Source organism: Podarcis melisellensis (genome assembly GCF_964234715.1).
Source record: "Podarcis melisellensis genome assembly, chromosome: Z".
Lineage (NCBI taxonomy): Eukaryota > Metazoa > Chordata > Lepidosauria > Squamata > Lacertidae > Podarcis > Podarcis melisellensis.
In genome coordinates, this window is record NC_138547.1 from 28,397,590 (window position 1) to 28,458,660 (window position 61,071).

General features: G+C 44.2%; 1 protein-coding gene across 4 annotated transcripts; it reads right to left on the minus strand.

Moving 5' to 3' along the window:
• Window positions 1-21,013: 21,013 nt before the first annotated feature.
• On the minus strand, window positions 21,014-43,977 carry LOC309362015 (syntaxin-3-like). Of its 4 annotated transcripts, none has more exons than XR_014164715.1 (3): window positions 43,772-43,977; window positions 36,924-38,545; window positions 21,014-21,621 (listed from the first exon to the last, which is right to left on the minus strand). XR_014164715.1 is itself a non-coding variant. In XM_081897480.1 (2 exons), the coding sequence occupies exons 1-2, from the start codon at window positions 43,822-43,824 to the stop codon at window positions 37,618-37,620; spliced, it is 981 nt and encodes a 326-aa protein (XP_081753606.1). In that variant the 5' UTR covers window positions 43,825-43,977; the 3' UTR covers window positions 36,020-37,617. The 4 variants fall into 4 exon arrangements, 2 of the variants coding, with proteins under 2 accessions (XP_081753606.1, XP_081753607.1); XR_014164716.1 differs by lacking the exon at window positions 21,014-21,621 and adding an exon at window positions 31,994-34,070; XM_081897480.1 differs by lacking the exon at window positions 21,014-21,621 and having other exon boundaries at window positions 36,020-38,545.
• Window positions 43,978-61,071: the final 17,094 nt, after the last annotated feature.

Consider the following 61,071-nt stretch of genomic DNA (forward strand, 5'->3'; position numbering starts at 1 on the left):
CATAAAACCATCCATTGCTCTAAGCACACTTTTCAGAAAATGTCTATGGAGAGATTAAGGTATCATCCCAACCAGCCAAACAACAACTGAAAAGTGAGCTTCAAATTATTTTGGTGCAATATATGGGGAGTGGGGTGGCGGGAGATAGAATTCTTGGATGCCAAATCAAAGTTTGGAGCCAGTAGTCTTTGGTGAGAGAACCCGATCACAGATTTTAAAGTCACAAAATATGCAGCAAACTAAAGTGTGGAAATACAGGTTGTTAAACCTTTAAAATACACTCCATAATGTGAGTTCCAAAATATCTCCTTAAAAAAGTTTCTTTCCAAAGTTTCCCTCAGCATAGGAAAAGACCACGTTTGGTAAGTTTGCAAACTGTTTACTTACAAAGTCTCCAAAGTCAGGTTCATGTGCTTCAGAATAGTTGCGCAGACAGTAAAATTGAACTTAGTTACAAAATGATGAAAGTTCCTAAATTACTGCTTACAGAACTCAAGTTGAGAGCCATGAAGTTGTGCTGGAGCATCCTTTTTGTTGGGGATAATTCAGAGGGAAACTCCCAGGTGTCAAAAAAGACTATTGATGTATCCTACTACTGCGGCCTGTGTTTTGTTAGCCCCAAAATGGAAAACGAGCGAGGTCCAAAGAAGAATGGCAACTTAAACTGATGGAAGATGCACAACTTGCAGATTTAAAATATAGAATAAGAGAACAAGAGGAATATATGCTTAAAGAAGACTGGAAAATGTTTACTGAATATATGGGGGGAAATTGTGTTCATTTAAAAACGCTCTTAGCATTAAGATAAATTCAACACTGTAAATAAGTTTTGATGAATGTAACAATGGATTACTGAATGGTTTAGTTCATGTAAAATATGCAGGGATATATGGTATGCAAAAGGAACCACGGAAAGAGAAGTCACTGATTTAAAGTTGTCTAAATGAATATTTTGAGATACACACACACACACACACACCAGTCCAAACCTTTTCACATGCTGAGCTTCTTGGGTAGACACATGTAGAACAAAGACTTGGTTAGTTCCTTCAAACATGAGGCAAAGTTGACATAGTTAAGCCTAGTCGAACAGCCTACTCTATGCTATTAACTACTTCATGCATCAATAAGACTTAAGCATGTTGGTTATATGAGACTGGTTATCCCACAAAACCAGCATGTATTTACTGATGTTTGCAAGGAACCAATTTGACTGCTTGGCTTCACTCAGTAAATGATTCAATTATGTTGATAATACAAATATTCCTTTATTTATTTCAAGTTCTCCTTATCCTCCTACACTCAGAAGTACTCAAAGGATGGCAAACAAAAATAAATAAATAAATAAATAAATAAATAAATTAAATAAATACTACATGGGAAGCACCTTTGATTGGCCTCTGAGTTGAGGTGGGTGGGGATTGCCTAATATAATGCTTCATTATGAGGTGTTTTAGTTGTGACAGCTTTGTTTCATACGGAAAAAAGTAAATTTAAAAATGGATCACACCCAAATGGGAATTGGACTGTCAAATGGTGGCGCAGGGCAGATTTTAGGGAAGTTTTTAATATTTAATGCTGTATTTTTTTTAACACTCGACTGGGAGCCACCCAGAGTGGCCGGTGAAACTCAGCCAGATGGGTGGGGTATAAATAAATTATTATTATTATTATTATTATTATTATTATTATTATTATTATTATTTTCATGAAATCAGCAAAATGTCCAAGAAAACCCAGACCTATGGCAACTAGGATGATTTTTAAAGAAAAATGCTTTTAAAATGCCCCCAAAGCCCAAAGACTGGATATGGATATCCTAAACAACCTCTTTGTCAAGACCTCTGGCACATCAAATATTGTACTGCTTCTGCAACCATTGGTTCACAATGTTTGTATATTATGTTTGTTATTTGCACTTATGATCTTTTTAAAAAAATGATTTTGTTTATAAGTCACAAACCTTGGGGGAAAAAATCTGTCCCTGATTGACTAAAGCATGGCTTGTGCTGGAAAGTTTCCTTTGTAGTCATGGTGATCTTATTTCTCTCTATGTTTTGTTACTTGTTTTTTCTGTCACCCGCAGATTGCATTAAAGCAAAGTTTAATTGAAAGGTTGAACTTGTAGGCTAAGCTTTATGCATTAAGCTAGTTGTTTAACAGTGTTCACAAATATAATCCCTGCTTGACATTTAAAAACCATTCAGGCAAAGATGTTTTTTCTTTCCCCCAGCCTTTCCCTCCCAAGAATCAGATGTTATGGCAAAAACCCATCCCAATCATATTGCAGCATAAATAATGTAGACACCTAGTTAGTCTCTCAAGCGCTAATTAAAGTAACACGTATTTAAAGAGAGCAGCAGAAGACCAATGGGAGTGAATTAAAAGGTTCCAAATGACGTCTTGAATGAGCGTGTGTTGAGTTGGCAACCTCTAACCCCAAAGAATCCATTGGTTCTTAATGCCAGTCATAGAGGATTACTGCCCTCACATCCTGAGTTGTACTTGTTGTGGCTAGAGAAAAAATCTGTTTTAAAAGGGATTGTACTTGAAATTTGGTGCTTCTGATCCAATTGAATGATTGTTTGCATCAGACCACCTACCTATTGTATCAAACAAGAGTCTCCTGGATCCTAATGTAAGCAGGACAATCCCTTACCACTCATTCATTGACTACTGAGAGCCCCGAGCTCTTATGCAACCTTTCAGCTAGCACCAGCAAACACCCAGCAAACATCAAGTGCACTTCTATTCAGAAAAGTACCTTTCATTCACCTCCTTTCGTTCACCTGGGGGGAAAAACAAACCCTTTCAGTTACCACATATTTTGGGTTTCTATAACTGACCAGTTCACTCTCAAAGGCAGTGTTCTTCATAGCTGCTCTCTCTGTGCTGTTGTTGTACTCTCCCCTCCTGTGGGGGAGCCATGCATAGTTGTCATGGTACTAGCCACTGATAGCCTTGTTCTTCATGAGGGGTAATGCAGGGTGCCTCCCCCTAGTGCATATTGCTCCTGACACACTGTGATATGGTTGACAATGGAACTGATCTGTGTGATGCATGGAGATTTTGGAGTATGGGAAGTGCAGTCTAGTGCATGCTCATCCCTTGAGGGTTGCAGTAGCAAGTGAGGATTGCCATGTAAATCAACATAGAGATTATCATTTATATCATGTCCTGTCATCTCCATGGATTGTCAGCCCACATGCACAGCAAACTGCCCCCCCAAAAAATCTATTTTGGGGTGGGATTCAATGGCATACCAGCAAATTCAAGTTGTGCAATTAAAATAGATTTGGAATTCTTGAGCAATGAACCTGCTTTCACTCCTCACCCCCAAACAAAAAAGCCAGAGTTTAGTGAAGGGGAAATGCTCTGAAAAGTGTGAGATAGCATTTGTCTGACACAACATCATCTAACATCCCTGCAAACAGATCAGTATGAATACTCAATGAACAGGTCATCTGGAAGCCATCAGTAAAGCCCCCTCATTGTAGATTCCAATGTCTTCTTAGTGTATTTTTTAACACCACAACTTCAGTTGCATCCAGATTGTATCTCTCCAAAGGATGCAAACGATCTTTTCCCTGGTGTTTTCTTTTCATAAGCTAGTGTGCTTTAAAAAACATTTTCAAATTACTTGAGGAGATAGGATGTGTAGCTTGATTTGTCTCCACTGATGGGGTGAGCTTCCTGCAGGTAACAGGTAACAACTGCAGTATGTCTTCTGACGTTTCACCGCAACCATTAAAAAAATAAAATGGGTGCCTATTGCTTTCCCTAAACCTCCACATTGCAAAACTGCTCATCCCATATATAAATTTTTTATAAAAAATAAATAAATCAAGCGGAGTCTTCAAATGACCTGAACGGGTACAAAAATGATAGTAAAGATGGAACTCTGCATTTAGAGAATCTGCTTTCTGTTATGACATTATGTTCTGTGTTACACCAACATAGGCTGCAAAGAACATTTCATTGAAAACAGTGTCCTCTTTCTGTTTTCAAACCCACATTAATAGTCATATGCATACACAAATAGCATCAGATAAGGGCTGCCAACAGGATTTTCTGTATAATAAATTCTCAAATGTCTTTTTAGCCATATGGCACTCTAAGCAACATACGGGTCTATTCCTGTCCATCACCAAAAACAAATCTAAAGCATGGGGACAAAATGCTCTCTAGCATCTTAAGTAATAGGTGGCAGTTCCCCCCCCCCAACCCACAATAACCCCAGGTTCCTTTTTTAAAAAGCAATTTTCTAGTATTTGTAGAAACTGAGATATGAGGCCAAATGTGCAGGTTCTATTGTCATCATTTGTTTTGTAAGGAACTAGCCTGCTCCATATTTTCCATGTTTTTAACCAATGAATGAACTCATAACAACGCCTGACATTTAGGAAAGCAGATCTAGCCAATTAGACAAAGAGAAGACTAGAGGGGAACATCAGTCTAGACTCTTTGTTTGATTTAAAGCCTTTTCTGCTTGTCTTCCCTGTGGATGAGGGGTAGCGAGTGATTAGTTATTATATCAGAGATCAGAGACCCAGAGTGCATATTTTGATTTAATAATTTTTCAAATATTAATGGCATTTTACCTTCAGAAAGATAGAGTGCATCACTGAATAGTTTTTGTAGTGTGCTTAAATTTTATAATATTTTATAACCCCTGTACTCTCTAGGACATAAACAAGAAATTCTATCTAACCCTGAAAGTGGTACAATGGTCATTAAGGATGTTGTTTTAGTTAACATCAGAGTGTAAATCCAAACATCTCCTTGAAGCTTCCTGAGAAGGCTCAGGGATGAAAGGAACAGGAATATCAAAAACCGTGTCAAAGGCCTGGTTGATAAGGTAACAATGAAACCCAAATGGCCTAGGCAGTTAGCAGCACCCCAAGGTAATTGTGAGAGTGAAGTTACCAGTAGGCAGCCATGCGTGTTTTACTTCTCGTGGCCTGTAACTTTTCTTGATGTATGTAGGAGGATGTTCAGGCATGTTTTGATGTTTTATAACTCTTTGTATTTGAGCTACTACGTAAGCTTTGTTCTTATTTTCCTCTGGACAGACCTTCTTCTTAAGTGGCAGCTCAGCTAGAACAACCATATTGAATTGAGCTCTGTCCTATTGCAATAGTATCTCATAAACTCTGGGTCCCTAACTGGGCACAGGACTTGTTTTACTTCCTTGGTTCTGCATTTTATTTAAAAGGTGGTCCCTCACTTGTGTAGAACAAGGTAGTGTAGAAGTAAATTCTTACTACAGTTGCTCACTGAATGATCTCAACTGTGCACTTCCAACAAATCATAAAACCAGGGAAGAGGAGGCATGGATTGTGCACAGTTCCAAGGGTCAAATAGAGAGGTCCATTTTGATACCCTGGGCCTGAGGTTCCCCATGCCTAGTAGGAGGAAATTCAGATGATTTTCTGACCCTTGGCTCTGCGCACACCTATCCCACTGAGCTCCAAACTAATCTTCAGAATGGTTGCCTCTGCCCCCTTTTTGCCATGTAAGAAGGCAGAGGTGTCTAACCTGTATTCATCACAATCAGCACTGTTTCCATTCTACTGCAGTTTGATTTCCACCAAATACCAATTCATTTACATCACTGTCTGCTATGTAACATAATTTGCATGTGTTGTGCAACTTTTTACATAACTTTCATAACTTACATTCATTTCCATGTAAAGAAAACATTAAAGCAATGTAAAAAAAATAATACTTATGTATCATTTGTGGACTTAAAAAGGCAATTAAATGAACCAATGCTGATTGAATTTGCAGGAATTATTTCCATTCTTGACCACAGGTAAGTGTGCAGAGTGCAGTGATTTCCCCTTCCTTTTTCATTGCTGTTGCAGTTCTCCAACATCTCCGACACCTAGTCTGTAACCTTGGAATGGGTCAGAAACTCTCTCGGTGCTGTGTGTGTTTGGTTAAAAAGCCTCCATCTGGGAGCTATTAATTTCTCCCCAAGGCTCAATTCCTCCATGAAGGTAGCCTAGCAGCCTTCATATGCTCTTAAAATTAATTAGCCTTTAAAAATCCACCTAATCATAAACCAGGGCAGAAACTGATATTGCTGAGACATCATTTCCATGGCAAACGGCTTCCTTCTCCGAGGGATCCCAAAGCTTTTTGTCATTTTCTACAACAGGGGTATTTAATTGCTAATCAATGCAAAAATCATCTGCCTTGGTTTAAATCCATACTTGTAAAACTATTACAAGTTAGATAATGGATTATAGAACAGCAGAGTCTAATTTAATAGACTTGAGTAAGGAAAGGGGCCAGTCATTCTCAGAGAGAGAGGTGCTGTCTCAGAGGAAGAGATCCCATCTTTTATGGTCTGTACATGGTCTCCAGCCAAGAGGGGGTTCCTACAGTGGAAAATATATGCAGCAGCAATGGCCAGTTGAAAAGCAGTCCATAGAGGTAGGCAAATCTGTCAATTTTAATTTCTCTCAGTTTCCCATTTTTTCAGTCTTAAATTTAGTTTCTATACCACCTTGTGTGGTTTTGAAAAAGAACTCATCATGAAAAGTCATCAGCATATTTGTGTGAATTTCACCTAATAATGATATTTTTAGAAAGCATTTTTCCTAGTATAATGCATTTGTTTACATTAATGCCAGTCACACATGCATTTATATGCAGACTTTACCTTATCATATGCATTTTTGTACACACAACTTGGCTGGAGAACTGCACTGCAAAATTCAGAGACGTGTGAATTTTGAAGGATGGCTGCATTTCAGTTCATGTACAGTTGCAGAAAGTGTGAATTCATTAGGTTTGCGAGTTGAATTGAACTTCTCTCCCATCACTAGCACAGCTTTTTTTCTAGAAAAAAAGGGTGCTGGTACTCACCATGAAGTTGTTGCAGTGAGTGCCACACTTTTAACTAGTGCTTTTCTTCTAGAAAAAAAGGTGCCCGTACTGCGTACCCTTGAGTACCCCCAGAAAAAAGTGCTGATCACAAACAACCCCACCAATTACCCCCAGAGGGGTGTGTGAAAATAATCACAACACACCCACCCCATGGTGAAAAGTGAAAAACAATCATGTCTCACCTGTGAACAGCAAAGAGTAAAATGACTTTTATATTAAGCATAAATTAGCATTTGGAATTAGCACTTAAAGATATGTAACAGAATGCATATAGTAGGGCAATGGGTGTGTGTATAAATGCATATATTAGTAAAAGTACCACAAAAAATGCATATTAGGAAAAAGTGTTTTGTAAAGGCCCTGTGGTCTAAACCACTGAACCTCTTGAGCTTGCTGATTGGAAGGTTGGTGGGTCGAATCTGTGCAACAGGGTGAGCTCCTGTTGCTCTGTCCCAGCTTCTGCCAACTAGCAGAAGCAACAGAAGCGGTTTAGCCATGCTGGCCACATGACCCAGAAAGCTGTCTGTGGACAAACACCAGCTCCCTCAGCCTGAAAAGTGAGATGAGCACCACATCTCATAGTCACCTTTGACTGGACTTAATCATCCAGGGGTCCTTTACCTTTAACTTGTCTTACTGGACAAAATTGTATTAAAAAAAATAAAATGCTGATGAATTTTAACAAACCTTTTTTTGAATGGGGAAAGCATCACTGATTCAGAAATGTGGAGAACAGGACATAAGGCTGAAAAAAAATGTGAACATGAGTGAAAACAGAATTGGCAAGATTCACTGATCCCCTAATGATAGGTAGTGGGAGACCCTGGCTAGTACTTTGATAACAGTCTTCCTGACTCAGGGCCAGGGGGTCACTCTAATTCCATGGCATTCCTCTTGACTTGGTTCCATGCTGTCTCCTGGAATGCTACTGATGTTATGGAAGGCTTGCAATATGTCAGGCTGTGGATGATTCTAATCCTGCAGAAGCCGCCTAGTTCCTGTTATCTGGGGGCTTAACTCATTCCAAAAGCCCTGCGAGCCAAAGACATGCTACAGTCACATTTCAGTTTTGCTTGAAGAACCCAGATTCAAACCAGTTTTGCAATAACTTTCCCTATTTGGAATCTCATTCCCTACCCTTAATATATATATATATATATATATATATATATATATATATATATATATATATATATATATTCATCTCTACAATCTAATACTTTATAATTGTGTTATTCTGCCACCGAGAATTGGATAAAGAGGTAAGGAATGTCAAGGAGTTGCATCATTATGAATAATAACACATATATCATAAACAGGAGTGACAAGATTAGACAATATGCAATTTGGTTTGGAGTGGTTTTTGCATGCATAAATAATATATAAGATGAATTCATCATACTTTGTTCAACAAGCATCAGATTTTTAAAAAGGGTTCTGCCAGGGACATCATCTGAAAAATAATATGAAGAATTGAAGTTTGCATTTATCCCTGAGGGAGGTAGTGGGCAGAATACTGAGCCAATAACAGTTTCCCAGCACCAATTTGCATTCTCAGGACTGGGGTGAGAAAAACATTTGCATTTTTGTGCAGTAATTCAGAAAACACAGTGTTGGATTAGGGCTGGAGAAGGGGAAGGTTGAACTCCCCACTCAGCCTTCAATCCTATATACTTACCTGGGTGTAAGTCCCATTCAGCTTCTGAGTAGACATGCATTTATTTATTTATTTATTTATTTATTTATTTATATTTATTTATTTCATGAATCTCTTCCCATGAAGCATTTTGAAGCAATTTCAGAATAAGGACAGCAAACAGATCTACAATAAAATAATTTCCTATTTAAAAATTACGTCAAATCCAATACAGATACCTTCTAGAATAAAATCTCTGCTTAGAAGGCTTGTTGAAAGAGAAAGGCCTTCAACAGGTGCCAAAAAGAAACAGAGACATTACCTGTCTGATAGAGAACCACAGAATTGTAGGAAGGGACCCTGAGGATCACCCAACCCCCTGCAATGCAGGAATATGCAACTGTCCCATACGGGAATTGAACCTGCAACCTTGGCATTATGAGCACCAAGCTCTAGCCAACTGAGCTATCCAGACTGTAATGGGAGGGAGTTCCAAGGGTAGATGCCACTACACTAAAGGCTCAATTCCAACACAGTGCAAAACATACCACCTGATAGGATGGTATCTGCAGGAGGCCTGTTCTGCACAGTTTTGGAATCCTGTAGGCCACCAGTTTCCAACTGGGTGGTCAGGACCCCCAAGTAGGTTGCAGCCTGATCCAAGGTGGATCACGACAGGAGCACTACCAATGTAATGCAATGTTGTTGGCAACCGTCTGTCTCAGGAGACGATGGAGAAGTGCGCCTTTGAAGATGAGGTCACGCTGTTGGAAGGTTGCAGCTCCTGCTGTGGCTGTAGAGACTGATACAGGAGAGACATGTTTTGTTGCAGCTGGGACAGATGAAGGTGTCCAGTTGAGCTGCTGCAGATGCACCATGGTGCTGCTTCTCACTACGTTCCACAATGCGGTCGTCTACAAGAGATTCCCACATGCCAGGGTAGATGTTGCCAGCCTTCATGTCACAATTGCAGACGCAGGGTTGGTCTGCCAATTGGCCTGGTGCTGGAAGCCAGTTGCCCGTAGAGCACTACCACCTTTCAAATATAAAGTAAAAGATTAGGAAATGGGTCCCCAGATGCATATTTGGGTTAAAAGTGGATCCTAGGTCTGAAAAGGTTGAAGATACTTCCACAGACATGTAAATGGTGGGGTATCTTTTTCAGTTCAAGAGCCACATCCCCTCATGAGCAACTTCAGACACTCCAAGAGTCCCTATTTCCAGGGACAGTCCCAAAGTTACAGAAGCTGTCCTGGTTTCTGATTTGATCCCAGAATGTCCCACTTTTCCTTAGGACATCCCTATGTTCATCAGAGGGTATGAAGTTATGTGATCCTCAAGCCAAGGAAATAAGTAACTATACAACATTTAGAAGACATATGGAGGCAGCCCTGTGTAGGGAAGTTTTATTTTTTTAAAAAAAGTTTAATGTTTTATTATGTTTTTATATATGTTAGAAGCTGCCCAGAGTGGCTGGGGCAACCCAATCAGATGGGTGGTGTGTGTGTGTGTGTGTGTGTGTGTGTGTGCGTGTGTGTGAATAAGATGTCCTTATTTTCACTGGGATGTGGGTGGTGCTGTGGTCTAAACCACTGAGCCTCTTGGGCTTGCCGATCAGAAGGTCGGTGGTTTGAATCCCCACGACGGGGTGAGCTCTCGTTACTTGGTCCCAGCTCCTGCCAACCTAGCAGTTCAAAAGCACACCAAAAAGTGCAAGTAGATAAAAAGGTACTGCTCCAGTGGGAAGGTAAACGGTATTTCAGTGTGCTGCTCTGGTTTTGCCAGAAGTGGCTCAGTCATGCTGTCCACAAAAACTGTCTGCCTGTAAAGCAAGATGAGCACCACAACCCCAGAGTCTTCTGCAACTGGACTTAACCGTCAGGGGTCCTTTATCTTTTATTTTCATTGGAGAAATGTTGTAGGGTATGCAACTTTCCAAAAGTGGGTGTGGCCAGAGGCAAAAAGCAGGAAGAGGCAGGCAGCGCAATGGACATAATTCTTTCCTTTGCTTCCATGCACAGTTCAGATGTTCTTACACACACCTCTTTCTACTCAGCCAAGAAAGAGACATCATTCCTGTTCCAGCACAGCTTCCAGCCCAGCAAAAGCGGCATTCAACAAATGGGTGAAGCAAAGTGAGTGGGGAAATGTACACCCTAGGGAGAGTCCTGAGGGCTGTATAGAGATGCTGGAGAACCATTTTTGTAGTGGTGGTGGTTGTTCATTTATATACCACCTTTATCTTCCAAGGAGCTCAAGGTGGTGTACGTGGTTCTCCCCCCCCCCCAATTTCATCCTCCCAACAACCCTGTGAGGTAGATTAGGCTAAGAGATGGTGTCTGGCCCAAGGTCACTGAGTGAACTTCATGGCTCCGTGAGGATTCAAACCCTGGTCTCCTAGGTCATAGTCCAACACTCTAACCATGATGCCACACTTGGCCCCTGGGCTTGAGGTTCCCCACCCCTGGATTAGACACTCAGTTCACTTACGGACAGTAACTACCTATCGGTTTAACCGACCTCGTGGTTTATTGTGAGGGTAAAATGGAAAAGCGGGATCAGGAACCTTGAGGTAAGATGTGAATCTAATTTTTAAAATATGTATAATCTGAGAGGCACAGCCTGGGTAGAGTCCTGACTTTCTAAATATGGTTTTGTTTATAGTTTCCAAATAAAACCTTAACTGAACCTGTGGCTTAATTGCGGCTCAACCCAAACAATTCCAAGAATAAAGAGTGCAGTGCATTCAACAGATTTGAGGTAATTATGTTTTCATCAGCCATGCGTAATCCTCTTTCCAATGTGCAAATGTCACATTGACCTGATGTATGCATCTGTTAGAGTGCTGCGCTGTGGTCATTTGACTCACCCACCTAACAAGCTCAGCCCCCCCACCCCATGGATGTTTTCCTTTCTCTCCTAATATTCTTATGAGGAAAAGGCTATTAATGGCTGCTAGCTATGATGGCTTTGCTCTGCCTTCACGGTCAGAAGCCATAATGCTTCTGAATACCAGTTGCTGGAAACCACTGGGAAGCAGAGTGCTCTTGTGAAGAGGCCATAGTTCAGTGGTAGAGCATCCGTGTTGCATGCAAGGGGCCCTAGTTTCAGTCTCTGGCTTCTCTAGAAAGGGCTGGCAGACATCCCTATTTGAAACCCCACGGTCAGTCAGTATAGACAAGTATAGACAGTATAGACAATACTGAGCAAGACAGACCAATCATATGACTCCTATCCTTCCTATCTACCATGAACCAAACTGAAACTTAAGCTTCAGGGCCCCTACTCCCAGAGGGATCCCAGAAACATGACCAAATTGATTTATTTTTGTTGTATATATTTCAACAATCCCAAAGTTAGAGAGTCAATAGCACAACTGTTGTGAAGGTGTTGTGATCTGTCATGGAACAACTCCACTAAAGAAGATAATAGCAGTTACCCAGACCCCATTGCTGGCTGCAAAGGGGCCTCCATAACAGTTCAACTCCCCCCCCCCAAAAAAAATGTAGGGCTGCCACTGCTTCCTATGCTTTGTACTGTCCTAACCAAGAAAGAGTGGCAAGCAAAATTAATGGAATACACAGAAATTTAAATAATCATTGTAAACAACTAAATGCATTAGCAGGATTAATATAAAATGAAGCAGTTAAAAGGTGTACTTGGGGAGAGAGTAGATAGAATTAAAAAAAGAAACGTCTCTAACTAAACCCTACATCCTAGCCTTATAAAACAGCAGGACAACACAATTACTTCTCTAATGTATTATTTATCTTTTTAAAATTTCATGATGGATTTATGAGAAAGAACACAGGGGCTTCTTGGTTTTATTAAGTAAGCTTTCAGTAATTTAACACAGTAGCTTTTCATGTTTATGATGCCTCTTTAATCCTGCATAATATTGTGTTGTTGGGCCATAGCTGGATGAAGCTGCAGTTCCATAGCACAGGTAGACAAAGTGCAGCCCTCCAGATGGACTACAACTTTCATAATCCATGACCATTGGCTAGATTGCCTGCGGTTGATGGGAACTGTAGTCCACAACTTCTGGATAGACCATGTTGGCTATCCATATTCTATAGAGGAAACTAGAATTGGTCCAAGCAGGGGTGCCCAAACTTTTTTCAAAGAGGGCCAGATTTGATGAAGTGAACATGTGTGAGGGCCAACTGAAGATGTTGAACTTTTTTTAGGATTGACGTTGCTGAGCTTTTTTTAGGATTTTACCCCTGGGCATATACTGCCACACGGGCCGGATTAGGCCCCCGAAATGGACTTTGGACATGCCTGGTAGTGCATCAAGCTTGATCAATCTAGAGAAGGGATGAACAAGAAATTCAGTGCAGTGTGCACTTAAAATGAAATTATGTGTAAACAAAAAACATGTAAACTAGTGAAATTAAAACAGAAAAATGTATCACATTAGGGGAAACTGCTTTGCAAAAAATAGGTATGTTAGCCAAAATTACATATTTTGACATAATTAAGAGAAGTTCACATTAAAACACTGGTAGCACTTAAAAATAATAATAATCACAAACTGTCATGGAGATGTGGAGAACCGAAGATGGGGGGAGGGGGGATGCAAAACTGAGAGAAACCAAAATCCACACATTTTTAATATAGACGTGAGCAATTTCACTTGATTGGCCTCATTTTTTACTTCCAGTTGCCTCAGCTGTGTGTTCCAACTTCACTAAAGATTATGGCACAGTAAAAGAAATGCCCAGATGGAAAAACATCTGTCAGTGGTAGCATTTGGTACAAAGGATCACAGTTTTTTCTCAAGAGCATAAGAACAGTCCAGCCTGATGCTTACAGGAAGACCACAAGCAGGACATGAGGCCATCACTCATGTTCAATAGGAACTGGTACTCAGTGGCATGCATGCAATCTCTGATCATGGAGGTAACATGTAGCAACTGCCCACCCTGCTTTCTCCCAGGCAAAAGTGGTAGAACTGCTGTCACTGGTAATGGCATAGGGCTGGAGCATGTTGATGATGCAAGCTCAGAGCTTTACAGAGAGGAGCAGGTAAGAAAGCTATTAATTTTCTGGAAATGTGGAAAAGGGGGGGGCAAGATTTCCACTGAGAGTGGTGAGTAATTTTAAAGAATCCGCTTGCCTTGAAAAGTGGGAGGAGTGATGACTTGATGTCTGATACACACTTTTAGCTGAAGATCCCTGAGATTGAGATTGGACCTCCTGCATCTACCGGTAAATCATGTGCTGTACCACTGAGCTTTGGCTATGTCTCTACCAAAAAGAAAATAAGGTTATAGGGTTCAATGGTGCAGACTCTAAGCTGAAGTATCCTGTGGGCAGTCCCACTTTCAATAATATGCATTCACTTATTTCAAAATATGGCAATCAAGCCCTGCTGTGTTTGAGAGCCCTCCTTCTCATTCAGCTGAGTGGAGGCATGGACACCACTGATGGCACCACTGGTTGGGTTTAACAAAAGCAGAATGCTGCACCAGACAGAACTCTGGTCAGATCCAGCATGGCAATTATTGTGTTTGTCTGGACATAGTGTTCCATCCCTAATCAAAGGCCCATCCTGGCAATTGGTTGGAGAAGGGAACAGTTTGGTTACAATTCTTTTTGTTAACTCAATATTCCTTCATTTAACATTGACTCATTCACCATTGTTCTGACTCAGATGCTGCATTGGCAGATGTGCTGGGGCCATCACTGTATTGCTGCTTTGCAAAGTGCAATGGATTGGCAACATCTGAGATTGGTATGCAGGAGAAGAAAGAAAGAAAGAAAGAAAGAAAGAAAGAAAGAAAGAAAGAAAGAAAGAAAGAAAGAAAGAAAGAAAGAAAGAAAGAAAGAAAGAAAGACATGTTATGCTGCAAACAAAAGCATTATGAGGACATTCTAAAGAGCAGGTATTAAATTTTACAGCCTTTACCACGCACTGGCAAATGGCTAAGACATAAAATCACAAGCTTGGCATAAACTTCACACTATGCTAATAGCTAAAACAAGAAAAAGAGCTCAGCACACTGAAGGGACAGTTACTACAAGATGCACAGAAAGAGCCTGCTTATTTCAATGGGAGCTCAATTAGCTTGCAAGAAAGTCAGCATCTTTCATGGCTTTGTGCAAACTACTTGTGGAGATGGTGTAGTTTGTAGGAAAAGGGATTGCTGAAGTGATCAGACCAAGCTCTGTTAAGTTAATGGCCCTGGCTGGGCCTGGAGATAGTTAAGAACAGGTGTGTTGCCATAGACACCACTGGCTGGTGAAGCTCTTTCAGGAGCTGTGCAGGTCTCTTTCCCTGCTCACCTGGCTGGATGCCATGTCATCCCTTGGGTGGGAGAACAATAGGCCTGGAAACTAGTCTTTGTTTTAGTCTGGGCAAAAGCTGGCAATTGGAAAGGAGACATAGAAACCTGTCTTGCTCTGTGCTGAATCCCAAGCTACAGCTTTGGGAACCCCCTAGAAACTTAATGGAGAGGCAAGATCTGTTGGAATGCTGGTGCTGTTTGATGTTCAGGTTGTGTATGTGCGTAAGTAAAACCCAATATCCTAAAGGCAGTCTTCAATGATCTTCATTCCAGAAAAACTGAGCCTCCAGTAAGTGCTGGAACCCCAGGACTTTCTCACCACTTGGAGACTGGGGTGCACACAACACTATTTTGAATTAAGAAATATGCATTGCTATCTAAAGAAGGGGACCTCCATAATACCATTCAGTGCTCAGATTAAAATTATGCTACTGCCACCAGAGAGCACTTTGCCAAGCTCACAAGCACCACAACTAAAATGGAACCAGTCCTGGAAAATGCCTAATGCATCGGTTAGGGTAAAGTTTCCCATTGCCAAGTAAAATCAAGTAAGCATGATTATTTATCCAGAAACTGTTGAGGAAGCAATATTTTTCCATTAGATAAATAAGGAAAATCATCCCTACATCAGTTCTGCTAAGACTTATTCCTATTGTGATCATTCATTCTGAAAAACCAATCTGTTTCTTGTATTATAGGTTTGCTTTAGGTGCTGTTGTTTTTATCCTGGTAACATTTTAATATATCTGGTTTTTTAAAACTACTGCAGCAACATGCAGCCCTGGAATGGATTTGCTCTCCTTCTTAGCTATTGTCACTGTATATACCAGTTTACCATTGGCCTAGCATTTGTCACGGAGCCACTGACACACTTGAATCAAGTTCAGATTGAAAAATGCTTCCCACAAAACCACATATGAAGTAATTGCCAGGATATGGAGTAAAACAATTGGGCTCAGCAGTGACTTTAAAATATCCCATATACACTTAATGCTTAAGAACAAGCGTTCCTTCTCCTGGAAGAAAAATGAAATAACATACACCCTGACAGATTTTCTGAAACCTGCAGGCGAAAAGAACCCCATACAGTCACCATCTTGCTCTTGATAAAAAGGATATTTGACTGCTTCATCAGCCTCATTGTCAATCAACTCCTTTGTCCAAATTCAAAATGCCAACTAAGTAAGGGATAAATTATAGGAGGTTCTGATCTTACCTCTCTGCAGAGGAATATATAGTTGCACTGTGCAGTGCCAAACTTCCTGAGTAAGTACCAACAACACACTGTGTTTGGAAGCCAGAAGAGCACCACCACCTCACAGCTCTTATTGACAATAATAATAAAGTAAAGGGGCCCCTGACCATTAGGTCCAATTGTGACCGATTCTGGGGTTACGGCCCTCATCTCACTTTACTGGCCGAGGGAGCCGGCGTACAGCTTCCGGGTCATGTGGACAGCATGACTAAGCCGCTTCTGGCAAACCAGAGCAGCGCACAGAAACGCTGTTTACCTTCCCGCCGGAGTGGTACCTATTTATCTATTTGCACTTGACATGCTTTAGAACTGCTAGGTGGGCAGGAGCAGGGACCAAGCAAGGGGAGCTCACCCCGTCGTGGGGATTCGAACCGCCGACCTTCTGATCAGCAAGTCCTAGGCTCTGTGGTTTAACCCACAGCGCCACCCGCGTCCCTTGCCAATAATAATAATAATGGTTACTGGTAAATCAGAACATAGGAGCCAACACAGGAATCTTTGCCCCACACAAGAAAATATTTAAGGGGCCCAGCTCCCCAAGTTAATGGACATTGCCTTTCAAATTGTGTGTATGTATGTGCTGCATCATATGATCAATTATGCGGGGTGGGGCTTACCTTCCCCCTCCATATTTTATTCACCCTGTATCAGAACAGTGTAAAGCAGAATGCTTCTGGCTTGCCTGGATGGAGGATAGAGCATGTGGGTGGGTGGGTGAGTGGGAAGGTGTGTAAATCAGCCTACTGCACAAAGGTAAAACTCACATTCATTGATCTGCCCACATTTTGCTTCTGGCATGTTGTTTGTCCTGAAGGGAATGTGGTTCTTAGGCTGAAAAACATCCCACAGCCTTAAGTAAACAGAAGTCCAAATATTCCTAAAAATAATCACAGAACAACAGGTTCAAAACTCAACCCCAACCCAGGGAGGGGTGGTCACATTACAACAGATGCAGAATGATAAAATAGCCTTTACCACCCTCCCCCTGCAGGGAAGAGTTCAGAGGTTTGGTGGGCTCCAGAAGATGTCCCTGGCCCAGAGGGATGGGGCAAGACAAGTTGGAGCTGCTCCAGTCACGGCTTCCTCTACTGAGAAAGGAAAGGTGAGCAGGCAGCAGTAGCAAGAAGAAAGACATAGCAAAGTCAGGCAGTTCTGAAGGTTGGCAATGCACCCTCAGCTTAGAATGTGGACCTCCCAGTTAGTTAACAATGCCAGCCATTGCTGTCTTCATCACTCTTAGAAAAGTCATTTTTAAAAGTGCAGATGGACACCAGAGAGTAAAAAAATCCTGATAACCCCTTACTGAGGAAAGCAAACAAAAGCAGTGCATAAGTGAGGAGAAAGGAACAGAGATTTTTCTACAGAGCAGGAAGAAAGGCAACTAAAAAGTACAGAAGAGCACTCCCTCAGAACAACAGCACCAACCAGAGCATGTGTTACCTCAGTGAAGATCTTAACACCCTTGCCTGGTTGCTAAGCTATATCTCCACCATCACCCTCTTTTTTAGGTGATTTACTAACAACAGGATTAACCTTTAAGTCACCCACAGAAGGACCTTTGCTGATGAACTTCCAATAACCATATGGAGTGGAAAAACTGACATGAAGATTTAATGCTAACCTCGAATGCCTCTGTGTCTGTATCAGATGGACCTTGTACAAATCCATATGCAGATAATACTTCTCTGCTTGCGTCCCTCTGAGTCAGGAAACATATCCTCTTGTTTTCCCTATGGCAGATGGCCCGGAGAAGTCTAAAACAGCAACAGTTTGGTTGGTGCCAAATTATTTGTCATCTCCTGCCTGAAACGAGCCCACATCTCAGCATCAATTGTCACACATTTCAAGAGAAATTACTACAATGGCTGTCCATAGCAAGGGGAATTCTCATTATGTTTTGTCCCCCCAGATTATCGTGAACACAAATCTCACCTCAAAGAAGACGTTGTTTCAGTAAATCAGCTCATTATGATAGTTGATAAGGTTTTGCAAAGTGTGGAGGCAGCAGAGAGAAACAAGTATTTCCCTCTCCCCAGACTCTCTCATGAGGCTAGAATTCATTAGTGTTTACTTATTTTGTTGTTGTTGTTGTTGTTGTTTAAAATGTTTTGCTGCGCTTCAGGCAAAACAATTTTCCAGAGCAGTTTATAGTCCCTGCCCTGAGAATGCAATTTAAAATAGCACAGCACAAAATAAAAATGAATTGGGATGGAGGAGGAAATAAGAAAAGTCAGGCACCTGTTGTAAGGTACCAGTACTTAGTTACATCAAGTCATATATCCACATAAGATCGGGATTAGGAAAGACTCTGGAAGGTTGCTAGCCAGTCTGTGTACAGCAAGGTGACTAAACATTTTGAAATTGGGAGTCACATTGACAGTGGACCAACTCTCTAGTTATTGTGGATATGCTTAGAGGGAGTTTGGCTTTCTCCCTCCACACAGACAGACACACACATAGTACATAGACTCGCCATATGCACACATCCCATACACACATACACAGAGCATGCACAAATGCACACATTTCCCCCTGTTTTCCAGCCATACACCCAACCCATCCATTTTCCAGTCACTCAGAAACAGGCTAGTAAAGCATGTGACAAAGTAGTATGTGTTGCTTTACCGGCAGCTAGACTGGTGACTGGGAGTGGCCGCCGGGACCACATAACACCGGTTCTGAGAGATCTGCATTGGCTCCCAGTATGTTTCCGAGCACAGTTCAAAGTGTTGGTGCTGACCTTTAAAGCCCTAAACGGCCTCGGTCCTGTATACCTGAAGGAGCGTCTCCACCCCCATCGTTCAGCCCAGACACTGAGATCCAGCGCTGAGGGCCCTCTGGTGGTTCCCTCATTGCGAGAAGTAAGGTTACAGGGAACTAGACAGAGGGCCTTCTCGGTAGTGGCGCCTGCCCTGTGGAATGCCCTCCCAGCAGATGTCAAGGCAATAAATAACTATTTTACTTTTAAAAGACAACTGAAGGCAGCCCTCTTTAGGGAAGTTTTTAATGTCTGATGCTGTACTGTTTTTAATATTCAGTTGGAAGCCGCCCAGAGTGGCTGGGGAAACCCAGCCAGATGGGCGGGGTATAAATAATAAATTGTTGTTGTTGTTGTTGTTACCGGGTGCGAAGGCTTTCTGCCATGTTCAGTGGTTGAGGGTGTAGCCACAGCACAGATCAGTAAGAGTGTGGCGACAGCTGTAGCACTCTCCTTGAAGGCTGGATCTGCCAGCTATTTGGCAGCCCCCCTGCCCATACCACTTCTACAGTGGCCTCTTGTTGAATAGGAGGTTCTACTGGTCTCCAGCTACACTCATTCCCAGTGCAGATCTTTATTCAACCCTTGTTCCTGTTAGAAATCTTCACTTTCCCCTTCTTCCCTGGTGCGGAGGTGGCACCATTTTGTAGTTCGCCTCAGGTGTCAAAATGTCTTTGGTAACAAAAATGTCTGATTCCATTCAGATGTAGCTAAGCCCAGAGTCATCTAGTGGCTTAACTGTATGACACTATCTACACAGTGAGTTGTTTTCTAGATTTTGACTTCTGCAGAATCAGGTAACAATAGGGGTGCTCAGCTGTTTGATTTGCTTCAGAACTTTCTGCATTCAGATTTAGATCTTTAAAATGCTAGCAATTGTGACACTGTCCTAGCATGATTGTCTTTTCCAAGGAGACACAGGAACCAGCCAGGCAGATGGCAAACATTGCTATAAACTACAATAGATCTGGAGTGCAGTAGCTCTCAATAGCTCCTTCTGACGTATTCCAGTAGCTTTTCCTGATCCTTTGGTGCTCTGTGTGGGAGTCACGATGAATTCATTCTGAACATTGGGAAAGTTTCTCAGGCAGATGGAGGGAGAGATCTATTTCTGGCCTTTTCCTAAGTTATACACTTCAAAACCTAAACTTAAGAAGTCAGAGGTTTAAGAGAAACACTTTATAGTGCAAGAACTGGCCCATTGCAATTTCAACTAAATTGGATATACAGTGGTACTTCAGGTTATGAACTTAATTCGTTCTGAAGGTCTGTTCTGAACCTGAAACTGTTCTTAACCTGAAGCACCACTTTAGCTAATGGCGCCTCCCGCTGTGGCTGCGCCGCCGGAGCACAACTTCTGTTCTCATCCTGAAACAAAGTTCTTAACCCGAGGTTCTATTTTTGGTTTAGTGGAGTCTGTAACGTGAAGCGTATATAACCCGAGGTACCACTGTAAATATTTATTCCCAAAACTGAGTTATGCAATCCTTCGAAATGTTAAAGAAAATACCTCCAGATTCTTGGACAGAATACAAAGCTCATTACCTGGGATATTTAAAAAAAAATACTATTTACATTCTGTGCACCTGTTGTTACTTATTTTTCCACTCTCTGTATTTTGCTCTTTCCTGTGTTTTCCTTGTGCCTGGCATCTTCATTGTTCAACTCTCACCATCTGCTGAAGATACAACTCTTTTTATTGGCCTTTGAAAGTCAAGGTATTTTGTTCTGTGCGGCCACACCTCTTTTTGCTAAATGTATACTGTTGTCACATGAACAGTTTTACTCATTTACCTTTTTTCAATAACTCTACCTATTTTCAATTTTATAGCACCTAGTGTCTCTCTACTGGACTCCAAGGTCAGCTGACCACTTTCAGGCTATGACATCAGCTGGCAGATGATGATGATGATGATGATTAGGGCTATGTCAGAGGCCTAGGAAGTGTTCTTGCCTTATGCAGTTATATCTCAACATGAATTGTGGCAATTGTATATTCTACTTCCCCAGTGTTTACTAAAATATCACTTTATGAAATCCATTTCCTACTTTTCCTGTGTGGTAGGGATAACTATGCCTTAATTGTGCTCTCTTTGTAGGTACAGGCAAACCTGTCCATTTCAAATTATTTCCAGATCTCATTTTGTCCATTTCAAATTATTTCCAGTTCTCATTTTTCCATATTTCCAGTCTTTCTTTTCCCCCCAGGGGAAAACGTGAGCACAGTCCCCCACTAGCAGAAATTATCCCATTGAGTTTCCTGCATTTGTGGAAATCACAGAGGTCAGCACACCTGCAGTGCAATGGATGAGCCTCAACCTGGGAAAACCTCCTTCATGATAAAGGTGTCTCCCGTGCCAGGTAAGTATTCAGTTTTCATTTTGTGATATTTTTTTTTAAGTCCTCAAGAAAATTCATCTGCAGTTTAGTATGACTTTCTCCTAATATACACATTTATAATGCATTTTTCCCTAATATACCCATTATTGCAAGGAGTTTCCCTTAATATGATACATTTTATTTTCATCAATGTATGCACTTACATGTACACTTTACCCTAGCAAACTGCATTGGAAAAAATCAGAGAAGTGCGAATTTCATAAGGACGACTTTGCTCACATATTGTTTTCAGAAGTGCAGATTAGGTGGGCTCATATTTAAGTGTAATCTGAACCAAATTTCTTCCTTATCTCTAGTCTTTAATGGTTTGTGGAAAGGCTAGGGCCACCTGCTGAATGCTGTTGTTGTCTTTTAATTCAAAGCAGCTCAGCTGTATTCTTCTCTGAAAGAAAGGGAAAAAATATTGAGGTAGCCTGCATGTATTTTTCCTGTACGTGCAAAACTCTTAGCAGAATTTCAAGCATAGCTGTATAAAAAGAACATGCAGTCTTCAGAATTCACTTTGAGTAGGCTTTTGGGGGAACACTACAGCATGGCCCAGATTTATCCAAACTGTGACTTCCAAATAGTTTCACTGAAGTTACATTTGAGGCACAGCCCATTATTCAGGTAATTCAAAAGGCAGGGCCTGTACCTCCACAAGGAACATACACGCTGGCTCCATCAAAGAGCATGAATATTGTATTATTCTTCACACGTGGACACACACACACACACACACAAGGCAGCGCAGGGACTTCAGCAGTGAGTCAGAATGAATCAGGCTTTCCTGGCAGTATATGGTAGCTGTCGCTGATTATAAATGGGAAAGGACCTACTCGAACAGAAAGCCATTTTGCAAAACGCGGAGCACTAAATAGTGTGTGCTGTTCTAATTGCACACATCATATTCATCATCAACAGCTGCATACGGAATTGCTAATACTGAAATAGCTCCCCTTTTGCTTCCTTGACATTTGACTTTATCGGGAGTTTGAAAAAGCAATCTTCAGAGGCACCTCTTGTAGCAAAGGCAGGTTTTTCCACCTGCTTCTCCTCGTCCCAGCTCTTGGGGAAAGTTTGCTACCAAGGCTCCCATCTGCTCCAGACAATATGACTAAGGATCAGTAATGATGAGAAGGAATCCAACAACTTCTAGTGTGCATCAGGTTTCCTTTCCCTGAGTTAAATCCTCATACTCCTAGTTCGGGTCACAATCTGGATCAGGCTGCTTGCACCTGCTATTTACTTTTTAGAAATTTACTTTTTATATATTTAACTTTTAGTGCAGCTTTCCGCAGCTCACCCTCAGATCATTTGACAAAGGATGAGCATAAAATGCTATAAATAAATACCCTGTTGCCTTGCAGAAATTGTTGGACTACAGCTCCCATAATTCCTGATCATTATCCACCCTGGCTGCAGCTGATGCAATTTGGCATCATGTTGAGGACATTAGGTTGATAGAAGAAAGGCTCTTCTGTAGATTCTGGGGAGGGAGTTGAACCAGGGCTGGCCCAGGATATTCTCCTCCCTGAAGCAGAGAGCAAGATGTTGATTGGATTGGCACAGAAATCTTGATATAAGACTGGCAATGGGGCAAGTCCTCCATTGCACTAGGATAGTGTACACAACGGGCCATGTGCCAACACACAGCTCTGATCTGAAGAGGAGAATTAATAGGAAGCTTAGGAGGAATGGTTGGAAGGCTGCCACTACAGCCACAAAGCATCTGCTGCCTGAGGCAGATGCCACACTCTGTCTAATGGTAGAGCCGACCCAGAGTCGAACATTGAAGAATGACAACTCCATTGAGTTGTATCTAACAAAATTTAAGGAGGCATGTCTCCAAACAGGGAGAAAATTGGAATATGATGCATCAGGAACAAATGACAGAAAACAGGAGGTATCCCTCACAAGTAGGTTGTAGCCTCGTTTCCAAATTCCAAAAAGAAAAAATGTTATTGCTAGCATTATATCAAGGATGTTTCGGCTTAATGCAAAGGGTGAGATCATAATCTATTTCACCAAGTGACATTTTCCACTCCAAAATGTCATATTATTTGGATTTAATCAGAGGCCACTTAATCCTGGGCTTATTGAGCAATACATTTCGGAGGAATATATATGCCTTCAGTCATTTCTCCAGTTGTGTTCCAGTGTCAAGGTTAAAAACAGCTTTGTCAAGGCTGTGCTTGATTGGAAAGGCCTGGAAAGCGTCCTTGGAGAGTGTCATTATACTTAATGAAAATTTCTAATTAATTGTTTCCAGTCCTCTATACACGCACGCGCACGCGCGCGCACACACACACACACACACATGCAGTTTCAGCAAATATATTTATTTGAAAATGAAAAGTGCAGTTGGGATAATTCAGATCTTAACTGAGCAATGAACTTGTTGCTCCTATAACTTTAGCTGTGGCTAAAAAGTGGGTTGGGATGGCACAGCCCCTCCACAAGTTAAAAGAAAGGTGAGGCAGTAGCAGAGCAAGGTGGGTGTGGTGGGTGCGGGCTGCCCCATGTGCCTTCCCTGAGGGGGGTGATATCACTGCGAGCTCTGCCCCCCCGGGACACTCCCCGCCACCGGCGCACCCCACTGGGATGTGTGCCAATGGGACACTTCCTGCCACTGATGCACCCCCCTTGGATACAAGCCGATGCTGACGCACCCCCGTGGCCGGCTAGCCCCACCCCTGTGGGCCACACCGGGTGTTGGAGCAGGGTTGGGGGGGGGGATATATATGGAGTGGTGTATAATTGGAGAGCACAAGGTTTTAATGAAACAAAGTGAAAATTTTCTAAAGGGAAAGAAAATAGTTCTTAGGGAAATTATTTTTGCATAGGAAAATTACAGAAAACCAACATATCCCACCAATGGAGTGGGGGGGGCACCAGTCAAATAAACATAGAGTTAATGCAATCTGCTCTCCCTCTCCAGCACAGTCTGTAATGCTAATGACAAAGGTCCAATTAGCCATATCATGCACCCTCCAGCATGTGTTTCCTTTGTTTCTTGAGACCATGTGTTGATCTGACTTTCAAAGCAAGCCCCAGATAGATAAAGCATCAGCCTCTGTGACCCCTGTGCTTCCCAACCCACAAAACCTCAATGAAGAACTGGGGCTTCTCCTCCAACAAGCATCTGTGCCTGCATGTCCTGTTCCAGTCCTGAAGAGGCACACATGAGGCAGGAAGAGCTCTGAGTGACCAACTTGCTCAGATAATGCCTGGCACCAGACTGCAGCCTTTTACAACACATGCCCCTTTCCCCCACCTCCAATCCTGGTCTGCTTCCCCCCAATGACACCTGCCTCTCCTTCCTGCCTGTTGCCTCAACCTAATATCAGTGCAGAAATCTTGTGGGGTACAAGATGCTCGTTCGTAAGCAGCTTTTCCACAGGAGCATCCAGCAAAATGAAAACACCACCACCCCATGCTTGGTAAGAAATGGGGGAAGGATATGTAATGTCTCACCCCAGCCGTATGTTTTTAACCCTAATTAAACATAAGCCACACTCTCCAAATTAATTTGGGACTGGATTTGAGGCAGGTTAAGTGGTCCCCAGATTGGATAAAGGCAGGTTGGCCTGACTGGGGGTCGCTGGCGTGGATTGAGGAGGGTTGTGCTGAGCCCTAGTCTCTTCCAGGCTTACCTGCAGGTTGAACCCGTGGCCTTCCACATAAGAAGTAGCTGGTCTACCACTGAGCTATGGCCTGGATCTTGCTTCCTTATTTCTCTTGACATAAAAGTGGATCCTACTTATTCTTTCGTAATAAAAACTGAAAATTCAGGGAAGGAGCTTGGAGAATCCTGGGGGAGGTCAAGCTTTTGAGTCCTCCCATGCCACAATGGCGCCTGTGTGTGTGTATTGTTTGTAGTTCTTGGCACCCAATTGCACTCTGAATCTGAATAACAGCAAAAGGACTTCTCCCCAAAGTGCCAAAGAAGTCCCAATCCAATAACACAGTCTGTTAAACAGATTAAATTGTGTTTTTCCTTTCATTGCCCTTAAAGCAGGCAGTGCCCAGAATACCATCAGCATTTATTTATTATTATTATTATTATTCTGTAGTACAACCACAGGCCTTTTATGAAATTTAATTTGGGATTAAGTGGTTGAATGAAACAAAGCCCTGTTCTGCTGTGAAGTCCTGCTAGCCACTTGTCTGTGGCTCTTGTCCTTCTATATTTCTCCTTTGTAACCTTTTTATAGCAGGAATGGGGAAATGTGGCCCGCCAAAGGTTGGGCTTCAACTCCCATCAGCCTCAGGCAGCATGGCCAATGATAAGAGGTTCTGTAATATTGCCACAGTGGACAGTGAGAAGAATAACAGTTTTTGGCAGATGGAGAAATGCAGCGGGACAGAAACAGTGCTGCATGCAATTAATAGAGAGAGCTGAATGGGAAATAATGCCTTATTCCATCCTTAGGCCTCCCTCAGTGCCTGTCTGGACAAGACATGTCCACAAATGAAACTCTTCCAGGGTGTGTTGATGTGGAAGAAAGGAATTAATCCCATCCATGCTTTGTTAATATTTGCAGCTGTTGCCCATCTGCCTCATGAGCAAGTTTTTCAACATTTTAGAAATCCTGAATGGAAGTCATTGTCCCCCTCTTTGCAGCCTTTCCTGTTAGCATCACCTTATGGGCAGTGGAGATAATAGCTTCTCCTGGGATAACTTGGTTTCTTAGATTTCCTTTCTTCTTCTTCTTCTTTAGTCTTCAAGGCAATTCCAAAGGACAGTTGGATATCATCTCCTAACGAGCTGAATTATTAAAGGATCTGCTAGTCTATGTGGAATGACTCACCAAGACAGGCTGGACAGAGGAGATAATGTAACAAAGGCTAATGACATCCAAGCAGGGCTTTGAATGAAAGTGAAAGAATCGTACCAAAAATATTGCAGTTCTCACAGACTTCAGCATGGAGTTATTAAAACGAGTCCTCCAGTACAGTCAGAATGAAAGTTCTTGGCTCTTTGAACACATCAGATGTTGTAGTGTGAGACCCATGGCTGAAAGAGAAGGCAGGCATCTTGGGCAAGGAGGCTAACAGAGTTCCATAACTGGTGGACATACACCAAATTGGACTGCCACCATGCGCTCCGCAGAAGGCTGCCCTTAAAAAAGGTTCATCTAGTGCAGAATTGCCATAATGTACCTTTGAACAGTTTTCCTTTATATCTTTTCTTTTACATCATGAAGCAATTGAGCAATCAAAATGATCAAGATGCTAGAGCATAAGAACATAAGACTTTCCTGCATAAGACTAGCCCTGTGGCCACTACTATTTATCTAGAAAAAGAGGTGTGGGACTCCCTTGTTCTCTTGGAATGGCAATGGCATCCACCTGAGAGGTACCGGAACTGAGTTCCAGCAAGTTCCTGTGGCCTTTCTAGCTCAACATCCTGTTCTCATAATGGCCAACCAGATACCTCTGGGAAGCCCAAATACACAGTGTCAATGCTCTTCCCTCCTGCAGTTTCTAGCATCTGGTATACAGAAGCATTACTGCCTCTGACAGTGGAAGCTTTCTTACCCCATCAGGAAAGTTTACAACTTATGGGACTTATTTTTGATTGGGGGGGGGAGTTGAGGATGATGATGATGATGATGATGATGATTTTATACCCCGCCCACCTGGCTGGGTTTCCCCAGCCACTCTGGGCAGCTCCTAACAGAATATCAAAAACATGATAAAATATCAAACATTAAAAACTTCCCTATACAGAGCTGCCTTCAGATGTCTTCTAAAAGTCAGATAGCTGCTTATTTCCTTCACATCTGGGAGGGCGTTCCACAGGGCGGGCGCCACTACCAAGAAGGCCCTCTGCCTGGTTCCCTGTAACTTCACTTCTCACAATGAGGGAACTGCCAGAAGGCCCTCAGAGCTGGACCTTAGTGTCCAGGCTGAATGATGGGGGTGGAGACGCTTCTTCAGGTAGACTGGGCTAAGGCCATTTAGGGTTTTATAGGTCAGCATCAACACTTTGAACTATGCTAGGAAACATACCAGGAGTCAAGGTAGGTCTTTCAGGACCGGTGTTATGTGGTCCCAGCAGCCACTCCCAGTCACCAGTCTAGTTCTGGATTAATTGTAGTTTCCGAGTCACCTTCAAAGGTAGCCCCACATAGAGCGCATTGCAGTAGTCCAAGTGGGAGATAACTAGAGCATGTACCACTCTGGTGAGACAGTCTGCGGGCAGGTGGAGCTGGTAGACAGCTGTCCTGGACACAGAATTGACCTGCGCCTCCATGGACAGCTGTGAATCCAAAATGACTCCCATGCTGCACATCTGCTCCTTCAGGGGCACAGTTACCCCATTCAGGACCAGGGAGTCTCCCACGCCCACCCACCCCCAGTCCCCCCAAAACAATACTTCTGTCTTGTCAGGATTCTACCTCAATCTGTTAGCCACCATCCATCCTCCAACTGCCTCCAGGCACCCACACAGGACCTTCACCAGTTCTGATTTAAAAGAGAGGTAGAGCTGGATATCATCCACATTCAGGTTTGTTTGGAGTTGTTCAGCTACCCCCTACTCAATCACCCAAGAATGGAAGATTTGAGACTGGGCGATAGTTGGCCATATTGGCCAGGTCCAAAGATGGTTTTTTTAAGAAGTAGTTTAATAACCACCTCTTTCAGCAGATCTGGGAAGGCTCCCTCACAGACGGAAGCATTCACCACCCCGCAGAGCCCATTGCCCATCCCTTCCCAGATCACTTTTATGAGCCAGGATGGGCAAGGATCAAGGAGACATGTGCTTGGTTTCACTCATCCAAGTAGCCTGTCTACATCCTCGGAGATAGGAGATTAGAAATGATCCCATGCAACTTGACTAGACAGGACTTGTCCCACCCATCCCACCCCTCCTCCCATGGTGCAGTCTACCTCATTTCAAATCTGAGCAACTTTATCTGCAAAAATCTTTGCAAAATCATTGCAGGAGAACTTGGGGCCTGATGGTGGAGGTGATTCCATTAGATTGCGAACCACCTGAAAGAGTCTCCTGCTACTTTTTTCTGCAGATGCAATAGAGGCGAAGAAGAAAGTCCTCTTCACCGTCACTATCGCCACTTGGTAGGCTCGATGGGTCAAGGAGAAGTCCAGTTGTACCAGGAGGTAATCCAACCATGGCACTTCTTTTGTTTCACTTTTACTTAGTGTCAGATCACCAATGTCCATAGAGGTCTAAGGCATGTCTGTGACTATGAGTTGGGCCAAACTTATTCAGGGACAGCCCCATGGAGACCATGCTTTCCACGAAGTCCTGAGCAGCCCCTTGTAAAGTCACACTGGCATGGATGTTAAAGTCCCCTAGGACAACCAAACTAGGTATATCTGGGAAAACATCCGCCACAACCTGCAACAGGCAGGGAATCCTTGGTGCAGCGGGGAGGTCGGTACACCAAAAGGAATCCTGTACTTCCCCTATTGCCCAACTTCCAGAACATGCACTCAGAATACTGGGTCTTCCCAATAGGACGCCCAGTGTAGGTTAATGATTTCCTAAAGTTCACTGCAACCCTCCCCCCCCCAATATGACCTAGTTTGCTGTGCGTAAGAGAAACCTGGTGAACAAGCAGCAGCAAGGACAGGCCCATCTGCTTAATCCAACTAAGTCTCTGTCACACATGCCGGATCAATTCTTCAACCCGCAATCAAATCGTGGATGACAGTGATCTTGTGGATCATTGACCTGGCATTGCAAGCAGCACCTTACAGTCATGTGGGTCTCCCTTGTTGATTCCAGTATCCTTCTGGTCAAGACCAGACCCGGAGGCAGGGATTGTGTTCAAACAATGACTAAATCTGCCTCCTCGGTAATGACATGGTCTGGTCTTAGCGTAACTCCTCCTCCTACCCATGATCACTGTGATTGGGTGTCTCAGTGCATCCCAAACTGTGGAACCTGCCCCAGCCATTCTGTTGGCTGAGGCCCACTCCCAGGCAACCCTGACCCTCTCCCCTTCAGAACAGAATATGTTATAAAGACTATACAATAAACCAATAAAACAGTAGAAACTAATGAAAACCCCCACACAATTTATGGTTATACTAAAATTAAAATAATCCCCAGCCCCAACTAAATGTTTACCCCATCCCCCAAAAACAAAAACAAAAAATAAAATGCAACAGATTAAAAACTATTATAAAACTTTTAAAAACACTTTCAACAGTTGCCCCAACTCCAGAGTTTGTTCCAGTGAGTCTGGGCTCTTCAGCACTTGCAGCAGGCAATGTCCCTCCCTCCCAGGAGTCTCTTATGTTGAGCAGGGTGAGTCTGGGCCCCACGCCCTAGGCCAGGTGGAAAGGGCCTTGTAGGGAGCAGTCTTCAGCATTCACAGCAGGACAATGATAAGGTAAAAAGGTAAAGGTACCCCTGCCCGTACGGGCCAGTCTTGACAGACTCTGGGGTTGTGCGCCCATCTCACTTAAGAGGCCAGGGGCCAGCGCTGTCCGGAGACACTTCCGGGTCACATGGCCAGTGTGACATCGCTGCTCTGGCGAGCCAGAGCTAAACACGGAAACGCCGTTTACCTTCCCGCTGGTAAGCGGTCCCTATTTATCTACTTGCACCCGGAGGTGCTTTCGAACTGCTAGGTTGGCAGGCGCTGGGACCGAGCAGCGGGAGCGCACCCCGCCGCAGGGATTCGAACCGCCGACCTTTCGATCGGCAAGTCCTAGGCGCTGAGGCTTTAACCCACAGCGCCACCTGCGTCCCCTAGGACAATGATAGAGGTGTGTAAAATTATGCATAGTATGCAGAATGTGGGTTTTTGCCTCCTTTCTCATCACACTAGACTGAAACAGGATCATCTAATGAAGTTGAATGGAGAGAAGTTATGGACAAACAACAGGTAGCACTTATTCACACTGTCCGTACTTAAATTTGCTCCACCAAGAAGTAGTGATGGCTACCAACCTGGATGGTTTTAAGGAGGATTAGGCAAATTGGTGGAGGATAAGGCTATCAATGGCTAAATTCCCCCACCACTTCCTCCAGGATATAAAGATGTCCCTAGGGTCAACAATGACATTGGCTCCTCCCTGAGTCATATCCAAAACCCTAAGGTGGACCAGGATGACTGCTGCTGTTTAATTTTTGTTTGCTTTTAGGGCTACACACTGATTAAAGGAATGTCTCAATGAATCATCTCCCTTTTAATTAATACTGGTTTGCTGATTAAATTAAAGCAGATGAATTAATTAAATTATTCAGAGGTCAAGTAGGAAAAGGACAAAAGATTCCCCCAAGAGCTAAGTGGACAAATATCCAGGTCTGTGGTTAGAGTGAGAAATTATACACATAAAAGCCTGTTGACAAAGCAAAGCACAAGGGAAAGTAGTAACAAAAGAATTTTTCAGACATTCTGAATCTAAGTTGATATTTTTCTAGGTTTGATTGGGTACTTTCTGGCATTATTTCTTGTGTGCTTTCTGGCATTGTTTTATAACTTCAAGAGTGAGGAATATTGTCCAGGGGCCACATTCCCTTCTGGGCAACCTTCCAGGGGCCAGATGCCAGTAGTGGGCAGGGCCACAGGCAAAAGTGGGTGGATCAATGAATTCACAAAACTTGGCTCATTCTGCAAAAACATAGCAGTTAATGTGAGAGAACTCTGCCTGAGACTCTGGGGAAGAACTGCTACCCATTGGAGTAGGCAAAACTTCACTGAATGGCCATTCCTGGTCCAGAGTATACTCCCATGTTCCTTTACATGCATAGAAAACTAGTGTATTGCCAGCAGATTGATTTGTATATGCTTTGTTTTTAACATGGAAGCACTCAAAACTATGATCCTCCAGCTACAGTTTGATGCAGAAGTGTTCAGTGTGGCTGGTCGAGGTAGCACATTCTGAGGAGAGGCAAAAGGACAGGGGCAATATATGCAACCTGGCCTACCCTGCATTCATCACTGAAAAAAGAGTCAACTGCTTTGGGTCAAGTTGGCTATGATACATGGAATTTGGGGAGCAGGGACCAGCTTATCCTCTTCGTCAAGCAGCAAAATGGTTTAGACAGCCCTGCAAGAACTGTGTCATTTGATTCTCCAGGGATCACCAGGGAGTTTGACCCAGAATTGCATATGTATTTTCTGCCTTTTATAGCCTGCCTTTCTTTCATTGTGGAAACCAAGCCAATGTGCAGGTGGTTCTCAGGCAGTCACCCATCCAGGCACTGACCAGATTCAGTACTGCTTAGCTTCAGCCTTAGACTATATCCTGGCACCAGAAACAATGGTGTGGGCAAGCTCTTTCACACAACTGTAACAAAAGACCAAGCTGCAGCATTTAAGATGGTGTTCTTCATTCCTAGATCTGTTTCGGATCAGGTGACTGGACCTGAGCTTCCCAGATAATTTAGTGAAGGACTGTAGCTCAGGGGCAGAGCATTGCATGCAGAGGGTCCCAGGTTAAGTCTCTGGCATCTCCAGGTAGGGCGGGGAGATAACTTTTCCTGAAAGCCTGGACAGCCACCACCAGTCAGTGTAGATGATGCACAGCATAATAATACAAAAAAGCACAGATAAAATCAAAGCAAAACTGTACAGATGCTGTACAGTACAAAAAGCATAGATAGATCACTGAAGATATTGGTATTGTTTGTTGCAAACCATCCCAGTCTCTGAGCAGTGTGGGATTCCAAGGGTTCCAAGTGCCTACTCAGGGTTCAGTTTCCTCAGAATGAGGGACAGCAGAGACCGCAGTGTCTTTCAGATATGTGGTTTATTTACACATATATACAAGCTGAACCTTCGACGGACGGGCTCACAGCATTAGCATCCTAAGAGTGTCTTGTTTCTCCTATTGCCACAACCTTGGATTCTGGCAGAGATCCAGCATGGCTCTGTCTCTCAGCTGCCCAGCCTGATTCTTGCTTCTACTATACACGCACCAACTCAACTCTGGGCTTGCCTTTCTAATTACCAGCAAGCTGAGGGAGTTGAGGGCCACCCATGTGAGGCACTTCATTTGTTACCTAAATGACCCATACGTGGGCCATTACCTCACTAGGAAGCGAGCTATTCCAGGAATTAAATTCATGCTTGATCCAGGAATTAGAAGGGGGCTCTGGCACACACGCTACCCCCCACCCACCCAAAAAAGCCACCTCACAACAGTATTATAGGGAGAGAGAAACCGTGGTGCCTCTCATTTTACAAATCAGATCCCATCCTTGAACTGCAGCAAGAACTGTCAAGCAGAACTCCCCATTCCACATTTTCTAAGTGAGTTAGGCAAATTTATTTCCCTTGGAGGTGTCTCTGTTGGAAGATTACATTACCAAATCATGATATGCTGTTCTAAATGTCAAGAAAGGATTTGAGAGTCTCCTGTAAAAAAAAAAAAAACCACCTTTCTTATAGTATTTATTCAGCTGAGAAGGCTGTCTCAATGAAATATACTCAGGGCTGCCAAGCCGGTTATAAATTCCCTGGACTGTTGAGCTTAATCCTTTTTAATATGGCTTCCTCCAGTGTGCCGAATTGTGTGTGTCCAATTTGTAAACAAGTTAATTTATATAGAAAAGCATTTCCACAGCATGAAGCTGCCTTTACAAAGTATGGAGTATTCACAGCTCTGTGGCCGCTACTCTCCTTCTGATAATGAGCCATTCCAAAGCCTTGTGGGCTACTTTTTATTACAATGAATAGTGCCTAGCGGGGAGAGAAAAAAGTAAAAGTAAAAGATCAGGAGAAGTACATTTCACTCTGGTACAGTTATGTGGGTTTTCCCCATACAGGGCAAATAGCCTGCTATGGAGGGAAAGGCTGTAAGCATGGATATGTGAGCATGATGGACATGCACGCGATACCTCCAATGCATGGCCCCATCTTTGCCTGCCAGGGAGCCCACTTTGGCCCACAAGTCCATTTTCCACCAACCTCATCCACCTGTCCATCAGCAAGCACCACTCAATAATGCCATCTGCAGAGGCAGATTTAGGACAGTGCAACTGGTTTCCCCCACACAGGGCGCAGGGGCCAAGTCTCCTTCCCGAAGCCTAGTAAGCTTCAGAAAGGAGATGTGAGGGCTCTAACAAGGTCCTAGAGTCCTCATTCTTCCTTCCCAAACCCTAGTACCATTTGCCCAGCTTTGGGAAGGAGGAAGGAAGACTCTTAGGATGCTGCCAGAGCTTCATGCCTCCCTTCCCAAAGCGCGGTGCCTCCCTTATCTGCCTTTAGGAAGGTGGTGTGAGGGCTGGGTGTCAAATTTTGGCCTCACACAGGATGCCATATTACCAAGGTCTGCCCCTGCTAACTGATGGGTAGGGGATGGGAATCAATTCCGCATTGGCTGTGCAGGCCACATGGACTGTCATGAGAAAACAATACAGTAGCAGGCTTTAACAGATACACACACTTGTCAGCTGGTGAGAGGCTAAATCCTGCTCAGTTTGGCTGCATGAGCAGGTTCCCTGCATGCAGTAGGATTTGACATGCATACTCTGATTCAGTTCAGCAGGATTCAATGAATCAGGAAAGGGTTTGCATTGAAACTGCTGCTAAAATGCATATCCCCTTTGCTATAGCAGCTCCTTGCTGCCTGTGAAGTGATTTGAGGACTTCAAAGCAGCAAATCACCCGATGCCATTGGGACATTAGGTTTGGTCCTTGAGGCTGATCCGGGTAAGGATCTGGCCCTTGGAGCGAACAAGGTTGTCTACCCCTGACATACACCAATGTGTTGAAGAGATGGTCAGGTCTGTGCAGGCATCAGGTCATGCATATCGGTTGGATTCAGGCAGCAATTCTCAGTTTAAGAATAGCAGTATTGCAAGATTTTCATTATTTTAACTTGTGAAATGTCGGAGGGTATGAAAGGAATTGTGCCTATCTGCAGCAAATTCTGCATCAAAGGTAAGAGAATACTACATGCTGGATATATTTTGCAAAACAGGTATATTTGACTATTTCAGCTCTAACTCTGCTTGGACATGGTGCTGTGGAGGAGTCTGAGGTGCCAATCACAGGCTGTCTTGCATAACAGCTGCACTCCAACAACACTACCCCCGCCCCCGCAATCATTGCTTCTGAGATTTTACTAGGCTTCCCATTGCAGACATGAGGACTAGAATTTGGGGCCGGGCCAGGGAGTAAATGAAAGCTGATATTCTCCCCAGCTTGCTGAATGCATATCCAGTTCTTATGTTCTGTTCTTGCAGATCTGAGTTTGCAGCGGCTTACACATACATACTAATTAAAACATCTCTGCATCCAAAGCAGAATCTGTTTATATTTATCAGGCACACGAACCCACCTACCATCTGTATTAGTATTATTATTAATGCTGGGAGTTTAGCCTTGAGTGTCATGTTAACATAGTGGACAGTGAAACACAGAAAAATTGCCTCTATTTGCAGCTGTACTTCTGTGTCTTCAAGATAGCAGCGCTGTTTGAACCCTGTGCTTTGTACCAAACATGTTTTAAAAAATAAATACTGGCATTCACTTGTCCAAACCTCAATTTCCACTCAGTCACCTTTTTCATATTTCCATTTGATTTCAGAGAGTTAGCATTAAGTGCTTGCATCTGAGGAAAACAATCATCTTCTTTCCTAACCTAAAACAATTTTGTTCCTTTTAAAAAAACAAACGGGCAAAATAAAAGTGAAATTGTTGATATCCGTCTGTCTTCCTACATTCCTACATTCCGCTTCACTGCGTGTCCTTGAGTTCTAGTGTTAAGAGAGTGAGAGAAAAACTTTTCCACTTTCTCAAGGCCATGCATAATTTTATAAACTTCTATCATGTCGCCTCTCGGACACCTTTTCTGTAAACTAAAAATTCCCAAACATTATGGGATGCTGTTTTGTAAAACAGTATGGTCAGCTTCTACATGCTGAATGATGATGTCATCTCAGACAGCAAAATGTCTCTGGTTGGCCCAGGCTGCAGAACACGCTCTCCTCTTAGTAAGCCTCCCCTCCCCAACCCTCCTGTTTATAGAGAGGGGCAATGGTGTGTAATGGTTAAAGTGACCTTGCCGTGAAGCTCACTGGGTGACTTTGGGCTAGTCACCTTTTCTCGGCCTAACCTACCTCACAGGGTTGTTAAGAGGATAAAATGGAGAGGAGGAGCACTATGTATGCCACCTTGAGCTCCTTGGAGGAGAAGCTGGATATTAAGTGCAATAATAAATTCATTAAAATATATGAATGTGCACCAACCGCAAAATTCTGTTTAGACCCCAATATGGCCCCTTGGGGGGTGGCTCTTTTTCATCCTGGAGTTCATTGGAAGCTGACCATCGAGACTGGGTCTGAATCTGAATCCCAGTTCAGAAAAACAAAACTTCATATCTCACCTATTCACTATTGTGCAGAAATACAAGAAAGGACTCTAACTTCACATTTCCTCCCCACTTTAAAGCAACACATTTGTAGACAATTGAGTTGAATTATATTTTGGGGAAAGCCCTAGGATTGCTGACATTGTGAAGGGTGGTGCATAAAACTGGTTAATAAGGAGAATAATAAATTTGCCGCTTCAGACTGCAGGTGGAGAAAACTATTTTAGACTCCTGGCAAGCACATAGGAAGCTGCCTTAAGACAGACCATTTGTCTGGTATTGTTTACACTGGCTCACAGCAGCTCTTCAGCATTTCAGGCAGAGAGAAAGGTCTTTTTCCATCGCACACTGCTTGCTCATTTTTTAATTGGAGATGGCATGGAGTGAACCAGGGACCTTCTGCAAGCAAGGCTTGTGCCCTGCCACTGACCTATGGCTTTTCCTCTAAGCCCCACCCTCCCCCCACACCCTATGAAAGTATGAAGACCTGCGTAACTGTGTAAGATGATTTTATACAAATTTATATACACATGCATATTAATACATATGTAATGTGCATGTATACAAGTACATAGATATACATAGATATATTACATGCATGCACACGTTGCCTTCTTATGTAAACATTAACACCCTTAATTCATACTGTAGGTTATTCCAAATTACACCAACCAGAAGCCATTTGAAATCATAACTGAATGGAGCCAGGATGTAAAACACATGATCAATTTAAGCATCTAGGAAATAAAGTCAGTAAACCAAACAATGTTTTTGGTTTTCTTCTTTGTTCCAAATGGTGCAAAGACCTCGTCTTACAGGTGGGGCAGGGGGGGATCCCTCGCTTTCTTTTTATGTGGATCAGGGCCAGTACCATGGGCCACACACCCTAGCAGCAGGGCCCACTGAGAAGACCCTCCTGGTGAGGGGGGAGTCACTTGTCCAAGGGGCATCCACTGATGCTAATGCATTCTAACCATGGACACATCAGGAGAATTTGTGGCAACTCTGTTATGCAAAAAATGAGGAAGGAAGATGTTGTGGGGGGGGTGAATTATGGCATTCTACAACTTTCTTTTGAGCTATACATATTTCAGTAATCTCCAGTTTCACTGAAGCTAGACTTCAGCAGAGTTGAGAGATGCCACAGGACCTGTTTTCACAGTGCCAGCCCAAGAAAAGCGGAGCAAACTTCAAATGTGCAACCTCCACCAACCCCCACCCAAAGATAGGGCTAATACTCTTGATGCACTGATTCCTGCCTTCCTCTAATCCCCCTTCCTGGCAGGTCACTTAAGCCTCCTGCTGCATTACTGGGCCAGCCCTACATTTCCAAAGTCTCCATTTGGAACACAGAAAACATGGAAAAGAAGAGGGTGTTATGAGGATATGCAGAAGTACCTTCCTTTCAGATGCATTTGGGATTATGATTCAAGTGTTGTTCATCAGAAGATTTGGCCTCTGGGCTGGTTTGACCTCTACTGCCTTTCTGGGTTTTAACTCCTCTTAACTGGGAGACAGTAGAGCTGTTTGGGAAAGGACTGCAGCTTAGTAGTAGAGCACCTGCTTTGCATGCAGAAGGTCCCATCTTCAGTCCCCAGCATCTCCAGATAGGACTGGGAGAGAACCCTTCCTGAAATCCTGGAGAGCCCCTGCCAGTCAACATAGACATTGTGAAGCTAGATGAACCCATGGTCAAACTCAGTAGAAGACAGGTTTCTATGTTCCTACAGACATAGTTGAAGAAATGAACACCTTTTCATTGTTGTTGCATCATCTTCACGTCATGCCTATCTGCTTCCCTGAAGCATTCAGCTGTGCGGGGCTGGAGACAGGATGCTGGCCAGAAAAAGCATCCACAGCAGGCCTCTTTTCATGCTCTTAAGAACAGAACAAAAAAACTTTGCGAAATCCATAAGCAAAGGGGGGTGAAGATGCATTTAGTTGCCTTGCAAATGCTTCCATCCACCCCAAACAACTATCCAGGACTGGCCTGCAATGACATGCACATCCAATGTTCCAGAGTGCTATCATTCATCACCAGTGGTAGCCTTTAAGTCTAGGAAAAAATGTCTATGTGCCCACACTTCTTTATTCAGCTCATCACACTCGGAGTCGCCATACACGAAAGGCATGTGCAGCAAGCGCAGAGGCCCAGCACTGCAGACAACGCAGCAGATAACCGTGACTGCCGCTCATATTTGAGGGCTTTCTTGACCTCCTCGTTCGACTGAGAGATGTAATCAAGGGTATGCAGGACATTGTACTCGATGCTGTTGATGGTCTCCTGCTGCTCTGCAACCAGGATCTCCAGGTGCTGGAAGAGAGCGTGCAGCTCGCCAATCTGCGCTTCCAAGTCCAGCAGCTGCTGGTGGCGCACCTGCGCCAAGGCCAGATGCTGCTTGGCTCTGAGCACTTCCAAGTCTTGGCCAACGATGCGCGGCACCACAGGACTCTCCACCATCCGCTTGATGTCCTCTTCCTGGAGATCCAAGCCAGCCAGTTCCGTTTGCCTCCTGATCTGCTCCTTCAGCTTCTCCACATATTGTGTCTCCTTGGCGTAGTGGTGGGCAATGATGTCACGGTAGCGGCCAACAAGTGCCGAGAGCTGGATGTGGCGTATGCGGCTAATGGCCAGCCACTGCTTGCTGTCCCTGGCGAGAGCCTCTTGGATGCTGTTGAGCCTCGGCTGCAGGGTTTTGGCCTCCTGGGTGAAAGAGTCTTTGATTGCACTCAGCTCTTTTTTCTCCCTGCAAATGCTTTCCTCGGTAGTGCAGCAAAGCACCTGCTGCTGCTTCTTGTCGATGTTCTCAGATAACTCTTCCAGCTTATTCAGTGCCAAGGAGAGACTGGTTATCTCCTGGAAAACCTTGTTCATGGGATTGCCCTCTTCCTCTTGGAAAATAGGGTTGTCGAAGGAGAGAGTGTCATCTAGATCCAGAGAGTCCCCGTCTTCGTTCACTCTGTTCCTGAGCTCCTCTAACCTGTCCTTCATTTTCAGCTCTTCTCGAAGCCGGAAACATCTGTGGAAGAGGAGGTGAGTGAGGCACACCCATCAGCATTTACGGAGATTTTGAGGGGGCTTGGGGACTTTTGCGTCAGTCAAAGCTGTTTTAAAGAGAGAGAGATAGAGAGAGTAAAAGAAAACTTCCCTCCCTAAAGCGATTGCAAATATTGACTGAGGCAATAAGCTTCTAAACCAGAGTTTACTCTACATCACATGGCTAATGCAAACCGGCTAGACTAGATTCCATGCCAGGGGTGGGTGGCACATAGCCCAATGATACAGCGTCAGCTGTAGAAATGAACATTGCTGAGTGCAGTCATGGGGAAATGTGAAAGGGGGCAGGCAGGCAGGGGGAATGTTTCAAGCCAGACTCAGCTGACTTTGAAGGTGACCCTGCAACAGCTTTCAAACTACTGAGTCAAACCCAGATGCAAAGTGGACCAGAATTCAAATGAGTGCCATTAAAGAATGGAGGTTGTGCATGCATTCTATGGTTCTGTATTCTGCAGTCACATAATCCTTCCTTCCTTCCTTCCTTCCTTCCTTCCTTCCTTCCTTCCTTCCTTCCTTCCTTCCTTCTTTCCTTCCTCTCTTCCCTGTTTCTCCTTCTGGCTACTAATCCTGCTGGCTATGTTCTGCCTCCACTGTCAGGGGCAGTATGCCTCTGAATACCAGTTCCTGGAAACCCCAGAAGGGGAGAGTGCTGTTGTGCTCAGGTCATTGCTTGTGGGCGTCCCAGAGGCATCTGGTTGGCCACTGTGAGAACAGGATGGTGGACAAGGTGGGCTACTGGCCCAAGCCAGCAAGCTCTTATGTTCTTACAACTTTCTGTTCCTAAATAATTTTGAAGGGTTTTTTTTTGTCTTGCATAATAACAGCATAATTTGAGCAGTAACAAAAATTTAACAATAGACAGAAAATAATCTTACGGGGTTGAGGGTGGGAGAATCAGTGATGGGGCTGACAAATCCTAAGCCTGAAGGTGCTTTTATAGGCCCCTTCACACACACTTCTATCCCTGCTTTTTCCCTTCCAATCCCCCCCCCATCTAGTGTACAGGCATCTCCCTGTTTATGTGGGGTTTGCATTCCAAGGCACCGTGTATTTACATGAAATTGTGTATATTTGAAATACCATTGAAAAAGCCTGCAAACACCCCATTCTGTTCCCGTCCCTTTTTGTGATGTTTTTGGGTGCAGTTGTACACACACCTAAAACAGTCACTTCCTGTACTTTCTCCCCCAATTTTGGGGGACATGCTGGGGGAATGGGAAGTCTTTGGAGCTTGGAAGGGGGTTGGGCTACATGATACTCAGGGTCCCAACTCTACCATTTTATGACCTAAAACCTCTCACTGTCTATGCCCCCCTTCCCTTCATAACATCCCTTTTTGCTGTTGGCACCATCAGATCACAGACAGGGAAATGGCAAGTGCAGTCCAGATTTTTGCACTCACAGGGCATAGGTCAACTAGGGGAACAGGACACTGCCCCACCAACCCCAGTCTGCCCTCAGCCGGCTCTCACCAACCTAGAACTGCCTGTCAACCTCCTCTGTGTAGAACTTGTAGAACTCAGCAGGGAGGAGAATGAGCAGGAAAGATAGAATGAGTTGACCCCACCTGTCACCGGCTCTGGCTTAATCTACTCTTGACCTCCCCGCCTTCCACCCTACCAGTTCCAGTGGGCATCAGTCAGCTCTGCTCTCTGCATTCAGAGGAAGGTCCAGTCTATCCTATTGCCCCTCAGATGCCCTTCCAATGACAGTAGGATTGTGTCCAACAAAATACCTTCTTTTAACACACAATCAGGAGGGGAAGGAGGAGATGCTGCACCTCCTTTTCCTCCCCTCCCAAAAAGAGTACACATGAAATGAGCAGCAACCAGCAACTGGAAACATGCAGGATCAGAGATTCCCAACTGGTAAGTGGGAGGCTCTGTGCTGCTTCAGGGGGGTGGGGAGGCCTGGGAGGAAAAAGGAGAGTTTGGAAGGTGAAGGTATCCACCTATACCTACATCTATCTTCTTCTCTATGGGTGTATATTGTATTTAATTATGGAGAATCAGAGTTTTTAGGGGGCTAACCAGGCTGGGATAGCAGGGATAGCAGGCTTGTTGGTTTTTGAATGTCTGATGTAGATTTTTTCAATTTCGTTGTTCTGTATGGGACAATGGCAATAAAGATTATCATATCGTATGTGGCCACCAGGTAGATCCCTCCTTTTCTGGTTTCTCCTTCTTCATGCTTGACACCACACCTCCTGACTCTCCCCAGATCGTTCTGAGCTACGCCAGCCCCACTCAACTGCAACCCATATTCCTCCAAATGAACCCAATATGGTCCAGGATTTGGACCTCATTTGAATCCAGTGCACAACCCAAATACATAAACCATTTCTGTTCTCCAAGCTTTGCAACTGATCTTTCAAGATCTCAGGAATACTCAATGAATGGACGGCAGGTAAAATAGAACAGCCTCTGGTAATAATGTGTGTAATCATACACATAAAAATATGTGTGATAATGCACATGATATCCAATAATTGTTTCCATTCTTAGTAGAACTGGATCAAAAATTATTTGCATCTTGTTGAGTTCAAGCAGCGAGACAGAAATTTTAAAAGACCTGTAAAGAAAAGCTTGGAATTGAGATTTTCATAAGATTTGATTCCTCATTATAAAATGAGCTTCATGTGGTGGATCTGATCCTGGCAGACATGGACTCCAGGTTCCAGATTCAATACCTGGTCTTGAAAGACTTGGTCTGAAAGCTTGGAGAGCCACTGCTATTCAGTGTAGATGAGGGATGGGGAACATGTGGCACCTCATGTGTTGTTGGACTACAACTCGCATCATCCCTTATCACTGGCCATGCTGAGAGAGGCTGATGGGAATTGTAGTCCAACATTCATCTGAAAGGCCACAGGTTGCCATCCCTGCTTGTAGGCAATGCCAGGTTAGACAGGCCAATGGTCTGACTCAGTTTAAAGCAGCTTCCTGTGTCTGAGTTTCCTACTGTAGCTTGATGCCAAGGCTACTTTCAGAGATGTACCAGGGAGTAAGAACTAAGAAATTTCCCCAAACACTTGAGCCAGCTATTGTTGCTCCAAATCCCAGCCCACACAAGAAGAACTTTATAGCTCCTACATGGGGAGGGCTGTAGGTCAGTGGTAGAGCAGTGCTTTGAATACAGAAGGTCGTGAATAAATAAAATAAAAACAGCCCTCACAAAAATTCATCAGCCATGTGCAAGAAGATACATTAAAGCACATAAAGCCCTGAGTCCAGTCAGAGAGCCATCTGAAATCATTCCATGTGGCGGGAGTTAAGTTATTCTTTTGAATATTTTGCATTTACCTATCTAAAAGTACACAATGGTCCCTCCCAAGTAACAATCAACACTCATGCATTTCCAGAGTACACACAAAAGCCCCAGAACAGAACGTTGGCGGATTTCCTGGTGCTTACTTTAACCAAGGAACTGCATTTTCTGTGGTCTACAGTTTATTTTCTTAAGCATTGTTGATGCTCAATTATCACAGCGCAAGATGTCATTTTCCTCTACAGGTTGTTGTTGTTAGGAAAGCATGTTGGGGTCATCACAAAGCACTATGGAGGTCAAAATTGAACTCAGTTGCATTGTATTCCAGATTTACCTCACTTCAGCAGATAATCTGCTGAAACATGCAGTTGCATTCAACTGAGAGCTGTGCAGAGTAGACCCATTGAAATCAATGGGCAAATTAGTTGCAGCCATTGATTTCAGTGGGTCAATGCGTCGTAGGACTTAGTTGGATAAAACCAAGTGTTATGAGGTGGGGGGGGGGATAAATTGTTTTTAAAATTCTGGGTAGGAAGCAGCAGAACTCCCGCTACTTTTGTAATCAGATTTTAGCAGCGGTAACAAAACTGTAATTTGAAATAAAAACCTATTGATGCTAAATTATTGATATGATTATTTAAATGGTTCTAATGATAGCTGGAAGTTTTTTTTTTTAACAGTGAAAGATGATGAATTTATACAAAGGAAGAGTCTGAGTGCTTCAGATGAAACTGTAATGAGTACAGCCAAGATCCTTTTATAATGCTACCTCCTCCATTGAAATACTCTTCTCAGAGCTGCTAATGCATCTTGGAAAAACATCTCCCAATAACCAGGTGATCACTCAGGAGTGACAGGGGATGAAATTACTATGTCATTTTTTTGGGGGGGAGGATCAGGTGTGGGCAGAATTGTTTGCTTAAAACCAGCGCTTTTTTTCTAAATAAAATGTTTTGGGGTACTCTCATTTTCCTACTCATATTGAAATACTGCCCCTCAATGAGGCCAAACTTAGATTCACAAAATGTTTAGGGGTATGCATACCCCTGCGTTTCCCCAGAAAAAAAACGCACTGCTTAAAACAATGGAAACGATGAAGAGAGCAAATGGATGGTGAGATGAGAGTTGGTGATTTCGGGCAGAGTCAAACTGATCTTCCAGGTGAGAATGCACATAGACACTCCACACCCCCACCCCTTCTACTCTAAACTGGGTATATTAGCAATACATATACGGTGCTATGTAAATTCCACATAGCCTTTGTACAGAAAGGCTGCAGCTCAGTGGCAGAAGGTCCTAAACTCCATCTCAAGGTAGAGCTGGGAAAGACCTTTGCCCAAAATCATGGACAGCCACCGCCCATCACTGAAGACAATAGTGACCTAGATGGTCCAGTAGGCTGACTTGGCATAAATCACCTTCCTACATCCTACTCTGCAAGTGCAGAATCAGACAACAAATGTGAATTCTACAAGCCCTTACAATAGCCAAGAGCCTTATTGTATATTGCAAGGCTGCATGTTGGTACATCCACCAACTACGGTACTACTTAAAGATCTGGGGACAAAACTGCCCTTTCTGTGACTTATTAGCATCAATCTCATTTAAAATACGTATTTGGCATATGGGAATGTACACTTCCCTTGATAAAGATCTCTTTGTTACTCAAATGTAAGAGCTTCTGTGAGTGTTTTGAGTGGGAGCCAGGATACTTTCAAATAGAGGACCGTCTTCTGCAAAGTAGGATACATGGCTCTGTCCTCCAACACCTCACTGCCACCACCCAGCACCTGCCACCTGATGCAGCTGCCTCACTCTGCCTAATGTTAGGGCCAGCTGCAATTTCTGTCCGCTACATAACTGTTAAAGGCAAATGAACCCTCCATTCACCAAAGAAGGCAGCAATCCTAACTTAGCTTACCTTAGTTTTATCTTTTCGCGCCTTGCCTCTGTCTGATTCATGCATTCAAGCATTTGGGAGAAAACAAAGCTGGCAGTTCAAGTTCTACATCTGGAGTGAGAGCCAGGACAGCTGAGCTCACTCTTCTGAGGGATATTTTATACTTTGGTTTTTCTATGGCCATTTCCTTCTCACTAGCTTTCACTGCAACCTTTCATTGGACTTTTCTCTTGATCCTCATTTGTGCCCTGTAAGATCTGAAAGCAATTAAAATGGAATTGAGTCACCTGTGCCCAGGGAGGTACAGGTAAATCATTGACAGGTACCACAGAGCGGCTTTGCCAGCCACGCATTGACATCACTGGGGAGCCCATTGATCCGGAACTGAAGGAATCATTCCCACCTCTTCTGGAACATGTTAAAAGGAAAGTGAACACCAAGGCACTCATTCATTGAACAGTAAAGTCCCTTCATTAACTCAGAGTTCATGCACGTGGACTGTATGTTCTAATTTTTATTGTTTCCAAAAGGCATATAAATTACTTTCAGCCCAGGTACCCAATGCATGGCCAGAATGTCTCTGGCAATAGAATTAGGTTATTATTTACCAGCCATGGTAGGTAACTATCAGAAGCAGTTTGCTGGATGTGGCAGAGGGTGGTAGCAGTAAACCTAGGATTCATTTCACTTAAAATAACCCATGATTAAGCCAAAGTAAAAGACTGGAATGCTGTTTAAATTCGTCTGGTCATTTCTCCCGAGGGGCTGTGCTTCTGTCTGAGCAACATACGAGTTGTGAATCAGGGCATTATCCTGTAGGAGGCAGACACCTTTGGTCAGCATACCACACCTCTCAATTTTTATGGCCTTCCGCAATTTCTGCAGCAGTGAAACATAGTATGTCCTGGTAATTGTGGTACCCTTTGCCAGGAAAACCAACACCACTACTCCGCAATGGTCCCAAAAGACCATGAACATGACCTTGCAGGCTGAAGTGCCTACTTTGGAGGTGGTGAGGCAGAGTGCTTCCATTGTTTGGACTGAGATTTAGTCTCTGAGTCATAATGATGGACCCATATTTCCTCCTGAGTAATTAGTCTATTAGCTAATTGGTGAACGGTTATGCAGCAATCCTCTAAAATGGTGGCCTCCACTTGGTGTCTTCATCAATAGTGGACTGTGGTCACCCAGGAATGGGAGCTATTCCACCAAAGTCTGACCACACTTTAGCTGATGATGCCAGTGCTTGACAACGTCATACGATGGGGCATCCTCCCTATAAATCCCTTTCATCTCATCGAACGTCTCCCATGGTGTGCACCCTTTCAAGTACAGGAACTTAATGACCGCTCTGCATTCAACTGGTTCCATTATCAGACATTACTCCATGTTAGCGCCCGTAGCAGAGAAAGCATTAGGAGTTCAGGGCTACAAATTACCATGTTACCCATGGAGAGATGTATCATTACACAAGAGCAATTTCATCCTCCTATGATAACCGGAAGTGGGTCAGGAGAAATCTTTAATGAACGACCCTCGTAATCACCTCAAGCTTTTGAAGATGAGCATGCCCTTTTTTTTAGTGCACTCACTCTCATATTCTAGGTGTCTCCAATTGCTCATTTCTGTGGTAATATATTGCTGTAAGCTTACATTACAAAGGGGATAACAGACCTGTTCATGACTAGTAACAAAGGAAGTTGGTATAGTCATTTTAACAGTCCTCTTCTTCTTCAAAGCTCAATCTCATGACTATAACAGTGTTTCTCAAACTTGGGTCGGCAGCTGTTGTTGGACTACAACTCCCATCATCCCTATGTCGCAGGACCAATGGTCAGGGATGATGAGAGCTGTAGTCCAAAAACAGCTGGAGATTCAATTGTGAGAAACTGTGTATAGAATCACAAGGTTTACGCACACGTACTGGATTAAATTACAGCCATCTCCAGGTAGATCTGGGAAAGTCTTCTAGATGAATCCCTGTAGTAAGAAGAATAATTTTATTATTTATACCCCGCCCATCTGGATGGGTTTCCCCAGGCACTCTGTAGAGGTGCCGCCACTCACTGTAAAAACAATACTGAATTAGATGGACAAAATGGCCTAACTTTGCATCCTATGTTATTGCAAACAGTTAATCACTGCATATGCAACAGCATAAAAATAACTACTGTACTTACACAACTGCCATCTCAAATTATGCTCCTTTAAAAAAACTCTGCCAAATCTTCCTGAGACTCCACTCTACTTCCTAATTCATGAATTCCTCATAAGGGCACGCAGAAGGATTTATAAATATTCAGAAAGCAATCACTTCTTTAGTGGTTAATTAAACAAAGCAGTTCATAGCTACCAAGACTATGTGTAATAATCTTTAAGACTCATTTACTGAATTTGCTGAAACCAAATGGTCATAATATCCATCTACCAATTTATTTACTTAATTAGACTTACAGCCTGCCTTTTTTCAAGGACTAGGGATGGGCAATGGTTCTAATGGCATTTTTTTCTGCCATGACCTGGTTTAATCTTGTTTGGTTCTCCCACATGCAGTTCCCAACTGTGGCCAGACATTTTAAGAATACCAAGACTTCCAGACCATAACAACGGTAAGGGAAGGGCCATAGCTCAGTGGTAACACATCTGGCTTGCATGTAGAAGGTCTTAGGTTCAATCCTCGAAGCAGAGATTGGAAAAACTCCTGGACAGCCGCTGCCAGTTAGTGTACACAGTTCTGAGCTAGATGATTCAATGGTATACAGCAGCTTCCTATGTTATGCCAAATTCAGATGACAAAAGAGAAATGGGTACCATCAACAGAGTGCTACATATCTACACAATTTTCCCCAGTGGTTTCATATATTGATTGATAGTTGGTTTAAGAACCACGGCTCAACAGTGGAGTGCATACTCAACTCACAGAAAGTTCCAAGTTCAATCCCAGGCATCTCTTGTTTTAAAGGACCAGGGAGAAGGTGATTTGAAAAACCTCTGCCTGAGGGCATGGAGAGAAGTTGTCAATCAGAACAGACAACACTCAGCCAGGAAAGCTTTAAGGAAGCTTCCTATGTTCCTGTGTTCCTGTGTAATGGAGCAGGGCTGACCTTCTTAGAAACACTAGTAGTCCAAGATCATTTGTTACTTGAGCCCAAGCCAAAATTATTATTAATTGCACTTATTAGGTGCTTTTCCTTTCCTTTCCTTTCCTCTTTCCTTTTTCCTTTTTCCTTTTTCCTTTTTCCTCTTTCCTCTTTCCTTTCTTTCTTTGCATGATTTTTTATTAAAGCATTTTTGAGACAACAAAATTAAAGGGGTGGTGGTGGAAAAAAGAAAGAAAAGAAGAAAAAAGGGCTTCCAATTCTCCATCTGTCAGTTACATAAAAAAAATTATTCAAAACTTTTGCTCCACGACAACATCCTATTATTCCACTTTCCACAAATCAGTATTTTTTCCAATCTTCAAACCCAAATATCATATGTTCATCTTCCTTTCTACACAGAAAGTCCAATTAATAATATTGTTAAATGTCAGCAATAGCTGACATTCTCCAATTAATTGTACCAGTGTTGCCTCCAGCCATTTCAGCAATCATGTCTTCATATTAAATAATGGCAAATCTTCCCCTTTCTGCATATATAGACAACTCCACATTTGTGCGTGTTTGGCATGTGCGCAACCACCGATGCACGTGTCATTTTTGGCCTTGTAAGGGGGTGGGGCAGAATGGGGTGGGCTTCCGCATGTTTCGCCAATGCATGTAGTGCTTCAGAACATAACTCCCGCGCAAACAGGGAGTTGCCTGTATAAGAGTCTTTTTCTTTTCTTTACAAAAAAAAAAAAAACCTCAAATTGACTTACAATATAATACAAATTTTAAAACCAATATAAAACTAAAATGAAATAAAAACTAAACTAAATAAGATTTGCATACATCAAAGGCAGCTGAATACATCCCATGGACCAAAGAAGGCCTCAATATCCAAAACAGTCAAAATTGAAGGCCAAAGGTATGGGTGGGAGAAAAATACACTTTTGCTTGGTGCCTAAAAGTATTATTATTACATTTCTATATCGCCCTTCATCTGAGGATCACAGGGCAGTTTACAATATAAAAACTTGAAAATACATAACATACTAAGAAACAAAAATAATCTCCACCCCCACACTCCATTTCAAAGGCCACATTGTTGTTGTTTAGTCATTTAGTTGTGTCCGACTCTTTGTGACTCCATGGACCAGAGCACGCCAGGCACTCCTGTCTTCCACTGCCTCCTGCAGTTTGGTCAGACTCATGCTGGTAGCTTCAAGAACACTGTCCAACCATCTCATCCTCTGTTGTCCCCTTCTCCTTGTGCCCTCCATCTTTCCCAACATCAGGGTCTTTTCCAAGGAGACTTCTCTTCTCATGAGGTGGCCAAAGTATTGGAGCCTCAGCTTCAGGATCTGTCCTTCCAGTGAGCACTCAGGGCTGATTTCCTTCAGAATGGAGAGGTTTGATCTTCTTGCAGTCCATGGGACTCTCAAGAGCCTCCTCCAGCACCATAATTCAAAAGCATCAATTCTTTTTTTAAAAAAAAAATAATATTTATTAAGGTTTTGAAAGGTTACAAAATTAAAAAAAGAAAAGAAGAAAAAAGAGCAAAAACACAGAAAAATAAAAACAATTAAGAAAAAAACAACAAATCAATCATTCCATAACTTATCTTTCATTTGCTTGTTTCCTTGACCTCCTCACACCTCCCTTTTTTGTATTCTAGTTCTATTAGCTATTTCAGCAAATCCTTTCCATCTTTGTTTTTATCCTAATAATTTATGTTAATATAATGTAACTTTACATTCTCACCACGTAACAATCTAATTTTACTTAATCTTTTATAACATTTCTGCTAAAACCACGTAACTTCATTCCAACATCCCAAAAGCATCAATTCTTCGGCGATCAGCCTTCTTTATGGTCCAGCTCTCACTTCCATACAAGGCCTGGTTGAAGAGGAATGTTTTTGCCTGTTGCCTAAAGATGTGTAATGAATGATCCTCCCTGGGGAGAGCATTCCATAAAATGTGGAGCCACTGCAGGAAAGGCTTGTTCTTGTGTTGCCATGAGAGATGTTGCCTCTCAACATCTCATGGAGGGGGCACATGAAGACAGTGATGATTCTCCCCCCACCCCAGCAACTGCTCCCATTCTACATACAGAAACTAACCAGTATAGATGGGGCAGAAATTCAATTCAGTAGACATTTAAAGTCACATCAAAAAACCCAAGACAGGCTTTCAGCAAGGTAAGCGGCTCACATCTATGCCAAACAACAAAGCTTTAATAATAAAGGAAATTGTAGCACAATATCATACTATCGGAGAGAAACTAAAACAACATGAGGCAAGAAGCAAGAATGACAGTTGGTCTTTTTAACTGAACTGAACTAAACGCCTGAAGGGAAGGGCCGATTCTGGAGCACAACACAAAAGCCCCACCAGATGCCAGACATTCTACTGTTCGAATTAGGCTCCATTGTTTTTCTAACAAAACAAACCAGCGGCCAATGTAGGAAGGGCTGGGAAAGACTTCTTGGTCTGAAACCCTGGAGTGCTGCTGCCAGCATGTATAGACAATACTACACAAGATAGACCAAGAGTGAGTCCGCATAAGGCAGCTTCCCATGTGAAGTGTAGTTGGGTTTGAATATATGGCACTATGTACCAGGGTTGCCAGGTCAGAAGCATTCCAGACCCTAAGATTTCAGGGGCCAAACTCGAGACCTTATTTGCATATGTGGACCTGAGTGAAAACTATCTACAGTATCCCCCTGCTGGCCCAGGGTGAGAACTTCAGTACATAACACTGAGTGTTTGTGGAAACTAACACTTTGCCTAAAAGATAAAGTCAGGGCCAGATGTAAGATACAGAATGCAGGATATACCTGAAAACATCTGTGCTGTTTGTTCAGAAGGGCTCAAACTCTAGAGCAAAGCCTTGAGAGTGAATCATATTCAACAGACAGCTTCAGAAAAGAATATCCAATATAGACAAAACATTTAGACAAGCTAAAGTGAAATTGCTGAGTCCCTGGAGTCAGTACACAGACAAGAGTAAATAAAAAGGCACACAGATAGAGTGAATAAAAAGTGCTGGTACTCACCATGAAGTTGTTACAGTAAGTGCCACACTCTTAACCAGGGCTTTTCTTTTATGAAAAAAGAAGTGCCAGTACTGTGTACCCCTAAGTACTCCCCAGAAAAGAAAAGAAAAAGCACTGCAGGCAAGCAATAAGCATTAGTATCATTTGAGGACACATTCCAGGCAGGCAAAATTTAGGGAGGGTGACAGCAGGGCTGGTGAGGGGGTGTGACCTGGGGAGCATCTTGAGGGCCAGATACAGAGACGTGAAGGATTGCATTTGGTCCCCAGACCTGTGCTTCCCATCCCTGTCTTACAGAATAGTGATATAAGTGACACCTGCCACAAAATGTTGCAGGGCATTCCCGGCCCCTAAGGGCTCTACCATTATAGACCAAGAAGAGCAGGAGGCAGAAGTCATCTTATTCCAAAATAAAGCCTCAGTCCATACAGTATTGTTTACTGTCTATTTCTATCCTGGACCTGTTGTTGTTCAATGTCTTTATAAATGACTTGAACAAAGGAGGGGACACTCATCAAATTTGCAGATGATACCAAACTGAGAGGGGTAGCTAATGCTGTAGAAGACAGAATCAGAATTCAAAATGACCTTAACAGATTGGAGAACGAGGCCCAAACTAATGAATTTCAATATAGACAAATGTAAAGTTCCTGCACTTGGGCAGGAAGAACCAGATGCACAAATATAGGATGGGGAAAACGTGGCTTACTAGCAGTACATGTGAAAACGATCTAGGAGTATGTAAAGGTAAAGGGGCCCCTGACCATTAGGTCCAGTCGCGGACGACTCTGGGGTTGCAGTGCTCATCTCGCTTTATTGGCCGAGGGAGCCAGCGTACAGCTTCTGGGTCATGTGGCCAGCATGACTAAGCTGCTTCTGGCGAACCAGAGCAGCGCACGGAAACACCGTTTACCTTCTCGCCAAAGCGGTACCTATTTATCTACTTACACTTTGATGTCCTTTTGAACTGCTAGGTTGGCAGGAGCAGGGACTGAGCAACGGGAGCTCACCCCATCGCGGGGGTTTGAACCACCGACCTTCTGATTGGCAAGTCCCAGGCTCTGTGGTTTAACCCACAGCATCACCCGTGTCCCGCCCACAAGGTTAGGGTTACCATATTTCAAGAAGTAAAAATCCAGACATTTTGCCGATTTTTGAAAATTCCCCCCAATGGTAATTTCCTGGTCCATCAGCTCTGCAAGCTGCCCTGTCCCTCCTGCTTGCGGAAGGGACAGGGCAGTGGCATGAACAGGCAGAGCAGATGTGCAGGGAAGAAGATTCTTTGCGCATCAGCTCTCCAGAAGCACTGTCTCTCCTGCTTGCATGCTCAGGGAAGCAGTTTCCCTGACCATCAGCTCTGCTAGCTGTCCTGTCTTTCCTGCTTAAGCATGTTGAGCTGCATGCACCTGAGCCAAAGCCAGAGCTGTCTGAGCCCAAGCCAGTGTGGTGTAGTGGTTAAGAGCAGTGGACTCATAATCTGGTGAACTGGGTTCGCTTCCCCACTCCTCCACATGCAGCTGCTGGGTGACCTTGGGCCAGTCACACTTCTCTGAAGTCTCTCAGCCCCACTCACCTCACAGAGTGTTTGTTGTGGGGGAGGAAGGGAAAGGAGATTGTGAGCCGCTTTGAGACTCCTTCGGGTAGTGATAAAGCAGGATATCAAATCCAAAATCCAAATCCAAGCCTGGACCCGAACCACCAGTGCACAAACACACAAAAAAATCCCATAACCCCAAAACCCTGACATTCACTTCTAAATTTTAAAATTCCCCAGTAGGCCCTCCCAAAAGAGGGCATGTCCGGGATTTCCCAGACATATGGCAACCCTAAAAAAAAGTAGCAGAGGTTTAGGAGAATAGTTTTCCTTCTCCTAGATGGGCCACCTTCCCAGGTTGACGAGCCCCATCTGCCCCTCACTTCCCTCTACAGCATGTGCAAACTTTCTTGAGTGTTGTACCCACTATTGATCTTGTTTGCTCAATCAGCCAGAGCCTGTCTCCACATGCCATAGGAGCCAACTCCTAAGGGCCATGGGGGCTTTGGCCCCCACAATAAAATATTTGTGGTGGCTGGGCCCCCACAAAGTTGATGGGCATTCCCATTCAAATGGTGTGCATATGTACTGCATCATGTGATTGATTTTGCAGGGCGGGGCTTACCTGGGCCTCCACAATATTTTATTCAAGTTGGCACTCCTGCGACATGCAGGGGAAGTCCCTAACTCACCAAGGGATTGAGACCCACCAGCTACCCTCATCTGGCTTAGCACAACATGTCCCCCATCAGAGGTACTACCCATCCCCTAACACCCCATGCACCCCAAATCCTTCAATTATCAGGTTGTTATAATTTTTGTCTGTTTGTTTTTCAAAAAAAGTCATAAGATCCACAGCTTTGTCACTCTGGCTGAGGCCAATCCTTCAGAAAAACAAATCAATATTCCAATTATCACTGAGGTTAATCTGCACTCTGCAGGAAATTGGACTTACCGGTTGGTGACTAAGGATGGCTATAATGGCTCCAAGTACACAAGACACTTCTGCGGTATCATGGTTATGCATAATCTCAAAGCATCAGAAAACCTGAAAGAACAGAAATGGAACTGAAGTCTCTGTTGATTAAGATACGCACAGAGGAAGTGGGGGCTGCTGCATTTGGGACAGCGGTTCTCAACCTGTGGGTCCCCAGATGTTGTTGGACTACAACTCCCATCATCCCTGAGCTCTGGCCTTGCTAGCTAGGGGTGATGGGACTTGTAGTTCAACAACATCTGGGGACCCACAGGTTGAGAAAGGCTGATTTGGGAGAACCGGGCACTGCCCCACCAACCTCATCTTAGCCCCCACTACAAAAAAAGGGATACTCTTAACCTTATTTGCACAGTGGGTGGTATTTTTGGTAGTATTCTACTCCTTAGTCTCCTTAGTCTTAGTTTCCCTTTGTAAAGAGGAGAATAGGAGCAAACCAATAATTAGCTAGATCTGCCTGTCATTGGCTGTGGCGCTACCTACCGTTGGCCTCCATGCCTTCTTCCCTACCAGAACCTAGGGTGCACTAGATCTGGAGTTAGATCTAAGCTGCTGCGCTCGGGACTTTAGCTACAGGGACCTGTGAAAATCACAGCCCCTTTAAGTATAACCCAGTTTCCCCCTTTCCTCTTAATGTTCAGCTTTAATTGTTGGGGGGGAACCCACATTACTAGGACATTTGAATGCTCTAAATAATAAATAGATGTTGTTGGGACTTCAGCTTCCAAGAATCCCAGTCAACATGGCCAGTGGTGAGGGATGATGAGAGTCAGGTTGCAGCAAATCCTTGGAAGGTCACAGGTTTCTCTGCCCTTGTGCTAAAACATAAATTAAATGCTAAGTAAAATAATAACAGCACCAGGCAACGTTTTGAAAGGCTATCACATGACCCAAGTTCATCTAATGGTCTACAAGCATTAAAGTCAGTAAACAGAAAAAAAAAACTTGGTCAGACAGCCTCCATCAAGTTGATCAGGTATAATCCAACAGAAAATGCATTGCAGAACAGTAGTAAACATGACGTACATTGTCTATTTCCAGACACATTTATGAGATTTTGTTTTAAAGGTGAGATTGCTTTGCTGCCCTTTGGGTACACAATGAGCTACCCAGAGCTGCTCTATTCAACCAGTTGCGTGGGCTGAAACCAAGGAGACAGGGAATGCTCCATTACTACTGCTGATGACATAGTCAAGTGCAACAGAAAACAGCTAGGGGGAAATATGGATAATTAATAAAATCAGCAACGCCTACGAGCACTTAGGCCAAACTTTTCCAGAGTCAAGCAGCTAGACAGTATAGCTGTGGACCTCAGAAGCATCCACCCTCCATAGGCAGGGAGAACTGGCTGTGGCTCTACCCACCAGGAAGCCAAAAAACAAACTTCACATACTATTCTATAGGGGCAGCAAAACATATTGAGAAACCAGGGCCAGGATTAGGGATGGGGGAGAAGTTTTGTAAAGTTTGCATTTAAAATGTGAGCCTACCTAATTGGTTCTTTCTGACACAATAAGTGAATCAAAACACAGCCATCTTTAGGAATTCACAGTTCTCTGATTTTTGCAATGCAGTTGTCCAGTCAGGTAGTGTGCATAATGCATATACTAGTGCAACAATTCATTTTCTTAGGCCACAAGATCCCCATCAGTACTCAGTTGATTACCGTATTTTTTGCTCTAAAAGACTCACTTTTTCCCTCCTAAAAAGTAAGGGGAAATGTGTGTGCGTCTTATGGAGCGAATGCAGGCTGCACAGCTATCCCAGAAGCCAGAACAGCAAGAGGGATTGCTGCTTTCACTGCGCAGCGATCCCTCTTGCTGTTCTGGCTTCTGGGATTCAGGGTATATTTTTTTTCTTGTTTTCTTCCACCAAAAACTAGCTGCATCTTATGGTCTGGTGCGTCATATAAAGCGAAAAATACGGTATATTACTGCTAACAGTAATGAAACCTAACATTTTCAATAGTTTGTGCCTGGAGGCTGCTTTGAAGTGTCCCTAGTTGTCACAAACATCTGTGCTGTAACAAGCATTTTTGTGGATGGGGGCTTTGCTCTGAGGCTCCCCACCCCCAATTGTGGATGCCTTTGCGTTTCATGCTTTTGGCAACAAATGAAATTAAACGGTAATTTCATTGCTATTGCTATTGTTATTGCTGTTTCGATCAAAACAACCATCTGAAGGCAATTTGCACCGGAAATAATTCAAAAGCGGCTAAAAACAGACACATCCAAAACAAGAATAAAACCATACAAAGTAGGAATTCATAGCAAAGGGCCCACTTATTCAGCTGACAAAGTCTTTCAGAGCAAACATGTCTTCAATTGTTCCCGAAAAGTGCAAATAGTAGGTCCTGTCATAGCCATCTCCTTTCTACCCCACCTACAAGATCAAAAGCTCTTTTTAAGAAACGCTTCCTGTAACATGATGAGTTGAAAGCTATTTTGATCCAAGATTACTGCCTGGTGAGTATTTTGATGGAGAAAGATGGATAAGCCTTAGCTTGTTTTAAAAAAGGAGCCCTGGGAAATCTGCAAGCAAGCCTTACATAAGGTTGGTTTGTCCGCCCCCTCGGAAGCATCTTTGTCTGCCACTTTTTCCACATAGGTCATTCAACAGGCAAGTGTCTTAAGCAGAGATAGGAGAAGGGCCAAAGGCATTGAAATTCTTTTGAGAATAGAGGGAGCACAAGAGGCTACTCTTTGGTCTGGGATGCAGCTAATGCATAATGCTGTGGCTAGACGGATGATTAGAACAGATTGACACCAACACATGACAGTGGTTTTAAAACACCTGTGCCCAGCGCAAAGTTGTTGGGGGATCCAAAATTACAATACCTGGTGCTGCCTCAATACAGCTGCACACTTTTATCTAAAAACATTTAAATTCTGCTTAATGTTTCATAAATCTGCAAGTGGCGTACAGGCAAAAAGCAAATATACCATTAAAACAAAGGGTTGTAACCAACTAGAGTAAACCTACTGAAACCAATTGAACTACATTAGTCATTCACATTAACTTCAATGGGTCTACTCTGAGTTGGAATAGCATTGGCTGCCACCCAAAAACACAACCTAAAACCCAGTAAACAAGCAATATAAAAATGCATAAAAGCAAATCAACAAGAAATACAGAGATTCAAATACATACACTTTATTTTATACAGTTATGCAGGTTGAGTAGAAGTGGAAATGAACAGCATTAGGCCTGCAATGGATGTCTCAAAGTTCTCTCTAAAATAATCCTTTTAGAGAGCCCAATTTGTCTCTCTTTTCAATCAATCAAAAACAGCCACTGGCTGCTTGCTCTGTTCTCTCTAACATTAGTACCATATTTGTTCCCTTTCAATGGCTAATTGGGGGAATAAGGATGAATCATTGCTGCTCATCACATGGGCCTTCCTGGGTCATGTTGGTTTCCATTGACTTTCAAATCAGCTGAAAGTCAAGGGCTGTACAAAATATTTTGTCTGTACTTTAGTGATATATTGCTGCAGGTCACCAAACCCACGCACAGAAATATTAGATTTAAGAACCATTCTGGGAACCGCCCAGACCAAACACTCACACATGCTTCCATTAAATATATATATACATACCAGGAACCATTCTAGTGCCATTTCATAAACAACAGTCACAAAACAGGAGAAGGCAGAGAAGAGGACAATTAAAATGACCTTCCAAAAAAAGGTTGTGATGGCTACCAACTCAGATGGCTTTAAAAGGTTAGACAAATTCGTGGAAGATAAAGTTACCAACCACAATAACTACGTCAGAGGCACCATCTTCCGAAGAACATTGAGGGGACCTAACGCAATATAAACAGGCTGACTGAACCCTTCAGTTCAGTTCTGTTCTGGCCTGTGAATAAACAAGAGCTGCTTGAAGAATCGCTATGTCGTCTGATATGTTCACCCACAATCTAACACTGCCAACAAGGGTGGGATGGATGGACAACAGAGCACAGCCAGATGCAGCCACCCTCTGAGCGGAGCTGAGTCACTGAGCTGAAACACCGAGCGAAATCACTGAACCAATTCAGAGCTGACTGTTCTGGCTAGAGCACTGTGTTCCATCCATCGCATCCACATCGGCATCGGAACCATGGCTTCACTTGTGCCTCTACCACCTTTTGCACCAGCCTCTGAATCATGGGACTCCTACCTCGCTCGGTTCGACTGCTACCTCCAAGCCAATGAGCTGACGGAAGTATCACAGGAGCTTAAGCGGGGCCTATTCCTCAGCCTCTGTGGGCCTGAGGTGTTCGAGACGGCCCAAGCATTGGTTGCGCCTGTAGCAGTCCAGGCAGCACCGTGGGACACGATTAAAGAGATGCTCCGCAACCACTACGCGCCAAAGCCATTCAAGATTGCTGCCCGCCATGCGTTCTACCACCGGAACCAGGCAGAGGGGGAGTCAATTAACAACTACACCGCCGCCCTCCGACAGGCTGCAATGCACTGCGAGTTCCGAGACTTAGATGATGCCCTGATGGATCGAATCGTCTGCGGGGTCCGGGACATCCATCTGCAACGGCGTCTCCTCGCCAAGCCAGACCTCACGCTGCAGAAAGCCATTGAGGAGGCCATGGCCTCGGAAGCTGCCGAACGCTCCGCCCAGGAGATCTGCAAGGCCAGCAGCCTGCATCTTGCTAGGAAGCCAGTTCCAGTGCATCATGAAGAGGCCAGCAGTGATGAGGCATCCTCCAGTGAAGATGATGATGTGCACCAGACAAAGCGGGAGCGCCGGAAGTTCCAAAAGAAGTCCAAGGGCCAATCAGAATGTGCCGGCTGCGGAGGCAGCCATTCCCGTGCCAAGTGTCGATTCAGAGATGCCATCTGTCGGACGTGTTCCAGAAGGGGCCACATCGCTAAGGTCTGCCGATCGGCTCCGTCTGACATCCCCCCTCCACCGACTTGCAAGTCCAAGTCTTCACTCCAGTCCGCCAAGGAAAGCTGTTTCGCTCTCACCAACTGCCACTGCCCGTCTGGAACCACGATTGGCCAAACCGACTCGCCTATGCGATGCAAGTTGAACGTCACTGTACTCATTGAAGGAGCTCCATGTGACATGGAGATCGACACAGGGTCTGCCCTGTCCATTGTGTCTTGGAGCACCATCAAAAGACTGGTACCCAAAGTGTCCAAAAGGCAACTCGACTCTCACCACATACAACTGAGAGACTACCAGGGAAACGACATTCCTATGGTAGGCGTTGGCCGGTTCTGGATCGCCTTCAAGGATTTTTCGGGCCTGCTCCGACTGGTGGTGGTCGAAGGTCAGCAGCCAAGCCTCCTAGGGCTAGACTGGTTTGATGCCCTTGGCCTGGAAGTCACCGGCATCAACTGCATCTCTAACGCAGAGACTGAGGGTCTGGTCAAAGACTTTGCCAAGGTTTTTGACGGCACTTTGGGTCAATATACAGGTACGCCCATCTCCTTTAGCCTTGATCCACAAGTCGCCCCCATCAAGCTAAAGCCACACCGGGTTCCCTTTGCTCTCAAAGCTAAGGTGGACGAACAACTGGACAAGCTGATCGCCCAAGGAGTTTTGGAGCCAGTTGACCACTCCAAGTGGGAAACCCCCATCGTCACGCCTGTCAAGCCAGACGGTTCTGTGAGAATCTGTGCCGACTACAAGTGCACGATCAATAAGGCACTTCAGCAGCACGCTTATCCAGTTCCTGTTGTCCAACACCTGCTGCATTCCCTGGGTGAGGGTGAGGTCTTCGCTAAGCTGGACCTTGCCCAAGCCTATCAACAACTGCCTGTCGATGATGCCACCGCTGAAGCCCAGACGATCGTCACCCACCGAGGGGCATTCCGCTGCCGCCGTTTGCAGTTTGGGGTGAGTGTGGCTCCTGGCATCTTCCAAAGCCTCATGGAGTGTCTCCTGCAAGGGCTTCCGGGTGTGGTACCGTATTTTGATGATGTCTTGGTGTCCGCAGACTCACACCAGCAGCTGTTCGAGCGCCTTCGCACAGTGCTGACCAGGTTCCAGGAGGCTGGGCTCAAGGTAAAGAGGGAGAAGTGCCAGATTGCCGTTCCACAGGTGGAGTTCCAGGGCTATCTAATCGATGCCTCTGGCCTTTACCCGACCACATCCAAGATCCGCGGTATTCAGCAGGCCCCCATCCCAAAGAACAAGACGGAGTTGCAGGCGTTCCTAGGACTGCTGAACTTTTATAACATGTTCCTGCCCCACGAAGCCACGGTGGCTGAGCCTCTTCACCGACTCCTCAGCACAAACACACCTTGGTCCTGGGGTCTTCGGGAGATGGCAGCCTTCAACGCAGTCAAGGCTCTCCTTTCATCAGACAGTGTGCTGGTACAGTACAGTGAAGCCAGGCAGCTGGTCCTTGCCTGCGACGCCTCACCTTTTGGCATCGGCGCTGTCCTTAGTCACCGGTTTCCAGACGGAAGAGAAGCACCGCTCGCCTACTTTTCCAGGACCCTATCTCCGACGGAACGGAATTACAGCCAGCTCGACAAGGAGGCACTGGCACTTGTGGCTGGAGTGAAGAGGTTCCATGAATACCTCTATGGCACGACTTTTGACCTCATCGCCGACCACAAGCCTCTCCTGGGCCTCCTCGCCGGTGATCGACCAACTCCACCAGTCCTCTCACCACGCATGCTGTGACGGACTGTTTTCCAGGCTGCCTACCACTACCAGCTCGTCCATCGCCTGGGGAAATCGATGGGCCATGCCGACGCCCTCAGCCATTGCCCTCTTCCAGCATTTGTGAAAGACCTGGCTCCAGCTTCATCGCTCCTCCTGATTGAGGATCTTCCGGCAGCGCCTGTATCGGCTAACACTGTGGCCTCCACATCTGCCCAGGATTGCACCATCAGCCTTGTGCTCAACTGGGTGTGGAGGGGGTGGCCACAAGGGTCTTTTGCATCGGAATTCCAGCCGTTCGCAACCAGACAACACAAACTCTCAGCTCATCATGGCTGTCTGCTGTGGGGAGACCGCGTTGTGATTCCTCAAAGACTCCGTCAACGCATCCTTGAGACTCTGCACATTGGCGACCCGGGAATCGTTAAAATGAAGGCGTTGGTTCGTTGTTCCGTCTGGTGGCCTAACATGGACGATGCCATCACTGCCTGGGTTTCCGCCTGTCAAGCGTGCCAAGAATTGAGGCCTGTGCAACCGGCAGCTAAGGGACACACCTGGGAGACGCCCAAGACACCCTGGTCGAGGGTGCACATCAATCTGGCCAGCCCCTTTCACAGCTGGACCTTTATGGTAGTGGTGGACGCCTATTCCAAATGGCTGGAGGTGGCCCTGATGCCCTCCACTACTACCGAGGCTGTCGTTCAGGTGCTGCGAGGCCTCTTTGCGACACAAGGACACATGTCCTTGTCTCTGACAACGGACTGCAGTTCATGTCAGGCACTTTTGAGCGGAACCTTTTGGGACTGGGCATCCGCCATGCTCTAATGGCACCATTTCAACCATCCAGCAACGGGCAAGTGGAGAGAATGGTGCGTTCGGGGAAAGAGGCACTGGGGCGGCTGGACCAGGGAGACTGGCACCAAATACTTGTTCGTGCAACACATCACCCCTCATGCGGCCACAGGGTGGAGTCCTGCCGAACTGCTTATGGGCCGCAGCCTCAGGTCCCCGCTCGACCGGCTGCACCTGGACTTTGCCGTGGCTGAACCCCCAGGCTGTGCCAACGTGCCACGGTCATTTGTTCCAGGAAACCAGGTCTTTGCCCGGAACTTTGTGGGGGACATTCCTTGGGTGCCAGCCACAGTAGTGGGAGTCACTGGACCTCGCTCGTCCCAGGTGGCACTCAAAGACGGACGCTTGTGGCGCCGGCACATAGACCAGCTCAGGCTCAGGGTTGGGGACTTGGACACAACCGTGGTGCCCCAAACTGCGCTCGTGGCTCTGGAACAGACACTTACAGATGGTGAGGCTCCACCTATACCTCTCTCGCAAACTGCGGGCATGGAGCTGAACCAAGCCACTTCAGAGGGTCTGCAGGACTTCCCACAGACTCAGACCACTGCCGTGCCTGACATTCCGCCAACTCCACTTGTGGAGGTTCCACCCACAGCAGTGGATCCAGGGGACTTGGTTTCAACGCCACCTAGGGTCGCGCCACAGCCTCAGCAAGAATTGGGCGGCCCCGCGGACTTGGATACCAGTCCCCGGCGGTCTGGCAGAGTTTCCAAGCGCCCAACTTATTTAAAGGACTATGTTGTTGGACATGTAACACTGTTGGTCTAATGGAAGTATGTGAAATGTAACCGATATGCTTTTGTGCCTAATTGAACCATTACGTGTAGTGCTGTATATAAGGAAACCATTACATTGTAACTAACGCCCTATCTCGGTGGGGAGGGGTGTTATGTACTGAAGTTCTCACCCTGGGCCAGCAGGGGGATACTGTAGATAGTTATGCAAATAAGGGATCGAAAGTGACGTTCAGTGATTGGATAGTTTTAGAAAATTATTACCCTTACATTGTACTGGAGCTCTATATAAGCAGGCTGACTGAACCCTTCAGTTCAGTTCTGTTCTGGCCTGTGAATAAAAAAGAGCTGTTTGAGGAATCGCTGTGTTGTCTGATATGTTCACCCACAACTTAACAGCTGACATCACACAACGTCCTGACATCACTCTGTGACCAGCTCCT

Coding starts and splice junctions, on each gene's coding strand:
- LOC309362015 (XM_081897480.1), bottom strand. CDS start 43,824: ATGCTTGAATGCATGAATCAGACAGAGGCAAGGCGCGAAAAGATAAAA. Junction 38,546..43,771: donor CGCGAAAAGATAAAACTAAG/GTAAGCTAAGTT, acceptor CCTCTTCCACAG/ATGTTTCCGGCTTCGAGAAG.